Source organism: Vombatus ursinus, unplaced genomic scaffold (assembly GCF_900497805.2).
Source record: "Vombatus ursinus unplaced genomic scaffold, bare-nosed wombat genome assembly UNPS02014794.1, whole genome shotgun sequence".
NCBI lineage: Eukaryota > Metazoa > Chordata > Mammalia > Diprotodontia > Vombatidae > Vombatus > Vombatus ursinus.
Genome location: NW_020954572.1, coordinates 31,060,640 through 31,113,370, shown reverse-complemented (window position 1 = coordinate 31,113,370; position 52,731 = coordinate 31,060,640). Strand labels below are relative to the sequence as shown.

The 52,731-nt window shown below is 40.1% G+C and overlaps 3 protein-coding genes, 1 non-coding gene and 2 pseudogenes across 5 annotated transcripts; 3 read left to right on the top strand and 3 right to left on the bottom strand.

Annotated features, from left to right (window-relative positions):
• Positions 1 to 1,465: 1,465 nt before the first annotated feature.
• On the bottom strand, positions 1,466 to 2,404 carry LOC114048900 (olfactory receptor 4F6-like). Its single transcript, XM_027870048.1, has one exon. The coding sequence runs from the start codon at positions 2,399 to 2,401 to the stop codon at positions 1,466 to 1,468; it is 936 nt and encodes a 311-aa protein (XP_027725849.1). The 5' UTR covers positions 2,402 to 2,404.
• Positions 2,405 to 10,593: 8,189 nt separating this feature from the next.
• Positions 10,594 to 10,701, top strand: LOC114049042. Its single transcript, XR_003569829.1, has one exon. It is a non-coding gene; the product is annotated as a U6 spliceosomal RNA (small nuclear RNA).
• Positions 10,702 to 18,250: 7,549 nt separating this feature from the next.
• LOC114048813 lies at positions 18,251 to 26,089 on the bottom strand (annotated as a pseudogene).
• Positions 26,090 to 26,903: 814 nt separating this feature from the next.
• LOC114048812 (homeobox protein TGIF1-like) lies at positions 26,904 to 42,817 on the bottom strand. Its single transcript, XM_027869918.1, has 2 exons — positions 41,381 to 42,817; positions 26,904 to 27,249 (listed from the first exon to the last, which is right to left on the bottom strand). The coding sequence occupies exon 1, from the start codon at positions 42,815 to 42,817 to the stop codon at positions 42,416 to 42,418; it is 402 nt and encodes a 133-aa protein (XP_027725719.1). The 3' UTR covers positions 26,904 to 27,249; positions 41,381 to 42,415.
• LOC114048918 lies at positions 29,698 to 30,594 on the top strand (annotated as a pseudogene).
• LPCAT4 (lysophosphatidylcholine acyltransferase 4) lies at positions 42,717 to 52,230 on the top strand. 2 transcript variants are annotated; one of them, XM_027870076.1, is made up of 14 exons: positions 42,717 to 42,929; positions 44,304 to 44,446; positions 44,927 to 45,147; positions 46,031 to 46,143; positions 46,574 to 46,634; positions 46,936 to 46,994; positions 47,203 to 47,237; positions 48,000 to 48,054; positions 48,146 to 48,228; positions 48,542 to 48,667; positions 49,030 to 49,162; positions 50,798 to 50,896; positions 51,310 to 51,466; positions 51,877 to 52,229. In XM_027870076.1, the coding sequence occupies exons 1-14, from the start codon at positions 42,816 to 42,818 to the stop codon at positions 52,050 to 52,052; spliced, it is 1,575 nt and encodes a 524-aa protein (XP_027725877.1). In that variant the 5' UTR covers positions 42,717 to 42,815; the 3' UTR covers positions 52,053 to 52,229. The 2 variants fall into 2 exon arrangements, with proteins under 2 accessions (XP_027725877.1, XP_027725878.1); XM_027870077.1 differs by lacking the exon at positions 50,798 to 50,896 and having other exon boundaries at positions 51,877 to 52,230.
• The last annotated feature ends 501 nt before the right edge of the window (positions 52,231 to 52,731 follow it).

Sequence of the window (52,731 nt, the reverse complement as noted above, 5' to 3'; positions counted from 1 at the left end):
AAGAAAGAAAGAAAGAAAGAAAGAATCAAGAAAAGGCACTAAGTAAACACAACAAGAACGTAGATATTACAATAGGGTGTGATATTTGTTCAGAAAACATGTGTGAAATTATATAGAAAATGACTTAAATGAAAAATTCAAGTACAGTATCCAAAAGATTGCACTTGTGTCCCTGAGAGTAGCTTCCAAATAACAGTTTTATCGAAAAAGGTAAGGAAAATGGCAACATGGTATAGTGAGAGAAAGTCAGCCTCAAAGACAAAAAGTCCTAGCTTCAAGTTCCATTGCTAACACTCACTGGTTGTGTGACCCAGGACAAGTCATTTAACCTCTCAATGCTCTAGGCAGCTCTCTATGTGCCAGAGGAAGTGTCAGATTGCTTTACTAAGTAGTAGCAAAGTGAAGTAGTTACTTATATCAATGAATTCTGATTCAGTCCCTATTCCTATTGTATTCCAACTTTTTAAAAAGGGATTGAAGGCAGCAAGTTACAATGGAAAGAGTACTGGGTCTGGAACCAAAAGATCTAAGTTCATATCCCACTTAGTACTTATGTAAACTTGGGTAAATTATTTAATTTCCCTGGGCCTCAGTTTCCTCACCTGTAAAAATGAGGAGGCTTGGTTAGAGGGCCTCTAAGGTCCATTCTGTCTCTTTGGTCTTAATGATCTGATGAGCCTAAGGGGCCCACCATGTGTGATAACAGCCATCAAGACAGTCTTGAATAATGACCAGGAAGGATATTGTAGTCTCATTCTGAATCTAATGTCTAACTATTTAGAGCTTAAAGGGAACTTAGAGCCCATAAAGTCCATCTCTATTTTGGAGATGAGAAAACTGAAGGGAGAGAGGTTAAGAGAATTAATCTTGGTCACTCAGCTATTAAGTATCTAAGGTAGGATTAAATTCTTGGCCAGGGGAAAGTTCATTAATAATTGGGCATGTCTCTCACTCTGATCATAGATATCCCATCTGCTCCTGTCCCGTCTTCTCCCAATGGATGAAGAAAACTTGATAGAATTTATGCCATTTTTGATTGACTAAAAAAAATGATGACAAAAAGACCAGTGTGAGCAATTATTCCATAGTGTTGCATAATTTTCAGGTAATATGCCTTGTTGTTTTATTTGTTCTATGATCTTAATGATCCAGTGAGCCAAAGTGGCTCACCATATGTGATAATAACCATCAGGACAGTCTTGAATAATAACAGGAAAGACATTAAGTTATAGTCTCAGACTCAGGTCTTGCTAACTCCAAGCCACATTCTCTATCCATTGTACAACCTTGTCTTCTCAATTGTCTTTGGAGTGTAGAATCCTAGGAAGGATTTAGCAAATTGTGAATAAGAATCCTGAAGAGAGACTTTATCCCACCACAGCATTTAAACACTAACTAAAATGACTTCTGATATCTCAGCAGCTACACTTGTGTCTCCAATCTGTTTGACAGCCTCAGACTGTATTTAAGACAACTTCCTAGAACTTATATTACTGAACAGCTTCCTCATTGCTACCTTCATCTCTTTATTCCTGAATGTGTAGATGACAGGATTCATAAAAGGGGTGATAAGTGTATCAAAGATGGCAAGAAACTTATCTATTGGCAATGTGGGGAATGGCCATACATAGACAATGATGCATGGACCAAAGAAAAAGATCACTACTGTAATGTGAGCTGACAGGGTGGAGAGGGCTTTGGTTGAACCACCTGAAGAATGTTTACGAACAGTGACCAGGATGAAGATGTAAGAAATAATCAATATGAAAAAAGTGCCCATGGAAATGAAGCCACTGTTAGCAGTGACCAAGAACTCCAGTCTATAGGTATCCATGCAAGCAAGCTGGATGAACCTAGGGAAATCACAATAAAAACTATCTACTTTATTAGGGCCACAGAAAGGTAAGTTTACAACAAAAGCCAATTGCATCATAGAATGTATAAAGCCAATAATCCAAGACACCATCAAAAGCAAGATGCACCTTCTCAGGCTCATAATGGTCAGGTAGTGAAGAGGTTTACATATTGCAATGTATCGATCAAAGGCCATAACTACAAGTAGCACCATCTCAGTATCTCCAACTGTGTGAATAAAGAACATCTGGGTAGTGCAGCCATTCCGAGAGATGACTTTGTATTTTCTGAAGAGATCAGAAATCATCTTAGGGGTTGCAATACTGCAAACACATGTGTCAATGAAAGAGAGGTTAGCCAGCAGAAAGTACATGGGTGAGTGTAATCGAGCATCAGCGATAACTGTCAGTACAATGAGGAGGTTTCCTAGCATGCTCGCCACATAAAACACTGAGAAGAACAGAAAGAGAAAAACTCGCATCTCCTGAGAACTTGTGAGTCCCAACAAAACAAACTCATACACCACAGACTCATTTGATCCATCCATTAACTCAGTTTGCAGAGTAGATTCTGGAATTTACCTGAAGAAAATAGTAAGAAGAAAATACAATTATTGGTATCAAAAGCAGACAGCTTGAGTGGATAGGGGCTCCAACCTCAAAACTCCTATACTGACTTATCATGTTGTATGGCTGGATAACTATCCACAATCATAGGGTGATGGATTTAGAACTAGAAGAGACCTTAGAAGTCATTGAGACTATTTCCTTCATTTTACAAATGAGGAAACTGAGACCGAGAAAGCTTGAGTGACTTGACCTGATTCAATCTCAGATCTTTCTGACTCCCATTCCAAAACTTTATCCACTGCATTGTCTAGCTTTCTTATTGATAATAACTTATAATGTCCCGATACAAGACACTCCTATGCCTGGAATGCACTGCCTCCTCAAAAACCTTTTTTTCTTCAAACTTCTCCTCTGCCTTTAGCATCTTCTGTGAAGTTTTTCCTGATCCACTCTTCCCTTCCCCACCACCAATACATGCTCTTAGAGGACTTTTTTAGTACTCTCTCTCCTCTATTTTCTTGGATAAACTGAGATAATATTTATAAAGCACTTTGAAAACCTTCAAGTATTATGTATATAATACTAGCTTTTATCATTATTACCATACTTATTTGCATAGTTGTATCACACCAGTAAATTGTAAGCTCCCTGAGAGGAGACATTGTTTCGGTTTTGTATTTCTACCCCAAGATCTTGCACATAGTAGGCACTTAAATGTTTGTTATTGTACTTAATTTTAAATTTTGTACCATGTCTGATTTCTTGATACCTCCTGGTAGCATTTCTAACATGACATGTTTCTGAGAGATTCCAACTTCAAATTAATGTTGGGTCTTTATCAATATTCCAGAGGGTACTAGATACATACAATGTGAGACACTGGAAAATTTAGGGATGACCAAATCCAATATAGGAGTATATCATAGGGAGTAGTTTGTTGCTGCCTTAAATCTCATTAATTGCCAGTAATGTTCAACAAGGCAAAATGTGTCAGTTATATTCATTTTCTATTTTGACTTAAGTCAAACATATCTCCATATAATGCTTCATAGAAAAGAAATCTAGAAGTGAAAAGGAATGGGATGTGGGGGGGGGGGGGAGGGGGAAAGGAAGACGGGGGAAGGGAAAAAGATGTGACTAAGAAAGAGGGAATGTCCAGAAGAATGGGAAATGCATTGGGCACTATTAAGAGAAACAACCGAAGTAGCACAAGGAGTATTAATGAGGGAAGGATAAAGAATTAGGAAAGGGAATCTACTATCTTTTTCCTCTCTCCTCTTGCTGCTATTCTTTAATAGGCACTTTGAAGCTTTTTCTATTTCTCTACAGCCTGGACTTCTACTCATTTCCTACACATATACAATAATTTTCTAAAACAATTATACAATCATCCCCGCACTACTGTTGTATCTTTCAATATTCACACTCATAAAACTGCTATAAAAATGCTGCTTGTGTGTTCCAGTATTACTGTATGTTAAGAAAAGTCTTTACCATGAAAAAAAAAATCCCCCTCAAGTGGTCATACAGCCTTCTTGAATACCATCAATGAAAAGAAACTCACTATTACCATTCCAATTTTGGAAGTTTTAAAAGTTATAAGTTCTTCACTATGCTGAAATAAAAGCTTCCTATTTCCAGAATGGATACCCTATTCATCTCTCCTTATGAAATCTGTTTTCTGTTGTTTGCCATCATTTTGGTTGCTCTCTCTGGAGGTTGTTCTCTCCTCCAGTCTCAACCAATTGTTTATTAAATATATCAAGTAAGATGAGACATAAAATGGTCCTAAAATGAATCTGACAAATGATAGGTCTAAGAACAGAATTATTTACTTATAGTTGTGCTTCATGTTTCTATTTATCCATCCCAATATTATGTTGACATTTACTCATACAATCCTGATAGTGGAGTGAAGAAATCCTACATCCAAGGGATTTGAGATACTCTGCTATGGGCTCTTATTGATGTTGTCTACAACTAAAGAGTTATGAAACCATCCAAAGTGAGAAGGAGCGCAGTTATCACTCTTAGTATATCATAGTAAAGTCCAGACAACAGATTGACTGCTGCCTGAGGAACAACCTCAGTAACTATGGAAAGGCTTATCACCCACAGGCTGGATATAAATTGATAGACTATTTGACATTCTATACTTATAGTTAGAGTCATTTAAAGTGCTATCTTAAAATAATTCCTGATAGAGTTAAAGCTGGAAAGGATTTTAAAGGTCAACTAATCCAACCCCTTCATTTTATAGATGAGGAAACTGGGGTCTACAGAGATTAAGAGATTTGTCCATAATCACACAGGTAGAAAATGGCAGAACTAGGATTCAAACCCAGCTCCTTTGACACCAGACCCATCAGCCATTCTACTGTACCATGCTGCCTCCTTCCTTTCCATGTTCATAACTGAAATGATGTATCAAATCATCTAATACGTTAACATTTGTAAAGTGTTTAGTACAGTGCCCGGCATATAATAAGAACCAGTTCCCTTCCCTTTCCTTTTCCTTCAGCAATTTATGACAGTGATAGCAAAAAGTTCATGGAGGTAGTTTCTCCTAGGAAAGGGGACAGTTTTTACCACCAGGACTCTCAGAAAAATTACAAAATAGGTAATATTTGCTTTTAATGCTCTCCAACCTCCTACTCTCACCTCCTCCTTCTGTATTCCTTCTCTGCTCCTCAGGTACCCAGTGATCTCATATATTGTCCTATCTAAAGTCTTTCTTACATTCCAACTAGTTTAAATGCCATTCAAAAGGCTTTCTTTTTCTGTAAGACAGATCAAGGTAGAATGAAAGCAATTAAAATAATCCATGCAAATGTGTGAATAGCTAGCATTTAATCTTCATAGATTCAGAGAGCTAAAGCTAGAAGGAACTTCAATCTCATCCAACTCCCCCTCATTTTACTGATGAGCAAACAGATACCCACAGAGATTTGCCCAGTGTCACACAGGTAAAAATGTCAAAGTTAAGATATGAACCTAGGTCTGCTTCTAGGAGTGGTAATCCCACTGTACTATCCTGGCACTGTCTTTGTGGACGGTATTTGCTTAACCCTCCTAGGAAGACATTTAGATTAGGGAGACATTCTTGGGGTTCTTGTTTGCTCTAGACCAGTGCCACTATCTCTTAGCATTAAGCCCTCCCTGCATACCAGGAGAATGGGGGTCAGCTCTTAGTACCCCAGATCTGAATGATTACTAATTCCAGCCAAAAGATTTAGAGCTAGAGGGAAATTTACAGATCATCTAGTTAGTTTCCTCCTCATTTCACAGATGATGAAACCAAGAAGCAGAAAAGCAAAGTGACCTGCCCAAAGTCATACAACTACCAAGTGGTAGAACTAAAGTTAGAAACCAGATCTTTTGACTCCAAATCCAGTCTGCTTTCTACTAAGCCATGTTGTCTCCAAACCACAGAATCAATGACCATACTCTACCCAAAGTTACCAAGTCAGAAAAAATACTGATCAGTCTCATCTGAGCTCTGGAAATGACCCTACCCAAGTACTGAATGGGTACCATCAAATATGTAAAACAATGGCTTCCAAGGAGAAACTGATGCCATACTCACCTTTGAGACAGACTGAAGATTCTCTTCCCCTCCACCTGGTACACCAGTTTCCTCTGTAGCCTGTGAGAAGATGATTTACCTGAACAAAGGTCATGAGAAATGTAGTTCCAAAAAGAGAAAAAAGAGGAAGCTAGGAGGAAAGAATTGATCATAACTTTAGATTGTATCATTATGACAGCTGAGATAGTAGTAAAAATTGTTGGAGGAAACTTGAGAGTTCAGGAAAGTTGGAAGATAAATTTCAAATTAAGGATTTATTACACCATTATTCACATCAATGTGAAACAGAAGGAAGAGTGATTTTGGGAAAGTCACTTTTGAAGCGGTTTTGGAATCAGAGGACCTGTTGAAATCCTGCCCCTCTCATTCACTAACTGGATGACCCTGAAAAAATAAATTAACCTCTCTGGGCTTCATATTCCTCCTATATAAGATGAGGTATTGGACTAAGTAGTTTCTAAAGTCCTTTCCAGCTATAAATCTATAATCCATGATCTTATAATCCATGACAAGCAGTAAGGGGATGTGAAATAAAAGTAGAAAAGTATAGAAAAAGAAAATGAAAGACAGGATTTAAAAAACAGCACACCATTCCTTCCACCTGAAGTAGCTTCCTCCCCTCATTTCCATATGTCATATTCACACCCATTTTTCTAAGCCCAACTCAGATAGACCTCTTCCACAAAACCTTCCCAAATCTCAGCCACCTACATTTATTTCCTGTTTCTGGAAATGTATTTCAAAAGACAGAGATATGGAGGATCCTGGTCCCCAAGAAGATTGGAACTGAATATAAATAGTAATAATAATAACAATAATAATAATAATAATAATGACTGGAGCTATCCAAAACTAGACTGACATGGACCTCATCTATTTCAGATTCCTGCCTTTCTATTGCATCCTCAAAATTTTACCTATTCTCTGCTTGAATACCTCTAGTGTACAGGAATATAGTCCCTTATAAACTTACCCATTTCATTTTTTGACAACTCCCATTATAATTAAGTTCTTTTTTATACTGAGTTCCATCCTACCTGTGGTCCAAGACCTTCCACTATCTTTGCCTTTTGGTGCCCTTGACTTCCATTGGTATGTAGATATTACCATCAGCTTATATGCTACCTCTTCCTTTAAACCTTCCCTAACTTACCCTCTCCACTCACCTCAGATAAAAGTGATCTCTTCCTTCTCAAAATTCTTTTATAATTTCATCACAACCTATCCTTTGAAACATCCCTATTATCCTTGAACCACAATTATTGAGGTACATGCCTTATTCCATTAGATTACAAATTCCATAAGAAAAAGGAGAGGCATTTTTTTTTTCATTTTTGTCCCCAGTGCCTCACACATAGTAAACATTTAATGAATGTGATATTTAATTGAATCAGAATATCTCCTATACCTTTCATCCAATGATCTTAGTTCTCCTCTCTCAAATAAATCAAAGAAAAATATAAGAAGTAGATTGAGAAAGAGGGAAATAGGGATAAAAAGATGGAGATTACAAATTTAAATTGTGTTTTCCTGATAATTCAAAAACATTGCTTTCAAAAATCTACCTTCTTTGAACTCTGGACTGAAGCAGCAACATCTTCCAAGGGTCAGAGAAGCTCTGACTTCTTAACATTCTGGATAGCAATACAATGTCCACATTCATCATAAATCACTATATGCCATTTTCCTTAGTACAAACGGCAGCTAATTAACAGCCTTGAATGTTAGTGACCAAATAATGCTGCTGCAACTTGGGAATAGCCAGACTATGATTGGATGGTTCTGGGAATTGTGCCTCACACACACACTTTTCATCCCACAGGAAATGAAAGGGACAAGAAGATGGAGGGGAAAAAAACTTATATGAAATAGGTTTAATGGTACCTGAGCTGGGAGAAGAACACTATTTTTATGTAAAATGAACAAGATAATAAGAATTAACATTTGTGTATCACTTTCAGGTTTACCAAGTGCTTTCTTTGTGTTAACATTTTGAGAGAATTGATGTAATTATTATCATGCCCATTTTACAGATGAGGAAATTGAGGTACATGGAGAGTAAGTGGCTTGCCTAATGTAATATAGTTAGTAAAAACTTAAGATAGGACTCAAAACTCAGATCTATAAGACTAGTGTTATTTTGACTACTTTGAGTTGGAAAGACTGAGAAGCAGAGATGGAAAAAAGTGAAAGCAACCAAAATCCTAACTAGATTTCATTGAGCACTGACCACCTCATGGATGACAAAGAGGGAACAGGAAATAAGAATCCTCAGAATGTAAACAAAGTCTTACAATTGAAGAGCAGTTTTCAAGTTTTTGAAAGTTTTTCTCCAGACTTTTTATCTCAGTTTACTCTCTTAACAATATGGTGAGGTTAAGTAAATTGTGTATTGCAATACTCATTTTACAGATGAGAAAATTAAAGTTGCTTATGGTCTCACAGCAAGTCATTAGGAAAGCCAGATCCAGATTCTCTGTCTCTTACCTCCTAGTTCCAACCTCTTTCCTCTAGATCACAATAACTTCCAAACCTTAACCACCAACTGGGATCAGAACACTTATATCAAATCACCTTTTCTGAACCAATAATCAAAACTAGCCAAACTAAGACCCTGGTTAGGTCTTAGTAGAAGAGAATGGATTTCCCTAAGTGCTATATGGCTTCCATCCTCCCAAGGAGCCAGTAAGAGAAGAATTTGATTTGATGGTCAGGACTGGTGGAAAGCATAGAATTCTTTCGAATTAATTTCAATGGGTGAAAACTGAATAAGCAAAGAGACTTGTATTCTTTAGAGGAGAAAAATTATTCAAGTAGGTAGGTAGCTTGCAGTAAGGCTATGCCATTAGAATACTTTTAATTAAGGAAGACAACAGCAGAAAATCCCACATCGTAGGATTTTTCTGTTTTGCTTTGTATTGGTTTGGTTTTTTTTTTTAACTGTATGACTTTTCCATAGACTATGGACAAGCTGAGGACCAAAGTTTTTCAATGTCTAAGGGTACTGAGGGTGAAATTAAGTAAAAGGTGTTTTGTTTTGTTTTGTTTTTTAGAATATATAGAAAAGTTTACCTAAGGTCATAAACAACCATTGAAGAGAAGGTGTTAAGATATACTTAGGCATTTATGTTTCTTTTAAAGAGGTTCTAAAGTATATAGTTTTTTGAGAATAATTAATTAGTATTTAGTTACGTAATATAGGATATTAGTTAAGACTTTTATAGAAAAAAATTGTGTGTTATTTATTTCTCTCAGTTATCTATACCCAAGGTGAGTCTCTCCATTGGGTCCATTCACTAATAATCATTCATCCTTGTTAATATGACAGCACCTACCAAAATGACAAACTCAAGTGCTCAGGAGTAAATAATTAGTCACTGTGAATCTAGCCTTGACTTCCAAGCTTATTAAACGACAGAAAGCATCACAATATACAATAAGTAGGTGTGAAAAGCTATTTCTTCTCTTCTGTCCTTGGGATTCCCTAAAACTAGCTAATAATCTACATAATTACTATACCTAGCGGCCTTATTTTCCCTAATCCACATGACCTTTATGTCCAAATACTGTCCTCTTCAGCAACATTCCATTTCTTAGAAAGGGCATGCTATCCACTCTCTCATCACCACATGCCTAGCAAACTATTTTGAGGTTGGGGATGCTACCTTTTCATTGCTCCTTTTGTTGTGTGCCTTATTCACCAGAAAATGAAATTAACATGATTTGAAAGTACTAGTACCCATATCTATAATGAACTAGTCATTTAGCACAGCCTTTGAGTAAGACTATAAGAGGAGCTTAGTCTCTGAGAAAATCTGTATTTGTGCTAAGCAAATAATTGCATTCCTCTAGCACTTCCATGACCAATAATATGACCTTTCAGTATCCCAATCCCTCTTCTTCCTCAATGATTCAAGTTATTCATCTACCCTTGCCTAAATATATTTTCTGTCTTGGGACATTATCTTCTATGCTTCCAGCTAAACTGCACTCTCACTCTCTCCCTATCATTCTTCTCTTTCTCAGTATCAATTAATCATAAGAAATTTGGCAAAGAGCTCAGAAACAGGATAAATTGATAAAGATATTGTTCATATGATTGCAATAATACATGGGCAGTTGGGTTGAATGAAGAGATAAAGACTAAGTACAGAATGAAATATTATCTGATATAGGTGTTTGACTACATGGCTAAAACTAGTGAATGCAAAAGTGAGGACACAGTAGTCCACATAAGGAATAACTAAGACTTGGGCCAAGGAATTTGTCTTTCATTGGAAAGGAAGAGAGCGCACTAACTGGTCTATAAAGTTGATTGGGGATAATCTAGAGGCATAGCTTAAAAAATGACAAAAGATAAAATAGATAATCTTTATTGCATGAAATTGAAAAGGTTGTACGTGAACAGAATCAGTACAGCCAGGATAAGGTGAGAAAGTATCAACTGGGAGAAAAGATCTTTGCTTAGAATAATCTCTGATAAGAGTCTGATATTCACATACATAAGGAATTAACAAAAATATATTTGATTGAGTAATTTCCCAATGAAAAAATAATCAAAGAATATGAACAAACAGTTCTTCTGTGCTCACTTCAGCAGCACAGTAACTAAAATTAAAACAATACGGAGTAAATTAGCATTGCCTGTTGCATAAGGATAAGTTGCAAATTTGTGAAGCAGTCTATTTCTAGAAAAAAATTTACAAAATATTAACAATCATATGGAAAATAGCTCCAAATCATTAATAATAAGATAATAAAAGTCAAAGCAACTTTGAGGTTTCAGCTCACACACCAAAATTAACAAAGATATCAAAAGACAAAAATGGTCAATAGTTGGGAGACCTGAAGAAAGATAGGCACTGGTAGAGTGTAAAATGGTTCAAACACACTGGAAAACCAATTTCCTAGAAAGGAATTTGTAACTACACTAAGAAAAAGTGATTAAAATGGCCATGTTCTTAGTCTCAGAAAGCCTACTTCTTAGTCATATGACCCAAGGAGGTCAAAGACAACAAAAAAGGTAATATACATACTAAAATATTCATAGCAGCCCTTTGGTGGTAGTAAATAACTGGAAACAAAGTACATGCCCATCAGCCAAAGAATGACTAAACAAATCTTAGCACATGAAAGTAATAGAATATTTTTGCTAAAAGAAACTATGAATATGAAGAATTTAGAGAAGCATAGGGAGATTTAAATGAATTGATGCAGAGTAAAATGGGCAGAATCAAGAAAACTATGCACAACTACAATAATATAGGTGGAAAGAACAAAAAACTGAATTCTGTATAATTATACTGATTAAACTTGAAAGAGTTAAGAAAGAATTAAGAATTAAGAAACTGCATCTCTCTCCCTTCATTGTGGGGGTAAAGGAAATATTTCTGTGCAGTGCTTGTCAGACTTAGTTGATATGTTAACTGGTTTTGCTAAACTACCTTTTTCTCTTTATTGTTTTGTTCTTAGTTGCAAGTGATGGCTCATTGAGTAGGGAAGGAGGCAAAGATATATTTGGAAGTGATAGTAAAGCAAAAACAAAGATATCAATAAAAAAATTTTAAGAATTTTTTTTAAACATAGCCTTTAAACAGCCTTAAATTATGGAGAAAATCAAATAAGATTTTAATTCAATAGAGGCAAATGTAAAGTTCTATGCTTGGATTCAAAAAAACAACTTCTTAAATACAGGATGAAGGAGAGAGAGCTAGACAGAAGTTTGTGTAAAATTGATCTGGGGGTGTTATTTATCTAAAAGCTCAATATAAGTTAACCTTGCATCACAGCATCATTACGTAAACTAAAAAGCCATTAGGCTATATTTAAAGAGGAATAGTGTCCAAAATGAAGGAGGTGATAGTTCCATAGTACTCTGCCTTGATCAGATCAAATATAGGATATCATATTAAGTTCTGGGACAACATGTTGTAAGGAGGATATTAAAAAGATGGAGTGTGTAGAAAAAAAGGCAAACAGAATAGTAATGAGACTCAAGATGATGCTTTGCAAGTTTTATACAAAAAAGCTAGAAGTATTTATCCTAAAAAATAGAAGACTTAAGGAGGACATGATAATTGTCTTCAAATATTTGAAGGGCTACTCTGTGAGAAAATAGATTTGACTTATTATGCATGGCCCCAAAAAAGTAGAACTAAGAACAGAGTGACGGAAGGTTCACAGAGGCAAATTAAGGCTTAATGTGAGAGGGAAAAAAGCTTCCTGAAAATTAGAGCTAAAAGTGGAATGAGTTTTCTCAGAAGGTGGCATGTTTCACTTCTCTTGCAGTCCTCGGGCTATACTTGTCAGGGCTATTGGAAAAAAAAAAAAGATTTCTGTTCAAATACAGGTTGGACTGGAGCATAGCCTCTTAGGCCCTTTCCAACTTTCAGATTCTGTGATATTAGGGAAAACTTTCTGACTCTAGGAATCATAAGACATAAAGATTAAGTTTTATCTAACTGTGTATACAATGCCTACTTCAAAAGTGTAAAATTCAACCAATTTTCTAGTCTACACAGTTGTTGTTGTTGTTGTTCGGTCATATCTGATTCTTTGTGATCCTAGTTTAGGTTTTCTTGGCGAAAAATTCTAGAGTGGTTTGCCATTTCCTTCTCTAGGTCACTTTAAAGATGAGAAAATTAGGCAAACAGAGAAAAGTGACTAGCCCAGGGTCACACAGTTAGTAAATGTCTGAGGCCAGATTTGAACTCATGGAGATGAATCTTCCTGACTCAGACGTGTCACTCTATACACTGTACCTACTAGTTGCCCTTACTGAAGCAGAACAGCAGTTAATTGACTTGTCCAGTGTTTCTACAGAAAACAGCTACCAGAATCTTGATTGGGTAATAAATATCTACTTAATGAACCTCCAAGGAGGAAAAGTTACTGATTAATTGCAGTAAAGAAATACACTGGAAGTGGCATTGGGTATGAAGGAGTAATTCAACTCCCCCACCATGACTAGGGAGTCTGGATAAATGAGTGAAAATGCAATAGGTCATAGAAAGGATAGCCAGAGAAAATGACATCAGGAGAGAGAGCCATATTTTTAGTGGAAGCAAAAAGATGGAGGGATTTAAGATGAAATCCAATTCATTACCTATAGACCAAACATTCTATAGGATATATGGAAAGGTTGGATAGCTTTAAATTGGGAGGTTGGAAGAGGAGTTCAGTTAAGGAAAAGGGGAATAAAGGAGCAGTCAGTGGAAGATGAATAATTGGACTTAATCAATGGCATTTGGACATTCAGAATCACTGGGATTCTGTAGGCATGATGGGGTAGAAGTTTCTTAGTCATTGAAGAATTCACCCAGGTAGGTTATCTCATACAAAAACAACTGACCTGGAAAATAGGTCAAGGAGAGATCATTTGAGATTCATTGGACCATTTGCAACAGGGCTTCATCCTCTAGTAGAATTGTCCCACGACTTTAAAGTTCAGGAGATCTAAGGTTGCTGTATGGAGGGGCAGCAGCACAGAGGCAAGACAAGCTCTGAGAAGATAAAGATGACTGCAGATAGTGCCTACCTGGAACTTAATGAAAAAGCAAGTCAGGCCTGTAGATTCTGCTTGCCTGGAGCTCAATGGAATTGCCATCCATTTAATAATTGTTCAATATCTGTTTTAGGTATTGAATCATTTGACAATGCCAAGGACTTGAGTGGTGAGAACTTTTTTTCAGGCTCTTTAGTAGTTATGGTTTCTGAGGAGGCAAGGTCTTTAGTACCCACAGAAATAGTTGTCAGGTTGCATCTCTACCTATGTTACCACAGAAGTAGTCTAACTGCTTCCATATAAAGAGAAGCAACACAACTGCTACAATTCAGCAGAGAGCCAGGAGGTGGCAATGCAAAGGAAACGAGAGTCCAACAAATGACACCAGATCAGATGCAAGAACAGTGGTGAGCTGGTTTAACAACAGGCTAACTGGGGAAATGTATGCATGACACACTTTTAAATTTAATCTGCATTTTTAACCTTTTCTCCGTCCTCTGGTCTAGATCAGAGGTGTCAAACACATCTGTGGGCTACTTGCAACCCACAATACTATCTAGTGCATGACAAATCAGATTAAAATGTAGTTCCTATCTGATTTTAATTTGTCAATGTATTAATTTTTTTTAAAAAATAAATATAAAATGTGTGGTTTTCTAAGTCAATGTATGGGCTGAAGGGATCCTTATGTATAGTTTAGTGACCTTATTTCTATTTGAGTTTGACACCACTGGTCTAGACAATCAACAAAACAACAAATCAAGTCCTGATTTGTGCCATTTGATGATTTCCAAGGTATTAATGCTCACGGTGAAAATTTAACAATTGGCCCTCCTGAGCTGGTGCAAACTGACTCCAGCACACCACTGGGTGAAAGCAACCCAGCAAATGAGTTCACCAGACAAGTAGATGGCATTAGTAGCTATGCCACAGAATCAGAGGCAAAGGAATGTTCCAACTGGGGAACAAACCAATGCATCTTCCCTGAGAGAAATTATTATTAATAACCAATTGCTCATATCAGGGGGATCCAAGGTTTTTTCCCCCTATTTCCTCATTTAAAGACTAACTCAGGGCAGCTAGGTGGCACGGTGGATAGTGCTCTGGCCTTGGAGTCAGGAGGACCTGAGTTCAAATCTGGTCTCTGACACATAACATTTACTAGCTGTGTGACCCTAGGCAAGTCACTTAACCCAGATTTCCTCACAAAAAAAAAAAAAAAAGACTAAGTCAAAGCAGCTTCTGAAGGACAGGGCTAATGATAAGATTGGGTTAATATTCTCCTCAATCTTGGACAGGACCCAACTCAACTGGGAAAAGTTAGTTCTGATTAAAGGTAAAGAGAATCTAATCTAGGTGAATTCTAGCCCATTGTATAACTACATAACTGGTCTGGTTGGAGGATAGATCCTTATGTATAGATTGCTGGAGGTGTATGATCTGAGTGTGGAGACAAGCCTTTTTGTCCAAGAGTGACATGATCAGAAACCTATTTCTCAGTCCCTCATCAGAACAGGCCCACCTCTCATTATATATATTCATTCTCTCATTAATTGTTAACCAATCAGAGTTGGTTTCTGCCTGTCAGGAACACCCATTCTTCCAAGGGTGTTTAAGCATTCGGGGCCTCCAAGGTTTGTCTTTGACTTCTGAGAAGGCCACTGACCTCATTTTATTGATTACTTGCCAGCCATAATTAATAAATTGATTATTAATTGCCCGTTATGTCTCTTGGACTTTTCATTTATCACCTCCATTCCCCATTTGTGGTATAGGAATCTACAGATGAGTGTGCCTGGCTCTGTGCCAGCTCTTGGGAATACAAATCGAAAACTGAGTAGTCTGCTTATAAGTTAACGTTCAATGGGGAAATACAACTTTTTCAAAGATAAGTAAATATGTAATATATTCAAAATAACTACACAGAGGTGGGGAAAGTATTAACATGGGGGTAGAGGGGAAGAGGATCAGGAAAGTCCTCTTGACTGAGGCAGCAGCTGAAGAAAGATAAGGGTTGGTTCCAAGAGGTTTAGGTGAGGAGGAAAAGCATCCTGAACATGGAAATCACTGTGGGGAAAAAAAAGAACAAAGGTGAGAAGTGTGATATCATGTATAGGAAACAGCAAGTTTGGAAGAATAATAGAGTAGGTGAAAGGGAGTAATGTGCAATAAGTCTGGAAAGACTGTCTGGATCCAGATAGTAAAGGATGCTAAATGCCAAAAAAAAGAAGCAGAAGAAGAAGAAAAGAAGAAAAGGAGAAGGAGGAGGAGGACGAGAAGAAGAAGAAGTTATATGTGTGCAGTCATGCAAAACATATTTCCATGTAAGTCATGTTGGGGGGAAACAACAACACAGAACAAAAGAATAAAAATAAAGTTTTTTGAAGTATGCTTTGATCTGCTTTCAGACTTGATCAGTTCTTTCTCTGGAAGTGGATAGAATTTTGCATCATAAGTTCTTCGAAATTAGATTATTACATTGCTGAGAACAGCTAAGTTATTCACAATTGATCATCTTTGCAGTATTGATGTTACTGTGCACACTGTTCCCTTGGTTCTTCTCACTTCACTTTGTATCAGTTCATATAAGGTTTCCCAAGTTTTTCTGAAACCATCCTGCTTATCATTTCTTAAGCACAACAGTATTCCATTACAATCATATACACCATAACTTGTTCAGCCACTCCACAGTTGATGGGCATCCCTTCAATTTCTATTTCTTTGCTACCACAAAAGAGCTGATATAAATATTTCTTTAAATGTTGGCCCTTTTCCTCTTCTTTTTCATCTCTTTGGGATACAGACCTCATGGTGGTATTGCTGGGTCAAAGAGTATGCACAGTTTTATAGCCCTTTGGGCATAGTTCTTCAGAAAGGTCGAGTGAATTTACAACACCAACAGTGCTTTAGCATCCCAATTTCCTCACATCCCCACAAACATTTGTCATTTACTTTTCTGTTATATTAGCCAATCTGATAGGTGTGAGGTGGTACCTCAGAGTTGTTTTAATTTGCAAAGCTTGTTCTTCAGGAGTAGCTTTCAAGAATTCGGGACCATTTCCACACCACTGGAGTTGTGGATAGCTCATGAATTAATTTATTATAAATGTAAGCTTTTTTAAGACATTTAATTATTAACACTCTACTATCTTCAGTGCTCTAGTTGCTTCTAGGGGTTATGGCCTCCAGGTTACACTGGCAGAGAAATGAATTAATAAAAATGAAAAGAATTACTAGTTGGTGCAGTCTTTTGTCTTATGAGGTTTTTTTCACTAGAAGTATGGGTGAATCTATGTAGCTTACTGACATATTGCCTCCTTCCCTTATAACTAATGACATGGCTTGCAAGCCAGCTAAACTAACTGGTCACTTTTAATTTTCAGGGAAAATTAATATTCAGAGAAGACTAGCATCTCTGGTGTGAGGGCTTGCCAAACCCTTTTCAGGGCTCCTCATCCCACCTTTGGTGTCTACCTGCCACCCAACTCTCACCTGTGGCTCTAAGAAACTCTAGCATGTACAATGGCCACATACCAGTAAACTGTCTTGACAGACAGGTTAAACCAGGTTGAGGATAACAAACAAGACTCGAACCTACTGGTGAGGTAGAGACATGTCTACCCCAAGCATGTGAAGACTCCTCCTGGCAGAATGGGTGGATGAGAACAATTTGTTTCAACAGCCATGAAGGCAGCTGAAGCAGGCACTGCAGAGCTCTTAGAGTCTGGTCAGGAAGACACCAAGTTTATTCATTGCACCCCTAGCCACCAACTGTTGTCTTGACTTTTGTCTTACAATTGGACTTTAATGACTGGAATGGAGAGTGAGGCTGACAACTTTGTGCAATTCTGCCTCACTTAAATCCAATTCACACGTAAGTCAAGACATCACCCATGATGTCATTGGTCCTCCTTGAAAATGAATGAAAACAACAAGTCAGACTTGATATAAGGAGCAAAAAATTAATATCAACCTAATTTGACCCAAGCTCTTGTTCTCCCTAATTATCCACTAATTTAGACTGGCTTCATACCCTTCATTGGTCTTTTTTCACCTGAGTTTTTAAGTGGTCAGGAAAACACTTCGACAAAATGGAGACAAATAACATATTACTTCTTGATCTCCTGAGGGAAGATTTCAATGTATTCAGCAGTCAGAGTAGCTGCAAGCTATTTTTTTATTACCACACCAAAACAGAAAAAAAGTCTCATAAAACTATAGAATATAACATCTCATCTCCTTTCTTTTCACTAGATTCTCTAGAAGTTTTGTTTAATTATTGAAAAAATTAAGTATTTAAACTTCAACTTAGCCTCAAATCAAAACAACCATATGTAGAACTGAGTCTTTTTAAAAGCCAATATGTACCACAAGAAGTAAAATTTGCCACAAATAATTGAGATAACTTTCTCCAGCAGACTTCATTTAAAATCAAAGTTGGTAGAAAGTTAAGTTCTGGGGCAGCTGAGTGGCGCAGTGGATAGAGCACCGGCCCTGAAGTCAGGAGGACCTGAGTTCAAATTCAGCCTCAGACCAAACACTTGACACTTACTAGCTATGTGACCCTCGGCAAGTCACTTAACCCCAATTGCCTTAAAAAAAAAAAAAAGAAAGTTAAGTTCTATGACTGTTCAGCATAGTAACAGACCTATTGTGGTTTTCTGGATATATTGTAGTCTTTCATAATTGTCAAGAATGGAGAACTTCAATCAGTCAATCAAACAAGCAAGACAGCATTTATGCATCCATCATTTTCTGTATTGTTGGTAACCTGTGCATATTTTCCCCAGATAACTTTGCCTTCTTATGTCCCAAGGCCCAGCTCACTCACATTTACTTCAGTGATAGTACCTTTGATAATAACACTCAAAGTTGCATATAGTGGAAATGAGAGGGGCAGCTAGGTGGTGCAGTGGATAGACCACTGGCCCTGAAGTCAGGAGGACCCGAGTTCAAATTCAGCCTCAGACCAAACACTTGACACTTACTAGCTGTGTGACCCTGGGCAAGTCACTTAACCTCAATTGCCTTAAAAAAAAAAAAAAACAACAACAAGAAATGAAAGATTCATCTTCACACCATGTATGGGTAAACAAAAAGTCACTTTAAGTTCAAGATGAGTTACATGAGCCTTCTTAAAATGCAAACCCATTGGCCTAATAAATCTTTCATATTTTGGTTGTTTTTGAGTATGGTCATCCCCCACAATGCAGACATTAGTTAATTATTCTCTTCCAAGAAGTTTTCTTTCTCTTTCTTGTATGAATAAGCTTTACCACTTCTGTTTCTCCTTGGGCATGAGCTTTTGGCAAGGCCATTTCCCATTTACCAGCTTTGATTTTTTGTTTTTGTTTAATTATGTTATAAAGGACTTTGGCTTAGAATTGTCCCTCTCTGTCCAGCAGATATGTAGGCACTGCTCCTTGGGGAGTTTTCTTCATCATTCTTTCACTTGTTATTTCTCTTTTCATGCATCTTAATAGTCTTTCCCATCTGAATCTGCTCAGCATAATGCTGTTTATGGTAGAGCCTGGCCTTTAGACAAATCATTTTCTTTACTTTCTTTGAACATTTATGAGTCTCTTGACTTCCTTCTTTCTCTTTTTCTCACAGTAATTCAAGTAGTAGCTGTACCATTTTTGATGTAACTCTATGTATTCTGTGGCATGGGGACAGCTGGGTGCCAATCAAGAGGCTGACAAAAATGCTCCCAACTTTTAGACCCTATACCTTTAATAACCTCAAATCTCATTTCTAAAAGGAAAATTTCCTATGAAAAAGTTTAGAACTAAATGGAACCTTAAAGATCATCCAACTGCTTAATTTTACAGACTGAGAGTGAAAGAAGTCAAATAATTTGCCCACGATCACACAAGTGTTAAGTAACAGTGTTGAGATTGTGACTGAAATCTAGGTCCCATTCCAGATCCATCACATCTTCTGCTACCTACCTTCCTGCCTCTCAATCTCTTGCTAAAATAAAACCAATATGTACTATGATATAAAATATAGTCTATTAGAAATATGGTAGCATATGAGGTGCAGAGGATAGTAGAAAAGGAACTTAATGAAAAAACAAGAGATTTGTTTTCTAGCCCTGACTCTACTATAACTAACAACGTGACCTTATACAAGTGACTTCATCTCTGCAGGTATGTATCCTCATTTATATAAATACTCGATGATCTCTAAAAACCAGATGATCTTTCAAAAGCTTGACTAGATTATCCCAAAAGGCTCATCCTGCCATAACATTCCATAATTCTGATTCACTTATGCAATGTTCTACTGAGAATATTATATGCTTCAATGTGGATTTTCCTAGAGAAATTCACTTATCATTAATAGGGTATGACTGCCATCTAGTGGAGTATTTGTGAAAAATACAGATGTCAGGATTCTCATTTGATAAGGAAACTAGCATAATAAAAAATGTGCCACCTCCCCTGTGGGTGACACATTTCACAACTGACTGGCATTGTAAATTCATAATTCAGAGGTATAGCCCCTACTACAGTTACGGTTGCATATGTGTATATGTATACATACATACATATACACAGCGAAATTAATAACTGACTTTGTGATGATTTAAAAGGTTCAAGAGACATAGTTTCTGGGTAATTTAATCATTTTATGAATAAGGCCAGCAGGTTATTAATAAAAGGATGGTCATTTAGCTGTCTCTCTTAGACCAAAGATAATCATGGCAGTGAACTCACAGTTTATATACCCTTTGGAAAAGTAAGTGTTCAATGAGGGGCTGAGAGTGACATCATGTCAAAAATATTTCTATACTCAGACTACTCACAGCCTTGGGCTATTAGGACAAAAAGATCTGTCTCCACCCAAGCTTGAGTAGAAGGCAATGGGCTTCCCCATCTTAGATCAAATTCCTTGTAAGGTTGAATGGGATCTGACCAAGATGAGGAGAGTTAATTCAATCTGATCATCAGTAATGTCCCTCAAGAGACTGAACTTTTTAAAATCAGGAATTTGAAAGAAGGGGAGAGCTCTGAATCTCCCTAAGATATTGGTTATTAATAATCATTTCTCTCACCTTGATCAACTCCTTTAAACTCTCTAAGTTTCATATTCCTTGTGATAAACGGTTATACCAGTACTTACAAAAAACAACAATAATAAAGCATTCTATAAACTTTTGATTTGTTCCTAACTACAGATAGTTGAGATAACTTTCTCCAAATGCTCTCATACTCGGTTTTAGCTTCAGCACTGGAAAAAAAAATTAAGTACTTATTAATTCATTAGACAGGTACCCTGTTCTGTGGGACTCTCATAGGGAACTGAAAAATTCCAAAGAAGGTATTCAGTTCCAAGAAGTAAGTACAAGTTGCAATAATTCAGCACATTAGTAACATAAGATTAAAAGCCTAGAGAAAAAATAAAGATGTGATCCGCAAAAAAAAAGTAAAATTGTATTTTCTTCAACATTGTCACAATATTATCTTTGATATTATGCTGTCCCTGCCATTGATTCTTTTGTTTTTTTAGTCACATAAGAAGCTATAGCATATGTTTGCATCTTTTTGCATATATTTGGTCATGATAATCCTCTATTCTACATCCTTCAATGACTACCTATTGCTTCCCAAAGAAAAGTTTAAAAATCTTTAACTTGGCATTCAAAGGTCCCTCACAGTCTGATCTAACCCTACCTCTGCAGTATTATCTCCTGTTCTTTCCCTCCACATTGTCTATGCTCTAACTAAACCAGATTATTTGCCAACCTCTATTAATAACACATGAATTTCCATCCCCAAGCATTTACTCACACTCTACCTTATGACAGGATAACAATGGCCACCCCCCAGAGAATGGGCCTTTGGAAATTATCACATAGAGCATGTATAGGGCTGAGTATGCAACCTGGCCACTTCCTATGAGAAATTTGTTTGGCCTCTTGACTAGGGGTGTGTACAAAGGCTTCTGTTTGTTCTCCATATGCCACACTGTTGTAATGGAGTTGTAGATGGAGGCTACATCAGGGAGACTGGCTAGTGAGTAGCAAGTGCTGCTTACTTAGTGGACCTTAAAGGGAGAGAGGTTTTGGTTTTTTTTTTTTTTTGGTGAGGCAATTGGGGGTTAAGTGACTTTGCTCAGAGTTATACAGCTAGTGAGTATTAGGTATCTGAGGCCCCATTTGAACTCAGACTCTCCTGACTCCAGGGCCGGTGCTCTATCCACTAGCTCCTCCTAGTGACCCGAGAGAGAACTTCTCTTCTTCCTGGCTTCTATGTCTTGGGACTCCAGCAGGTCTCTCTTGGACTTACTGGGAGAAGAAATCCAATTCTCCTCTCCTCCCTCCTTCTCAAGGAAAAATTGCTCACACATATGAATTAGAATATGTACTGTCTAAAGGAGCCCGAAGCTTTCTATGAAAGCCTCAGGTTTCTGACTGCTTCTTCTTTTTTGTGTTTCTTTCCCTAAACCCAGGTAACTAAACATTGAACTAGATGTTTCAACTTGGTGACTACCTTAAAGACTCAAGAGATTTAAAGTCTTGAGAGGTTCAGGTGGCTTATACTGATATGTAATTCCTGAAGCTACTATCACACTTTTCAGAGGATAATATGACTAACAAGATGATAAGCCCTTCCCCCTGTGGTAGGAGGGGCATTTGTTTTATAAAAGCTGGGATGATTTCCTTTTAAGAGGGCAAGAAAGCCATTCTTGGGATCATGATTGGTTTGACTTCCTTGGAACTGGAGCCTAAAAGGCTCAGCCAATGGAAGGTTAGCATTAGAGACTTTAGAAAGATCCCCATTGCCTTATGGAAATATCTTTCTAGCCTAGTGATTCAGATAAAATAGCTACTTTCTTTACCTTAGGTATTTTATCCTTTGTTATTAGTAATATAATTTTTATTGCATTTTATGGTACATGTGAAGCAAGGTAACACAATGGAGAGAGCACTGGGCCTGACATCAGGAAGACCTGAGTTCAAAGTGAGAAAAATGATTATTTTCTTGTTATATTAATAACAAATTTTATATATAGGATCCACTTCCCTCATTCAATGTCCAGTCTCTTAAGTATATTTCTGACCTTGCCCAAAGAATTCACCCCACCCAAACCATGTAATCTAGGTGAATTCTGGCCCATTGTGTTCTACCCAGGTAGGATTGGGGAGGAGAATAGATCTTTTCATGGACGTTTGAACCAAGACAAGTCACTTAACTTCTGTTTGCCTCAGTTTCCTCATCTGTAAAATAGGGATAATAATAGCATCTACCTCCCACGGTTGTAGGGAGACTCAATGAGATCACTGTAAAGTGCTTAACCCAGTGACTGGTACATAGTAAGCACTATATAAATATTTGTTGTTGTTTGTTCATTTATTCAGTGATGTCTAACTCTTCATGAATCCATGGACCATATTGTCCATGGGGTTTTCTTCGCAGAGATACTGGAATAGTTTGCCATTTCTTTCTCCAATGGATTAAGGTCACACCATTATTAAATGTCTGTGGTTGGATTTGAACTCAGGTCTTCCTGACTCCAGGCCTAGCTAGCGCTCTATCCACTGAGCCATCTAGCTGTCCAATATAAATGTTAGCTAGTATTATTAGCTATTAGTTATCTACAGGAGACTCAGAGTATGAGAAGGCTTTTACCAACAAATAACTGTGGAGGTTACAGAGAAATTTAAAGAGTAAGCTAATGAATCATTAGAAAAATTGTTAATGAGGGTGTGCTCTAATGAGCACAACTGAGAGTTTTTGTCAGTTTCAGAGTTCTATTAGCTTAGAGAGATGACAGACAAATTGCCCTTGAAAAGTCAGCTAAACCAATTAGTTATAAGAGACACAGAACTAGAGACCAGGCATTATGGAAGACATTGTAAAAATTAAAGTTTTATTGGTTGTGCAACAATCATCAATAATACTTCTTTTTAAGAAGACAAAAACCTTTCCTATAAACCTAAAGTCCATGGACATCTCATAAAATTTCTCAATCCATTTCCACATTCTGGAGCTAGGAGGTTTCCATGGAAGGGCAATTTGATTAAACAAACTTCCCCTCCACAGATAATCAAGTTCATACTCTGTGCTTAACATCTTTTTTTAATCTTGTCTTTACATGCTCAGCTCTCTTAGCTCCCATTACCAAATCCCTCCCTTCCCCTATCCCCAACTTTGTTTATTTGTTTAGTTGGTTAGCTATTTTTTCCATTTCATTTAACATTTTTTTAAACCTTTCTTCTCTTCCAGGTTAAACCCTCCCTTCTGACAAAGAAAAACAATTAAGAGAAAAAAATCCAACATTGTAACAGCAACTACCCATTTAATTATCTGTTCTTTAGATCCTTCATTGGTTTTTCAGTTATTCAGAGTCAATGTCTGTTAAGTGATCTTTTAATTTATATTACCATAATTGTTGTGTATGCTGATCTTTGGGTTCTCATTTCACTCTTCATCACTTCATGCAGCCTTTATGTCATGTCTTATAGCTTATTAATATTCCCTTACATTCTTACACCATAGGTTTTTCAGCCAATCTCCAATCAATGGGCTTTGTTTCCATTTCTTTGCTACCACAAAGAGTGCTACTGTGAATATTTTGCTATGTAAGAACCTTTGTTTCTGTTTTTGTTTTCTTTGAGGTATACATCCTGTAATCGATAGTGTAATCATTCTATTTGCATAGTTCCAAATTAATATCCAGAAGCTGGACTAATTCACAGATCCACCAAGTGCATTAGTGTGTATGTGCCCATCTTCTCACAGTCCTTCTAATATTGACTATTCCCCTTTTTTTGTCATCTTTTTACAGTTGCATAATATGAGATGAAATCTCAGAATTGCTTTAATTTGCAGTTCTCTTAAAATTCTCCATTTAGCCGTTCCCTTTTGAAGGTGAAATTTAGGGCTTCTTTTCAGATCTATAATAGTCATAGCCCAGGTAATAGGCTTACCAACACCCAGGAAATGTGTATTTATTCAGTTATCAAGGAGAAGTAATCAAAAATCAAAATAGGTGTCAATGGGGATGATCAGACTTTGTATAGGAAAATATCTTCAAAGCTAGAACAAAGGTCCCCTTCCTTTTATCATTGAGGCTTTTGTCTTATATTTTCCAGACTAGTACAGTCCCTGGCAAATAAAGATAAGGCATAATAAATGCTTACTGGATTAACTAAATCAATCTTATTAATCCTCTAACCTTGTTAAATTGAATTGATTACTTTTGATCACACTCCCTCCATAGGGTTACTTTTGATAACAAAATTGCAAGATGACACAAAAATAAGAGGAATATGTTGGCTGATAGAATCAGCACCCAAAGGGATCTAATCTAATAATACTTGCTTTAATTTACTAAGATGAAATTTAACAAGGCCAAATGTAATCTTATACTTGGGTTCAAAAAAATTACCTTCACAAATATGAGATAGAAGAGACATGGCTAAGCCACTGTTCATCTGGGGAAAAAAATCTGAGGGCTGTAATGAACTATAAACTTAATATGGGTCCACAGCGTGATATGGCAGCCAAAAAAGCTAATGCCATATTAAAATAATAATAATAGTTAGCATTCATATAGCACTTTAAGGTTTATAAAGCACTGTTTAAGGTTTATCAAAGCACTGATACTATATCATTTTATCTTCACAACAACCCTGTGTTGTTATTATCATTATTTTACAGATGAGGAAATTGAGGCAGACAAAGGTTAAGTGACTTATCCAGGGTCACACACTTGGTGTCTTCATTTGGTGGAGGCTTCATTTGAACTCAGGTCCTCCTGATTCCAGGTCCAGTGCTCTATCCACTGTATTAACTAGCTGCCTATAAGAGACATCACTTCCAAGGCAGCTAGGTGGCACAGCAGATAGAGCATGGATGCTGGAGTCAGAAGGACTTGAGTTCAAATGAAGCCTCAGATACTTACTAACTGTGTGACCCTGAGCAAGTCATTTAACCCCAACTGCCAGAGAGAGAGAGAGAGAGAGAGAGAGAGAGAGAGAAACATCACTTGCGGAATGAGGAAGGTTATAAACCCACTCTGCTATGACATTCCGTTCTAAGCATATTTTAATATTTTAATTTTTTTAATAAGGAAATTGATCATCTGAAGAGCATCCAGAGGAGGGTGATCAGAATAGTGAAGAAGCTCAAGACCATGCCATATGAGGATATGCTGAAAGAACTGGGGATGCTTTAGCCTGGAGAAAAAGAATAACACCAGTCTTTAGTTATTTGAAGGTTTGTCCCACAGAAAGGGAATTGGATTTATTCTGCTTATTGCCAAAGTACAGAATAAGACGGGAGTTATACAGAGGCAGACTTAGACTTGATATGAGGAAGAACTTCTTCACAATAAAAGATATACAAAATTTGAATGGGTTGCTTCAGCAGGTAAAACCCTGGACCACCTCAGTCACTGTGAAGGGGAAGAGAATTAATTTCATATTTTAGTTCAGTTCCCATAGTTCCAATCCAAAACCCACCTTACACTCAAATCCAAGGCACTCCAGCTTCTCAGGGCTTCTATGCTGTTGGCAGCCTGTGCCACCTCACCTGCAATTCTGGCTCCATGTCTCCAATTCATGGTCTGGTGGGGATCACCCTGGGTTCCTGAAACTGAAGAGGACAGATAACGCAGAAGAGAAATAAACACCTCTCAGATCCATTCCTCAGAGCTAGGGTAAAAGAATGGGAGCAGGGGAAGGAAAAGACCTTCCCTTCTCACCAGTTCAGTTTATGGTGTCCTCACTGTGGGTGAACTATGATCTTTACTCTCCAGATGCAGCAGAGTACAACAGAAAAAGAACAGCCAGCTGAAGCCTCCATGATAAGCAGTCTGGACATGCTCCAAAGACCCCTCAAGGTAACTCCATGTTAGGAGATTTGGACATGCCCAGACCAACCAGGGTTACACATTTCCCCAACTGAAATTTTCTATTCCCAGCAAATAGTCAGGGTACATTTTTTTTTAACACAGTCCTCATCCCAAATTCACGCACACAACCACTGAGACTAGATCTCTCCTCTCTCCCCTTCTCACAGAGACCTCTCCTCCGGATCTCACAAAGCACAGTGCCTGAGACATAGTAAGCATTTAATAAATGCTTAATTGACCGACTATTAACTGACAAAAACAGATTTCAAGCCTGGGGGAGTTTAACCCCTGAATCAGAGAAGTCAGACTCTTTTGGCAGTTCAGTTCTCTGGCTTTTTTATACTCCAGAGCCCCAGGAAAAAGTACTTAAAATTTAGATTTGTCTAACTGGTTAATTTAGATTTAGAAAGGTACTAAATGTACAATGTAAATTAGGTAGAGGACAGCTATTTATTTTCTCTACATAAAAGAAATGCTTAACACAAGTGACTCATAAGAATTTATTAACAAAGATTTAGACATGTAGTAGCAAATTATAACTGCTATTATGCTCTAATAGGAGACTGATACTTAAAATCTCATAATATGAAGCAGTTTTCAGAACTGCTAAATGGTATATCATCTTTAACCTTGACTCTGCATTGTCTCCCTCAAGGCCTATTATCTTCTAAGAAGCCAAGCCAGGGATGGGGCTCATTCTTCAGTCGGTAGTCATCTTCTCCTCCACAAAGTACTGCCATGGATTCAGGGTGCATCTCCTAGAGTACATCTGGCAGCAAGTGAGGGATCTAGCAGCTCTGAACTTTTCAAACTCACAAAGTCACTTTCAAGGTTGAAAATGTCCATCTCCAGATCACTGGTCACCTATGCTTCAGGGAAAGAAACACAAAGGAGAAAAGACTGTCAGGACCTAGAATTTGGACTCACGTTCACCTAAGAATACATGGGCCTGAATGCTATGTATATATAGTTCACAGTTTCTGTGAAGATCAGAAAGAATACTTGCCATTCTTTTTAGAAAATTCCACACAGGGAATGCTACATGCTCAAGAGAGGAAGGAAAAGAGGGTTCCAGAGAGCAGAGTTACTCCTTTTAGAGTCTTCTGAATAGATGGCTATTCTTATTTCAGGTGACAGTCCTCTCTACAGCCTCCTTATGACTATAGGCAAAGGATAAGGAAGACCAAAGGACCCCAGAATTTGCCACAATACCCCAAAGTGCCAAGCCCTTTAGTGCTGAAGCACACATGGCCCCAGAAGCTACCTAAGGAGCTTATCAAAAACTCCATGGGATGACATCCCTTCAGCACTATCTCTAGATACTTTCCATGGGTTATACTCCAATCTAATCCCTACTACACATTTATTTCCAAGTTACCCCACACCAAACCTAAGAATCTACAGGAACTGAAAGGAGAGATATTTAAAGTTTAGAAAGTTAAGGGTCCATCCTTGGCTTTTTTCCTTTTTCTCTGTATAGCCTTTCCTTTGGCAATTTAATCCACTCCCACTTCAAGTATAATGCCAATATAAATGATCTTTAAATCTATATTTAAAAGGATCATAGAATCATTGGTTTAGAGTTGAAAAGAACCCCCCAGGTCATCTAGTCCAACCCCCTCATTTTTCAGCTATCCCTCCTGCCTGAGAGAAATTATTATTAAGTAACTAATTGCTAATATTGGGGAGATCTAGGATTTTTTCCCTTTCTCATTTGGAGATTAGATCAAAGCTTAGTCTCTAAAGGGCAGGGCAGATGATGAGATGAAATCTTGGAGTTGTTACCCACCCAACTAGAGAACCTTACCAAAAATTTAATCTGGACCATTGTGTTCCACTCTGGCAGGCTAGACTGCCTGAGGCTGGGGCTTGTCTGGCTTGAGATAGTCTTTGTCCATGAGTGACATAATTAGTCATGTCTCCCAGCCCCTCATTAGAATAGGTCTGTCTCTCATTATAATATTCTTTCTCTCATTGCCACCCTCAGGAACACCCACTCTTCCAAAGGCATATAAGCATTAAGTGGGTTCCACAAGGGATCTTTGACATTCTAGAGTGCCACTGACTCCTTTTATTAATTATTGCTAGCATGATTAATAAAATGATTGATTACCCAGAAACTATCTCTCAAACTTTTTACATATCACAAGCCTCTTTTAGATCTGAATCTCCAATAGCCTTCAGGACATACCTCTAGTCCCAACAGCATCTCAAAATTAATGTGTCTAAAACCAAGTTTAATCTTTCTCTTTCAAACCTTTTCTTCCTTCTGAGTTGGAATATTTCTATCAATAGCAGCATCAGTCACCTATTCTTATATCTTACAAAATTTAGTTTTACTTTCACATTTCCCTCTCCCTCTATTCTCACATTTATAATATGCAGTCAACAAGGTATATAACTTCTTCCTCCATGATATTTCTCACATTCATTCCATTCTCTCTACTTTCACTGCTACCACCCTAGAATGGTCCTTCATACCACCCACCTGGTCTATTACAAGAACTGCCTCTCCACCTCCATTTCTTCCTAATCCATCCTTCTTTCTGCTGTAAAAGTAGCATTTCATGTACCTAGATAAAAAAAATTTTTTTTCAATAACTGCTATATTTCCTGCCAAGTAAAATTTAAACTACTTTGCCTAGCATTCATAGCCCTCCACAATCTGATGCCACCCTACTCTTTCCAGACTGGTTTCATGCTACTCTTGTCCTTTATAGATCAACAAATCTGGAATGTTCTCTGTATATCAAACATTTCCTCCACTTTCCTGACTCCCAGCCTTTGATCATGTTCTTCTCTATGTCTGGAATGGTCTTCACCTACTGAATTCATTTATACCCTTTAAAAATCCAACTCAAATGTCACTTCCTACATGAAGCCTTCCCTGATTTTCCCATCAATAATTGCCATATCCCTTCCAGAGGTGGGGAACCTTTGTTTTGTGAAGTTTGGATTCAAAGGGCCACACTTGAGGACCTAGAGAGCTATATGTGGCCTTGAGGCCACAGGTACCCCACCCTGCACTTTAGACCTTATATAGGACTAGGCTTAGTCTGTCTTTAATACACTTATCATGTAATACTGTGTATTAAACCTATCTCTGTGCCTTATCTCCCTACTGGAATGCAAACCACCAGAAATATACTCCAGATTACAAATTTTTATCTCCCTCAAATGGAAGGCACTCCCCAAAAGTTCATTCTTACTCTCTTATAATCAGGAAATAGTTCCAGGTAGTTTTAAAAAGCTGATGCAATTGCCAAGAGGGAAGCATGAAAACTGAAAGACAACTTGGCCCGAGCCTCGGGGGCATCATGACTGCCCCCTGGGAGGGCTCTAATGTGGCCTGCCTGGTGGCAAGATGAGGAGATCGGGCCCAGGCTCACCTCCTGCCACTCAGCAAAGCAGCTGGTGGAGATGATATCTTTTTAATTCAGGCTGCTACTTCTCTTGAGAAATTAAAAGTCCTTTGTAAAGAAGATGAAGAAAATATGAATCCATCAATTCTTATAAAGCTTTACACATAGGCTATATTGGACATGACATATTTTGAAGAGAATAAGTTGGTAGATGAAGATGTTCCAGAAGACACTTCTTTACAGAAAGTAAAGGAATTAATCACTGTTCTTTCAGAACCAGAAGTGGTAGTTAAAGAAAGTAATCTGTATCCAAAACACTCTGATATCCTTGGGACAGAACTACTAGAATGCCTTTATTGGAGAAGGGGAGCCCTACTCTATATGTATTGCCATACTGTGACAGCAAAGGAAGAGTGGCAGTCAGCAAAGACAGATGTGCTTAAAAAGTACCTCAATGATAGAATCAATTACTTGCTAAAGATGTTTAATTTTCGATGCCCTCTTCAACTAAATGAAGATGTTTCTTTTTAAGACATAGACACAGTTAAGTTACTTAGTGTAACTTAAAGTGTATTCAGGGACACTCATTTGCTGGCCATGATGTACAGTGGAGAAATGTGTTATTGGGGACTGAAATATTGTGTAAATGAAGAGCCAGAAAATTGTGACATAGACACTAATGGATCTGCGACAAGCAGCATTTCACTCAAAGAATCCTTGGATTTTCGAGAAATAGGAGAAAAGATTTTAAGAAATTATCTATCTGTTTGTGAATGACCACTGAAAGGACTATCATGGAATACTACAAATGCAAAGAAAATACTAGACTTCTTCCAACATTGCCATCACTAGTACATTCTTACCTTTGTTAATTTTTTCCTGTTTCACCACAAAAAGATATGTTTATCAAGAACTCTGGAAAATAAAAAAAAACTTGCTGATTCTGAACTAATATAATTTTAACTCACATTATACAATGTAATATGGTTATTGATTTTTTTCATCTGTTAAGCTATCAACATCATTTGATTTTTAAAAAACTTTAAACTTCTGAAATAACATCTCAAATGACAATCTGGGGAAAAAAAGAAAGAAAGACAACTTGTGAAAGTGAGTGGAGTGCTCCCTTCTAACGTCTAAACCTGACTCAAAATGCTGACCAAGAGGGAATAAGTCACCATGAGTTAACATGGAATTTGACAGAGAGATTAAATAGGTGTAGATATTATTCCCATTTTACAGTTGAGAAAACTGAGGTTAAGTGAGTTGTCTAGTGTCACACAGCTAACAAGTGTCTAAGGCTGGATTTGAACTCAGGTCTTCCTGACTTCACGCCCAGTACTCTATCCACTATACCACTTAGCTGCCTAAGGAAATGGTTCCTCTGGCCCTGGCCAAATCCTCAAAAGGTCCGGGGCCAGAAGAAATGCTATAGAAGTACATTAGAATTAGAAATGTACTGTACTTGCAAATTATAATAACTCTGAGATACCACTTCACACCTACCAGATTGGCTAATATGATAGAAAAGAAAAATGACAAATGTTAGAGGGGATGTGGAAAAACTAGGACACTACTGCACTACTGAGTTGTGAGCTAGTCTAACCATTCTGGAGAACAATTTGGAATTACATCCAAAGGGCTATATGCATACCATTTGACCCAGCAATACCACTAGTAGGTCTGTATCCTAAAGAGTTCAAAGAAAAGGGAAAAGGAACTATTTGTACAAAAATATTTACAGCAGCCCTTTTTGTGGTGGCAAAGAATTGGAAATTGAAGAGATACCCATCAAATGAGGAATGACTGAAGAAGTTTTGGTACATGATTGTGATGGAATACTATTGTGCTTAAGAAATGACAATTTCCTAGTTTCAGGACAGCTTCAGAAAAACCTAGAAAGACCTATGAACTGATATAAAGTGAAGTGAGCAGAACCAGGAGAACATTGTACACAGTAACAGCAATATTCTATAGAATGCTCAACTGCAAAAGACTTAGTGACTCTGATCAAGATAATGATCCAAGACAATTCCAAAGGACCCATGATGAAAAATGCTATCCACCTCCAGAGAAAGAACTGATGAACTCTAAGTGCAGATGGAAGCATACTTTTTTTTACTTTACTTTTCTTGAGTTTTTGTCTGTGTTTTCTTTTGCAACATGGCTAATATAGAAATATGTTTTGCATGATTTCACATGTATAATCAACATCATCTTGCTTGCTTTCTCAAGAGGTGGGAAAGAGCTTGAAGAAGGGAAAGAATTTGGAATTCAAAAATTTTTTAAATGAATGTTTCAAAAAAATTACATGTAGTTACTATTATAGATATGTTTTGCATGACTACACATGTATAACCTATATCCAATTGCTTGCCTTCTCAATGAGGGATGGTAGGGAAGGCGAAAGGGAGGGAATCTGGAACTCAAAGTTTTAAAAACAAATGTTTAAAAAAAATCTACATGTAATTGGGAAATATTTAATGAAATAAATAAGAAAAATTTCCCCCAAAAAAATGTATTGTACTCAGAAAAGGCATACTCTGCAACATCCTTCCCCTGTAAGTCATATTAGAAGGCTCATCCTCTGATAGAGTAATGAGCACCAACTGCTGAGAGTTAATAACAGCTTTGAAACAAGGAAGAAGAACTAATTCGTGAAAAAAACAGTATGGTTAGTATCTATGGATTCTGACAAGAGTCCTACTGATTTCACATACAGAATTAACAAGATCTGAAAAGGTAGAAGGAACTTCAGAGGCTCAGTAGATAGAGGACTGGACCTGGGGTCAAGAAGATCTGAATTCAAATGTAGCTTCAGACATTTCCTAGTTGTGTAACCCTGAGTAAGTCACTTAATCTGTTTGCCTCAGTTTCCTCATCTGTAAAATAGGAACGGCATCTACTTCCCAGGGTCATTTTGAGGATCAAATGAGAGAATAATTGTAGAGTGCTTAGCACAGTACCTAGCACATAGTATAGCTATTTTTTAAGCTATTTAGTCTAATCAATACTTGTACAAGAATCTCTACAACTTGCCCAACCACAAACTTATAAGTATTTTAAATAATTAAGTTGAATTTTTAGTTCAATTCACTTAAACATTTATTAAGCATCCACTCTATGGTGCTAGCTGGGTACTGATGATAAAAATCAAAAGACAAAATCAAAATAGTCCCTACCCTCGGGAGCTTGCATTCTCCTAGGGAATGCATCATCTGTATGTACAAAATTTGAGAAGGCAGAGGATAATTAACATGTGGCTGCTTGGTGACTAATCCTGTGCTCTGCAACCCACAGGAATAAGAGACAGAAGCTCTCAGATCATCTGGCTAAGGGAAGTGATCCCTAGAGAAGTTGTTGTTGTCCAGTTGTTGTTCAGTTGTACCTGATTCTTATTCGGAGTTTTGTTGGCAAAAATGCTGTAGTGGTTAGCCATTTCCTTCTCCAGTTCATTTTACAGATGAGGGAACTGAGGCAAACAGGGTTAAGTAACTTGCCCAGGGTCACACAGCTAGTAAGTGTCTGAAGCCAGATTTGAACTCAGAAAGATGAGTCTTTCTGACTCCAGGCCTGGAACTTTATCCATTGCAATACCTAGTTACCCCTAAAGAAGTAAGATGTGACATACTCCATGTCTGAGGGATCTTCTTACTAAAGGAAACTTCTGACATAAGGCTTACACTGTTACAGGGATGTGCTGGTAAATGTTCAAACCAGCTCTCCAAAAACACACAATACACTTCTAAATTTAATTTCCAATATAAATATTTTAACCATCACTTTCTTAAGTCCAGATAATGAACAACAAAACAATAAATCAAACCCTGATTTTTTTTTTAACCTAAATATCAACTCCAAACAGCTTTGAGTAGAGGCACATGGCAAGATTTGTTGAGTTGAATTGAACATATAATACATACACACACACACATCTGTGTGTATATGTTTGTGTGTATATAATTGAACCTAACTAAAATATAGATGTTTGAAATACATCTACTGGCCTCTAAGTTAGGATGACTTGGGTCCAAGACTCATCTCTGACACCTACAGTTATGGGATCCTGGGCAACTCACACAACTACCTGCTCACTGGCCCAGGCTAAAAGTAAGTAAGCTACCAATCTACATTGCCAGTGGGGGCTTCCTCATTTCATGCATCTGGACTACACCCCTATCCATGCCAATCTGACAAAAAAAAAAGTTGTTTTTAAATAAAAAGATCATTCAATTTTTTTCCCCTCCACTTTATGTAAATTCTACTTATAGACAGACTTGGACAGGAAGGGTAAACATATAACAAAGTCAAGGGCTCCAGGTATAGGGATCAGAAATATAATAAAGAGTACTGGGCCTGATGTAAGAATGCTTCAGACCCTGCCCACCTACCCTCCAAGAGCCTTTTTTTAAAGACTCTATAATTATATCCTGGAGAAAGCTCCCAAGCAAGTGTTAATGGCTTTGATGCTCCAATTTAACACCTGCCAATCTCCCTTTTAATTAACAGGGAGTGCCAGAATGGTTTGCAGAAAATCAGCAAGGAGGGCACTGAGAGGAGAGGGACAACAGAAGAGAATAGAGAAAAGAAGATCAGAAAGGCATCAAATATTCAAATCTTCATGACCTTTTAGACTCTAAACATGTAAGTTTTCTGGTATTGTAAACTCAGAGGAACCTATCCAGGGCCCAGACTTGTAGTGATATGTTTTGAGTGGCTCCTAGCTAGCTCCACTTAAAGGAAGGGTGGAGCAGGGAGAAACCAGGCTGGCTCCAGACAAAATTGTGAATTAGATGATGTCTGCTTTACTGCTTCTCCATCTCCCCTTTCATCTTTCTCCTGACCCCAACCCTACCTCTTTGCTTCTGGGTGTTAACTCAGTGCTCTTGGGCTTACCACATCCCTAAACACCCCACACCAAGGTCTGCCCTCTCCAGGCCTTGATTAAGAATTGCCCAGGCTAAGGGCAGCTAGGTGACAAAGTGGATAGAGCGCTGGCCCTGGATTCAGGAGAACCTGAGTTCAAATCCAGCCTCAGACACTTGGTATTTACTAGCTGCGTGACCCTGAGCAAGTCACTTAACTCCATTGCCTAACAAAAAAAAAAAAAAGAATTGTCAGGGCTGTTGACTGGTCTTTCTACTATCAAACCTTCCTCTTTTGCATTTAAAAAGTTGTTACAGGGGCAGTTAGGTGGCACGGTGGATAGAGCACCATCCCCAGCATCAGGAGGACCTGAGCTTAAACCCAGTCTCAGACATATAACACTTACTAGCTGTGTGACTCTGGGCAAGTCACTTAACCCCAATTGCCTCACACAAAAAAAAAAGAGTTGTTATGGTTCTCTCCCTCCTCAAAATATATTCTTTTTATTTATCCTTCATCTTATATGTTTTCCCAGTAGACTATAAACTCCTTGAAGGCACAGACTGTATTTCCTTTTTGTCTTTGTATGCTCCAGACCTAGCACTATACCTTATTCCTGGGGGTGGAGGATCTGGACCTCTGATTTCCTCAGTGTAAAAAACTGCCAGTATAGAAACTCCCTCTACAAATTCAGACCAGCCACTCTTCTGCAACTCAATCTTAGAAAGATATGTAAGACACTGAGAGCTTAAGTGACTTTCCCAGAGTAATATAGGCACTATATGTGTCAAAAGCAAGACTGAACCCAGTTCCTCCTGATTCCAAGGCCAGCCCTCTATCCACTATATCAGATGTCTCTCACCTTTAGCAGAGTAGGCAATAAGTGCTTGTGGAATGGAACTGAACAATGTCTTAACACAATGGAATGACGCTAACGGAGCAATTTCACACATGCCCTACACAGGATAGAAAGAGGCCAATACTGGCACCTCAGAAATCAAACCTCAGAGATGTGAAAGTGCCTCTCTCCAGGCAGCCATGGAAACAGAGTTAAGTGCCTGATTCCAAAAGGTGGGATACAATGAACTTAACTATGAGATCCAATTGCAGGCCTAGAGAGATATGTAGACATGTATTCAAAACACAAATGCTTTGGCTACAATGAATACCTGTGAAAAAGAGATAATGTGGAGTGGGTCACAGTGTAGCAAATAGCCTGGACTGGGGCTCTCTGTGAGCAGAAAGTGGGATGACTTAAGGTGTCTGTTAAAAATGCTCCCTCTCTCAAAGAGTTTTCCAATTTGGTAAAACACAAAAAGTGTATTGTTCCATACTCTATTTTGTGTCATCTGGTTTAACTTGTTTGAGTAAATGTACTTTTTGGTTTCAGTTTTTATGTTTATCAATAACTTTTCTTTAAGTAAGAAAAAAGCAAAAAACAAGAGCATTCTTGGCGGAGAAAACAGGAAGGAAAAAAAAACTCCCTCTCCTAACTACCCTACCACCCCATTCTAAGGTCCTTTTTCAGTTATGCCCTTTCTTTGCCTTATAACCTATTCTAAACCTGCCCTTTAGCAATACATTTAATCTGCAATGACTGGACTTGGGAAAAAAGCTAAAATAGGACACAGGGAATGAAAGAGGATAGGAAAGAAATTAAAGTTAAAAATTAATCACTGCACTGGCCTCCTTGGGCCATCTGGAGTCAGGAAGAAAAGTGAAGATTTACAGTAACATTTAAGCATGAAGTACAGGAAGTCAAAGGAGTATTTAAACTAGAAATGAAGGGACATGGATTCTAGTCCTGGCATCACTAAAACCTGATAACAGCTGTTTGCAACATATATTTAAAAAGGTGAAGACCCTAAGCAGCTAACCTATTAGTCTGAGTCATTTGAGGCAGAAAGGAGATAATGATGAAGTCACAGGATTTAGAGCTGGAAGTAACCTTACAGATCACTTGACACCATCATTTTACAGATGAGGAAACAGGGAAATGAAATGAATTGTCCAAGGCCATAAAGGTTATAAGTGGCATGGCCTTGAATCAAACCTAGGTCCTTCAGTCTTGACTCCAAAATCTGTCACTGATAAATAGAACTTGGTGAAAACTACTCAGGGTTGTTTGTTTGTGGGGTGGGAATATAGGGGGAAATAGAGGAAAGAAATGATAAGCTTGGTTTTAGATATGTTTAACTTGAGCAAGACATCTACTTCATATGTTTGACAGTATTAGAAATACGGGCTGGAGGTGAAAAATTAGATCCAGAGAGATAGGGTTGGAAGGAATCTGAGAAAGGAAGTCAGAAGAAGGAAAGAAGAAGAAAATTGTTCAGAAGAACAATTTTAGTAGCTATGAAGGGAGGTGGGTAAGATTTAGGGGGTTAATAAGTAATTTGGAGGAGAGGAAGTAATCAGTGAATATAGGCTACACATTTCAGGAGTTTAACAGCACAAGGGGATGGGGGGAGTATGGTACCTAGTTCACAGGTGCTAAAGAATCAAGCAGTGGTTTAATTTTTGTTTTCTTTTGGTTTTTTGGATGGTTGGTTGGCTGGCTTTCCACTCTTCAGGCTAGGGAAGGCTGGTCCACATTTGCCAAAGAAGGGAAAGGGCCTATAAAAAGAGAAAGGACAGTTGTTTAACTGAGGTTCCAGAGAAGATAAGAAGGTATGGATGGGCTATAGAATAAAGGTGAAAAAAGAAGAGAGAGAAATCTTTTCTGGGAAGTAAAAACAACTTTGTGAGACTGCTGAACAGATGTTTCCTATTCATCTAGGATCTGTACTATCTATGTAACTTAAAGTCCAGATCTTCTGGACAGCCAGACGTGGTTCTTTAATCCCTCCAGGCTCAAAGTGATGCAACTGATGGTCATTATTTCCTCTAAGAAGCAGTATAGTTTTAAGGAGCACCTCCTGCTGGGCAGGCAGCACTGACTCTGGAACCCAAGCTTCCTTGAACTCAAGGTAGTCACTGAAACTGGAAACATCAATCTCTAAGATCATTATTCAATCACTTGTGATCATGGAAAGACACACAAAACAGAATTGGTAACCAGACTTGAGGTCTAGGCTCAGGCTTGCCTAGGGAAACACATGTTCTTGCTACTACATATGAGTATCTTCTATTGATGCTAAAAGGGGAGGGGAAGGGAGGGAACTTCTTTCCCGCTTCTGCACAGAAGTCCAGAGAGTTGGAAGAATTCCAAGTGATAGGTTCAAAAGTGAGAGGGTGGAGCCTTTCTAGAATTCTTAGTTATTGAAGCAAGAATATTGAATTCCTCCTGACTCCATAGCCTTTGATGCACCCCAGCCACAGGGACCAAGGAATCAATCAGGAAGTTGCTGACAAAGTAAATGTCCTCTAGAATTGAGCTCCATAGGAAATGCTCTAGTCCAGCAAATCAGGTGTGCCCTTCTGAACAATCCTGTTCCACATGAATTAGGAGGTTTGGAGATATGTTGAGGGGTGGTGTTTCAAGGAAGATAAGCTGAGAGTTTAAGAACTGGAGGAGTCTAGAACAACTTCTGTGGGTAGTGCCCTAAGGAACTAATCAGATGGATTTATAAAGAGCACTGAACATGGAGCATGAATTCATTAACAAGGAGCATGAATTCATAACAGACCAGGTTTGCCTTGTTCCTAAGAAGCAAGCATCCTAAAAAATAAGAGTAAAAAATAGCAGGCAATAAAGGTGATCAAGGGCAGGGGTTGGCACAGCAGAGTTTTAAAAAAAAAAATCAGGGGACTGAGAGATCTAGGTGAGGACAGCAATAAAGCAGCTAAACATGGAATTCAGGGTTGAATACGGAATTCAATGTAGGCAAGAGGGGAGTAATGATCTAAGACAAGAGGGAAGGGTTGAATGATTAAAATTCAGGTAATGATGGAAGGAAGACAAGTTTTGTAGGAGTTGGGGAGTGGGAGAGATGAATTACAAGGAGATGGAATTCTGAGTAGTAATGAAGTCCAGAGCATTGTTGAGCAGGTTCCTAGCTGAAGCAGAATAGAGATGAAGGGTGAGGAATTAGTTGCTCAAGTCCCTAATGGTGACTCACTATAGTGAATTAACAAATGAAAAGAAATAATTTGAAGCAGGCAAAGGGCAGAAGTGTCAAACTCTCATCCTAGTTCCTGGGTCTTTGTGGATTTTATTTTGTGACTGCTATGTAAGTGGGCTTTCCTAACACGATTTGGATGAAGCAAGAAGGATGGAGAATAATTGTCACTTAATGACAGAGTCAAAAATTATAAAAAACTGGGGGCAGCTAGGTGGCGCAGTGGATAGAGCACCAGCCCTGGATTCAGGAGGACCTGAGTTCAAATCCAGGCTCAGATACATAACACTTACTAACCATTGCCCAACCAAAAATAAATTTAAAAAACTTGACTACTCAACCTATCTCTCCTCCTCACATACAGTAAAAAAAAACCTCTGGCAACTTTTTAAATAAAAAAATTATTGTTACATTGCATGGTCCAAGGACCATTTTTTGTATAGATTTAATTATGAAGAATGTATTGATTTGGAAATAGTCTCAGCATATAGAAGTTTAGCAATAGGATTTTATAGATATGAGAGCAAGGAATATTATCTAAGCAAATTAATACTGTAAACAGGAAATGTTAAGAGACTTTAAAAGTAACATTCAAATTCTAACAATGAATCTTTAGTTACAAATTATTGTCTGTTTTTAGGGGTCTCCAACCTTTCTATGAATACCTACTTTTCATTTTTCTAAAATCCTGAAATGAGAGGAAGAGGACATCTTTGGCTCCTGATACAGACACTTTTCAGCCCCTGTTGTCACTACTGTTGACACTACTAGGATGCCAATAAAAAAAATCTAAAGTCTCTCCCAAAATCCTTCTCCAATCAATTCAAAAAACATTTGTTAAGTGCCTATTACATGCCAGGCACTGCGCTAAGCACTGGAGGTACAAAATACAAAAAAAAAAGCAAAACACAGTTCCTACCCTCAAGGGGCTTACAATCTAAAGAGGGAGCTAACATGCAAACAGACAAGGGAGTAGGAGAGAAGACCTAAACTAAGGTCAAGTTGATCTTCTCCTTCCCCCAAGGGATTACTTCTCCAAGGCTTTCCTGGGAGCTTCTACCACTAAGCTTCAGGACACTCTAATTCCTAATTCTAAAATAGCTTGCCATTAAGTCCAACAGGGAATGATCAAATCCCTGAACCAATCCAAACATGTTTTTGTTCAGTTGTGTCTAACTCTTTGTGGTCCTATTTGGGGTTTTCTTGACAAAGATACTGCAGTGGTTTGCTGTTTCTTTCTCCAGGTCATTTTACAGATGATAAACTGAGGCAAAAAGGTTAAGTGACTTGCCTAGGGGCACACAACTAGTGAGTATCTGAGGCTAGATTTGAACTCAGGAAGATGTCTTCTTGACTTCAGGCCCAGACTGCTATCCACTGCTCCACCTAGCTGCCTGATAGAAGTATACTTCTTGCCCATCTGAATTCCAATTCACCCAATTATTCACTGGCTTCAATTTAATCAAGGACTATTTGCAACTAACAAACTATTTGAGTGATTAATTTAAAAGAGATGCTCCTACCTGGTCCAGGGAATAGCTCTTTTTTTTTTCCTCTTAATAGCATTTTTTCCAATTACACATATAGTTTTCAACATTCATTTTTGTAAAATTTTGAGTTCAAATTTTTCTTCCTCCCTCCTTCCCTCCCTTCCCCTCCCGAGACAGCAAGCAATTTGATATAAGTTACACACGTACAATCATGTTACACATATTTCCACATTAGTCATGTTGTGAAAGAACAACCAGAACAAAAGGGGAAAAACCATAAGAAAAAAAAATGAAAATAGTATGCTTAGATCAGCATTCAGATTCCATAGTTCCTTGTCTGGATGTAGACAGCATTTTCATCACTAATCTTTTGGAATTGTCTTGGAGCATTGCATTGCTGAGAAGAGCTAAGCCTATCATAGTTGATCATCAGACAATGTTGCTGTTACTGTGTACAAAGTCCTCCTGGTTCTGCTCACTTCACTCAGCATCAGTTCATGTAAGTCCAGAGAATAGCTCTTAAGTGGCGTGGGATAATGATTATTCTGTGGCCTCCCACCCATACAACATTAGTGCTAGATAAATAAGGGCTATGAGTTTCTCCTGTGGTTAAGCCTGACCCCATCCAACCATTCTCCATCTCTATTGAGACAAGAACTGAAGAAAATGAACAAGATACTACAATAAAAAGGGTGGGGTTTAAATCCTATAATAGATTTTCTAACAGGAAAAGAGTGTTATATAGTTATGTAATGTAGTTGAGATAGGCTAAAGGAATCCTCTTCTCTTAAAAAAATGTTTAAAAATACATATAAACAATATCTAGTCTTAAATGATATAATCGTTTAAGTCACTATGTTGACTGATAATAGTAACAAAGTGCTTTAAATGTTATTTTATTCTCAAAACAATTTTGTGAGTTAGGTGCTATTCTTATCCCCAGTTTAAAGCTTTAGAAACAGAAACAGAGGGGTTGTGACTTGCCCAGGGTCACATAGCAAGTAAGTGTCTGAGGCAGGATTTCAACACAGGTGTACCTAACTCCAAGTGCAGCACTACTTCACCTAGTGGCCAGTCAAGTCTTCTTTCTAGCGTGCAGAGAGAAAGAACTAGTGGCTGCAACAGAGGCGCTAAGGTCATCAACGAAGTACCTACTAAGTGAAGGGCATTGTGCAAGTTAATGAATATGCAAAGGCAGTCTTTGTCCTAAAAGGCACTTACTTATTACTTGGGAGGAAAGAGGAGGGATGCAACCGCCTTTCCTGAAGTGTTTCTTAGGAGGGGCTGCAGGAGGTGGCTACAGCCAGCATGGAGCCGCAGTGCCTCAAGGAGAAGTTGAAAGGCCGTACAAACTAAGTGGACTTGTAGTCTCAGACAAAAATGTACCTATACCTCTCTTGGGTGGTTGGGGGGGGAGAGGAAGGAGGTTTAGTCGGGGAGGAAAACACTGGTCTGTCCTGGCCTGGGTAAATGTAAGTACCTGATTGCTAGGTTGGAAAGATGTCTTAGAACAGGTAAACTTTGAGCTTGATTTTTAAGGAGCGGCTGCCCTTTCTCTCAGAAACGTTGGACCCTATCAACTCCTCCTTAAAAATCAAGCTCAAAGTTTACTTATTCAAACAACTAAGAGCAAATGAATTACAGGCCTTATGGGAATCTGGGGCATCTCAGGAATACAGAAACTCCCCAAATTACAGTTGGGACGGGGGATAGAGAAAAGAAATATTGCCAAGGAGGGCTGGAGGCGTTAGAGACCACCAGAGGGCGGCAGACTGGAGCTATGAAGTTAACTCTCCTCGTGTGATTAAAGGAAAGCGGGCATGGGCGAGAAAGCAGAGTGTCCTCTGGAGCCAGGAGAGGATGGGCGGGGGTGGTCTCTTACCCTTCATTTTAGAATCTGTGACTCCTTGTCCTAGGCTTCTCCTAGTTTATCCCCATTTCTTGTCATCTCCAAGGGTCCCAACTTAAATCTTCTCCAAACCTCGTAGCTCTGAATTGAGAGGGTGGGACCTTCCAGCCTCTCCATCCCCAAGACGCTCCCCACCCTCCATCCCCCCATCCTTAGCCCCTCACCATGAAGCTTGCCACCCCCATTCACCCACACCTTCCTCCAGACTAAGGCCAGGCGCCAGAATAGTGAAGCCCTAGAAGGAAAGGACCGAGGTTGGGGGCGGATGAGAGGGAAAGGAGGTGGAGAAGAAGCAGTGGGAGGGGGAGAAGGCTGCAGGGGAAGGAAGAGAAGGAAGAGCAGAAGGCCTAGAGCTGTAGGAAAAGTAAAGGACCAGGCGGGAGCTGAGCATTCCGAAGAGCATCCGGCTTCTGCGGAACAATGGCCCTGGGAATTGGGGCGGGAGACAGACTGTGGGGGGGGGGGTGGCTAGGGAGGATGCAGGAGGAGGGTGTGGGGGAGCTCTGACTCCCCAAAGCGGGAAGCTCCGCCCCTTCCCCGAGCCCTGACAACGCTGGGCTCGTTCCGCGCTCCTCTCCCCCTCCCTTCTTCTCTCCACCCAGCATCAGGCTGGGCCTGGGGCCAGAGTCGCTGCCGCCACCACCACCACCGCAGCAGCAGCAGCAGCAGCAGCAACCGCCACCACAGGCAGACGCTCTGCAGAGCTGGGGCCCGGGCCGGGACTGAGGCCCCCAGCCTCCTGAAATCATGAGCCAGGGCAGCCCGGGGGACTGGGTTCCCCTTGACCCTACCCCCGGGCCCTCACCACCACCTAATCCCTTCGTGCATGAGCTGCACCTCTCCCGCCTTCAGAGGGTCAAGGTGAGGTGTGGACTGGGGAAGCATAGGGGAGATTGGATGAGGCAAGCAGGAAGAACTAATGGAGATGGGGACATGTGGGACATTTGGGCCCTGGGGGAGATGGAAGTTGGCAACTGGGAAAGATGAGCCTTGGCGGTAGGGAATATGGGAGAATGGTTGGGGGGATGGTACCATGGGGATGGAACGTCTAGGGGATAAAGGATACCAAAGTAGCCAGATATAATAAATGGAGGACTGGAAGAATTAGGAAAGTGATGATGAAGAACCAAAAACAGACCCAGAGAGACTAGAACAGATGGAGGACACTGAGAGAGATGAAGATAGCATCCTAAAGCTACTGAGGACTCTGAGGTTGGAGTTAGGAGGTTAAAAGGAACTTGGGTGGGGATGTTGAATGTTCCACCTGGGAAACTGGCTTAGAGGAGAAGACTATCGGGTTGCCCCTGCCTATGTCCCTATGCCCTTCCCACCTCCCCCCAATCCCCTGCACTGCAGCACTTTGGGGGGGGGGGAATAGCTGCAGGAAAAGGAGGGCAACCTCAGACAGGTCAAAAGGTTGAGAACTAGGAAAGGGGCAAATAGGCTTGACTGTAATTTCTACTCCCAGGGTTAGGCTCTAGAGGCAGGATTTGTTTACCTGCTACCTCCCCAGGGTTACTGCCAGAGTAACCCAGGCTCCTGGCAACTCTAACACTACCTCTCTATTCTGGGCCCCAATCCCCTCCCCTCCCCCATCCCAGGGTATTACTGTTAAACAACTTGGGAAACCGGAAAGAGATGAATACTATGCCAATATGTCCTCCAAATTCATCCTCCATCCCAAATAAGAGAGAAGAGGGTGCTCAGGGAGCTCTGTGGATAGTTGAGCTACATATGGGTTGGGGTGGGGGGCTGAAAGGCAGGAAAAGTGGAGCTCTGATCCTGCATAGTCTTTTATGTTCCTGTTCTCATCGGGGTCTTCACTGCCCTTATTCCGTGCAGATACTCTCTCCCCCTTCCATCCTTCTTTCAACCCACTCTCTTCCCCAGTTTGATTCATTAATCCAGATAATAATCTTATATTTGCATAACACTTTAAATATGTAAGTGTTTTTACATCCATTATCTTTTTTTGGCCATAGAACTATAAAGTCTTAAATAGAATTGGAATTTTCTCTCCCTTCTCCTAGTTTGGCCTATCTCCTTAACTTTCCCAAATTCCCCTCTCCTCCCCAGTATATCCTATCTCTAACCATATCAACCGTGTCACCCTTTACTCTGTCAGGAGAAAGGGGGAACCTCTCTGGCCCTGCTTCCATCCCTAAGAAAATGAGTAGGCTGTGTAAGAAGGTGTTCCAAGTTCTGATAGCCCTACCCCCTTCCCATTGTCCCCAGTTCTGCCTGCTGGGGGCACTACTGGCCCCCATTCGAGTGCTGCTGGCCTTCCTCGTCCTCTTTCTCCTCTGGCCCTTTGCCTGGCTTCAAGTGGCTGGTCTCACCGAGGAGCAGCTGCAGGAGCCAATCACAAGATGGAGGAAGTAAGTGAGAAAGCAGGAGACAAATAGCAATGGCTATTCCGTTCCAGAGCCCTTTATTCTTCCTTGCTACCCACCCCTTTCTTCTTTGAAAGAAAGAAAACATAGTGGGTAGAGAATGTGGGTAGAGCACTAGAATCCATTGGTGGGTTTAAAACCCTGTGGGTGGAATGTTTTTCTGATCCACTCCTGCTACCTGGGACACCATCTCTAAAATGGGATGCTGTAAGTGTATTGGGTCACATGACAAGATTGTCAGACTCTATTCTTTTCCCAGAAGTTTTAGCATCAGAATGAGATCTCCTAGCCTAGAACCTTGACTGTTCTTAGCCAGGATTCCTGGGGGGGGGGGGGGGGGGAAGGGGAGGAGAGAGAGAAGCCTAGTAGGGATAATACAGTGATACTTGCCTAGGTATCAGGGACCAAGGGATGGGTGAAGGTGAGTAGATTTGCCCTACTGATACCCAGACTTACCTTGTACAGGACAATCTGTCACAGTGGGGTACTAGGCCTGAGTCGGCTACTCTTTTTCCTTCTGGGCTTCCTGCGAATCCGGGTTCGAGGTCATCGTGCCTCATGCCTCGAGGCACCTGTCCTGGTTGCTGCTCCCCATTCGACCTTCTTTGACCCCATTGTTCTGTTGCCCTGTGACCTACCCAAGGTTGTATCCCGAGCTGAGAACCTCTCTGTACCAGTCATTGGAGGTAAGAGCACACTAGGTTTGAAGGAGAAGGGGGGGGGGGGGGGTGGCAGAAGACAGCTGGATGGAAAGAACCAGGGATTGGGAAGACTCTAAGGAAAACTGGCCTGGATTCACAAGGGAGAAAGGGCCACTTGGGTCTGTGTTGACAGTGACATGCAAATTAGCAACATTTTGTAAATTACTGCTTGGCCTCTCTTTATCAGAATAATTGGAGTTAGAAGTATCTTAAAAATACCTAGTCCAATACATGAGGAAACTGAAACCCATGGAGGAAAAGTGACTTGCCTTAAGTAACACTGATAGTAAGTAGCAGAGTGAGGATTCAGAGTCTCAGAACAATGAGTAAGACAAGGATGAGAGAACACAAGGGGAAATCCTTAACCCAAGATAGTAATAAAGACAGTAGTATGATATAATGGGTAGAGCACTGGACTTGGACTCAGGAAGACCAGGATTCAAATCTCACCTCAGATAGCTGTGTAACCCTAGGCAAGTCACTTCACTTCTGTCTTCCTCAGTTTCCTCATCTGTAAAATGAGGGTGTTGGACATAATCCTGGGATAAGTAATTTGGTTGCCTTCCAAGCACAAATTAGAAGACACTTGAGGTATGGGAAACAATGCATAAGAACACCTCCAGGTTTGGGCCTGGAGCTAGAAAACTGGGTGCTAGTTCTGGTTCTCCTGCTATTTACCAGTCTCCTGCCCTCTGGACATGTTACTTAATGTCTCTTGCCCTGTTTCATTTTCGCTATCTAAATGAGGGGGTTGAGCCAGATAGTCTCTTAGATGTTTTCCATCCCTAAAATTCCATGATTCTAAAACATGATCAACCCCACTGTTTTTTTACTTCTGCATCTTCCCCCTTTCCACCCACCCCCCCAGCACTTCTTCGTTTCAACCAAGCCATCCTAGTGTCCCGGCATGACCCTGCTTCTCGAAGAAAGGTGGTAGAAGAGGTTCGAAGGCGGGCAACTTCAAAAGGCAAGTGGCCTCAGGTAGGTCCAGGTTCTATGACCCCTTCTGAGTCTCTCTCCTGCTACATTTATAAAGAAGCCACTTCCCAATATACCGCTTTCCAGTTTCTCCATTCCAACATCAGCAGCTAGAATATCACCAATACTCTTGGTCCTCACTCTACCCCCTCTTCCTGGAAAAAAGGCATGACATGGTTATGCATGAACTTTAGGACATAGGAGTGGTGGGCTTCTGCATGAAATAGGAGTCAGGAGCCACTTCTAGTAAAGCCTCTCATAGAATGCTGGGAGGTAACCCCAAGAAGTGCAGGGGAAAAAATCTCCAAAGGAGTCACAGGAAGCTACCTAGCCATCTCTTGTGTCCCTTGGAGATGCCTTTTCAGAACACACAGCCATCTCTTCCCTCCTTCTCATCTCCATTCCCATACTGCTTCCCTATTGTACTTTTTAGGTGCTGTTTTTTCCTGAGGGCACCTGTTCCAACAAGAAAGCCTTGCTCAAATTCAAACCAGGTGAACAGGGAGTGGAGGTGGGGTGGAGGTAGAAGTAGAACTAGAGAAAAAGTAAGCATAACAGTTGAGAAGCAGTTTGGGGGCAGGGAGGAGACTCAGAATTCCAGGGGAGGGAGTCAAGTGGTCCAGAGAACCCATGATGACCTTTAGATAATAGTAAAAAAAAAAAAAAAAAGTCAAGCTCTCAGGTTGTTAGAAGTGACCTAGAATAGAAGACTTTGTTGGGGGTTGTCCTGACCCTCCATCCCTTCTTCCCCCATACACACTAATCTTTATTTTGGGTGTTGGGCATGGGGTTTAGGAGCTTTCATCGCAGGGGTGCCTGTACAGCCTGTCCTCATCCGATATCCCAACAGCCTGGTGAGTCTGAATCCAAGAAGGTGTGAAGATGAAAAGAGCTTGAATCTGCCCTAATATGGGAAAGGGGCCAATCATCACCCTCATCATGGAAGAACTTGTGCATAAGCTGGGTAGAAGGGGCAGAGCTGGCAGAGTCTGGAGGAGGGGCAGTTTCTGGAAAGAATGAGCAAGCCTTTCCTCTCATTCCTAATCTCTGCTTCTCCCTTAGGACACTACAACCTGGGCATGGAGAGGCCCTGGAGTGTGAGTCCTGGTGGTACCCTTGGGCATGTGGTGGGGGAAGAGGAGGTGGGAGTTGAGGGTGGGGTGTGGAAAAGGGAAGGGCTGAGGATTCATCACAGGATTCTCAGCCTACCTACCACCAGGCTGGCCAAGCCCTCCAGAGGTCATCCAGTCCAACTCATCCTGCTAACCACTTAAACAGAATAACACCGTTCCAATGGCTTTCACCAAAGCTAGAGAGAACTCCAAGAAAGGCAATACCTTAACTGCCTTACCACCTTTTCCAGGGTCTCATAACTAGCATAGTCTAAAAGTGTGTCCTGCTTTCCTATTCTAGTTGAAGCTTATTTATGCTTATTCTGTTCTCTGTGATTACCTCCCAAGTAACCTCATCTTAACAATGAAACCTTCAGGGCCTCCTCCATACCTAACCTTCTTACTCTTGGGGCTCTTTTCCTCTGACACAGCTCTCTAGGGCTCAACCATTTCTTTAGCCCTTATATTGTGGTTAGACCTAACTAATATTAGGTATAACAGGATATGATGGTTGTGCATTTCCTCTCCATTCCTCTCACCTATACCCCTAGTGCTTCCCAAATAAATGCCTTTGCACACAGCTGTGTGCAGCTAAAAGTCTACTTTGAGAACTCATTTAAAGGGCACACTCCCTTCTTGAATAGAGCCAAATGGCCTGTGACTTCCCCATGATTGTTGAGGTCCCTTCATGAAGAGTTGACATAGGATCCCTGGCCTGGTAGGCATCAAAACTCTCTTCTCTCCCAGGCTCAAAGTTCTCTGGCTTACAGCCTCCCAGCCTTGTAGCCTTGTGGATGTGGAGGTAAGAAATAGAAGACCCTAGGGAAAGGAAATGGGGGATGGGTAGGTGCCCCCAGACACCCCCCTTACTGAGACATATGTTTGCATTTCAGTTTCTCCCAGTGTATCAGCCAAGCCCTGAAGAGAGCAGCAACCCCACTCTCTATGCCAACAATGTCCAGAGGGTCATGGCACAGTGAGTGTCCTTTTTGCATACACCCAACTTCTGCCATAGTTTTGAAGGCCAATGGCATAGAGCCCTGGTGAAGAAACAACAAATGAGAACTAGCAGAGTGGAAGTGGGGTAACGGGATAGCAGAGTAGGGAGACAAAGTTCTAGAGTAGGGAGGAGGGTCAGTCAATAAGTTCTCAGAAAACAAGCATGTGAGTTCTTAGGTAATGAAAATTCAGGGGTTATGATTTGCTTCCTCCAGCAGGTAGATTTGGTGCTTTCCCAGATATAGGATCTCTGAAGACACTTTTTCTCTATATTCCTCTTTACCTTATAGGGCCTTGGGAATTCCTGCCACAGAATGTGAATTTGTGGGGAACCTGCCCGTGACTGTGGTTGGTCAGCTAAAGGTGGCATTAGAACCCCAGCTGTGGGAGCTGGGAAAAGTGCTTCGAAAGGCTGGGTGAGTGATTTGGAATACAGGGCAGAAATTGGGGAGATGGGGCCTGAGAGAAGAGAATATCAGAGGGAAATACAGAAAGAACAAGAAACACAAAGAATAGGGATTGAATGAAGAGTGGAATCCCAAGGAATGGGGAAAAAAGGAGAGAAAACTAGGAAACCAAAGGAAAAAAGGAGAGAAAATAAACCACCAAAGTATGAAAGGTGGGAGACCTCTAGGGACTATTAGTTAAGAGTACAATCTGGGAACACACGCTCAGGTGATCCCACACTGGGAAGACTCGAGGGACAGGCACAAGTTCTGAGAAGCATGGTGGGAAGGGAACTGGTCCAACTTCCCAGCCTGAAACACTTCCATTGTAGTTTGTCCCCTGGTTGTGTGGATGCCGGAGCAGAGCCAGGCCGCAGTCGCATGGTCAGCAAAGAAGAGTTTGCCAAACAGCTGCAGCTCTCCGACCCTCACACTGTGGCTCGTGCCTTCGACTACTTCCAGCAGGTGAGCAGGGAGCTGCGATGGAGAGTTCTGTCACCAAGGGTCTTATTCGCCAAGCCCTAAAGTGAGAAGCTTTAAGATTTGGGGAACGCCTTTCAATGGACATATTAGAAACTATCTCTGGAAAACATTGAAAGCCATATTGAAAAGGCTTCTCAAAGACCTCATCAGACATTTTGTTTACATCTATCTTATGCATTTGTCAGGCATTATTTTGCATTATAATTATTTGTACACGTGCCATATCCCCCCACTAGACTGTAAGCTCTGTGTTGGCAGTGACTCTAAACTTGGTATCTCCACTAGTACCTAGTACAATGCTTTGCTTATAAAGCCTTTGTTGAAGGCCACATCAGATAGCCAGTTCAGGGGGGACCATACTAGGTACTATAGCTGCTATGTTTGCTGTCCCTCATAATCCTGTCCAGCCATGGTAGACAGGAAATATTTGTTGAAGTAAGCAAGATAAGGAAATACTGGGAGAAATAACAAGTACAGTGTCATAGATTAGTTGACAGCAGTATCTGGATACTGTTAAAGTTAAAGGAGTATCTGGTCTTATATGGAGCCAAGTTTCTCTCTGTATAAGGGGGATGAGATGAAGTAATTAAGCAAAGTAGAAGGCTGAGTGCTTGTGGCTGGTCAGTTCTAGTACCATAACTTACTTTCATCCCATGAAGCTTATACATTTTGCCTCCTTTCCTTGTCTGTGAGTGGCCCCCTCCTCAGATAAATCCCATAGTGCTCAGGGGAGAGAGGATAGAAGTGGTAGCCCAGACACACATCCTTCCAAGTAACATCTGGTCCCACTCATAAACTCTGGTTTATGTCATTTAGGATCATCTAAACAACCTGGGAGTTTCCCATGTTTCCCAAATATTCCCAGGCTTTCTCAGGAAATTCCTGGTATTCCAAATATTTCTAGTGGCTTTGCCCACTGGTGTTCCTGGAAGATGTCTAATGTTTATTGAATGCCAGAGTTCTCTCTTATCCAAAACAGATAACATGGTTCTCAAAAGTCCCCAGAGCAGCAGAGAAAAACCAGATCTAATGATTCTCAAACTTAGGGGACCAAAGTTTCTAACAATCCCCCAGAGGATCAGGAATAAAGAACTAGATGTTCTGGACACACACACACACACACACACACACACACACACACACACACACATACAGCAAGCGTACTCCCCTTTTTTGTAATAAGTGATGCCAGTGGCCCTCTTTCTATGTCTGACCAGTTTTCCCACATCAGCCAAGACCAGGAGAGTGTAAAACCAGTTCATCCAGCTTGAGGGCAATGAATAAATGATGTTGACATGTGTAGTAAGAATGTCAATAATCTTGGAGCTTTCCTGCATTCCTTAGGAATTCCCTAAAGGAGATTCTCTACAGGAGAGTCTTGGGTACTCCCTCCATACTGGAGTAAGAAATCATTTTATCAGGTGACTCAGGAGACAACTTGAAGATGCCCATGGTATTTTAGGGAAGCTCCCCCTTCAGCACCCCAAAGGGAAATAATTCTGCCAGGAAGAATCAGTCCCTAGGCAGCTGAGAGATGGCAGTTGAGAGGAAAAGATAAACAAAGGCCCTCATCCTTACATTATTAACCACAATGCCATGATAACTCCCATTTTCCAGGATTCCAGTGGTTTAGTGGATTTCCGAGATGTGGCTCTTGCACTGGCAGCCCTAGATGGGGGCAGGAGCCTTGAAGAATTGACTCGTCTAGCCTTTGAGGTATTAAAAAGGGTGGGGAGAAATTGCTGGATGTGTAGAACATGATCTCCCCACCAAAATGCCTAAATACTTTATCCTAAGTTTTGGATAGTTTCTAGGACCTAGGCTCCTGACCCACTGCCACTTCAGTTAGACCATAGCAAATCTTAATATGGGGAGACCTAGAAAAGAATTGGGACAGGGTGGGGCCTGGGGTGATGGTTATAAAGTGCTCTGAGGTTCCACTGTGATCAGCCTGGAATAGTCTTAGGAAAGGGCTATCCATATTGGGAGGGAAGCGTGTATTGGGGACAGGTCATCAGCCTGGTGACTTGGGAAGATCAAGGAAAGAGATGATCCCAGACTAACTGTTCTCCATCTTTTCTTGCTTTTTTTTTTTGTTTGTTTTTTGATTTTTGTTTTCCCCTGAAAAGCTCTTTGCTGAAGAGGAACCAGAGGGACCAGGCCATTTGTTGTACAAAGATGGCTTTGGCACCATCCTGCACCTGCTGCTGGGCTCACCCCGACCTTCAACTGCCACTCTGCATGCCGAGCTGTGCCAGTCCACATCTACCCAAGGCCTCTCCCTCTGTGAGTCACCTCCTTCAAAGCCTGTCCTCAAAGGCACTGTGGGAAGGAATGAGGAGAGATTGGAGAAAAGAAATACAGATAAACACTAGGGCTGTGGAGAAGAACAGAGGCTGAGAATCAGAACATCTGAGTTCTAGAAAGGGAGGTGTGGTTGGGGCAAGAAAGTCAGGGAAAGTGCTGGGGGCCTGGGGAGAACAGAAATCTGTATTTCAGGAGAGCTGAAACTATGGGGAGAGAGCTGGGATTGAGGATACATGAATTCTGGAAAGGAAGAGGTCAGGCTGGGGGACAACTTTGTGGGAAGCCTAGGATCTACTCCTCCTGGTGCTATGAAAAAGTCCTCTTTTTCATCACCTCCTCTCTTTTCCTTACCCCATCTCCTTTCTTTACTTCCTACCTTACTTCACTAGGCCAGTTCCAGAACTTCTCCCTGCACGACCCACTCTATGGAAGGCTCTTCAGCACCTACCTACGCCCCCCACATACCCTTCGGGCCAACTCCCAAGCCTTAGAGGCCACATCTCACGGTATCCCTACCCCAACGTTCAATGGGACTGTGAACACCTCCAAGCCTAAAAACGACTGAGAATCCTGGCCCCCTCAACACCCCTTTATTCCTAGCTCGATCCCAGCCCCTCAGACTCAGGGCAGCACCGGGGGACTAGCCCATGCCTCCATCTCTGTTCATGTGACTCCTGGTTTTGTTTTGTTTTGTTTTTTAAGTTGGTTTTGTTTTTTTGTAAGAAACTATTTTATATATAAATATAAATCTATATCTATATCTATTAAAAAAAAACATGAAGCTCAACCATATCAATGGCATAAGTGTTTGGAGGCTTGGCAGTTGAGTTGCTCATTTGAGTTTTCCAAATGTCTGGGGATGGCTGGGCAGGGCCTTCCAAAGGTCATCCAAGATGCAACCAGAATGGTTCTTTCTTAATTCTAGGTGGACAAGATACTCTACTTTAAGACTACATACCCTATCTTCCTCTCCCTGCCAGTGTTATACATACACCATCACTGATGTCTCTCTGTCACACACACACACACACACACTCTATCTGCCCAATTCCTGTTCTATCACTAAAGATGGAGAATGACTGCTCACCCCAGCACAGCAGACACCTTTGGAGAGGGAAAGGAGGGGCAGAGGATGAGAGCCCTGGAAGCAAGGGTTGCTCCTAAACCCAGCGAGGTGCTGTATGCCTATGGATATTAATGGTGGGCATTCTATAGGAACCCTCTGCCCAGCTTCTTCCTGGGGC

Excerpts from the sequence above, each read along its gene's own strand:
- LOC114048900 (XM_027870048.1), bottom strand. The coding sequence starts at position 2,401 with ATGGATGGATCAAATGAGTCTGTGGTGTATGAGTTTGTTTTGTTGGGA.
- LPCAT4 (XM_027870076.1), top strand. The coding sequence starts at position 42,816 with ATGAGCCAGGGCAGCCCGGGGGACTGGGTTCCCCTTGACCCTACCCCC. Across the intron at positions 44,447-44,926 it reads CCAATCACAAGATGGAGGAA|GACAATCTGTCACAGTGGGG; the intron begins GTAAGTGAGAAA and ends TACCTTGTACAG. Across the intron at positions 50,897-51,309 it reads TGACTCGTCTAGCCTTTGAG|CTCTTTGCTGAAGAGGAACC; the intron begins GTATTAAAAAGG and ends TCCCCTGAAAAG.
- LOC114048812 (XM_027869918.1), bottom strand. The coding sequence starts at position 42,817 with ATGATTTCAGGAGGCTGGGGGCCTCAGTCCCGGCCCGGGCCCCAGCTC.